The sequence below is a fragment of the Panulirus ornatus genome, chromosome 64 (assembly GCF_036320965.1).
Source record: "Panulirus ornatus isolate Po-2019 chromosome 64, ASM3632096v1, whole genome shotgun sequence".
Classification (NCBI taxonomy): Eukaryota; Metazoa; Arthropoda; class Malacostraca; order Decapoda; family Palinuridae; genus Panulirus; species Panulirus ornatus.
The window spans coordinates 15,081,846-15,141,845 of NC_092287.1; the positions used below are offsets into that span (position 1 = coordinate 15,081,846).

Consider the following 60,000-nt stretch of genomic DNA (forward strand, 5'->3'; position numbering starts at 1 on the left):
GAGGTACCACAGTAATGATGGAGATACTTGAATCATGATTTAGGCACTCGGATCATGATGGAGGTACCACAGTAATGATGGAGGTACTTGAATCATGATTGGGTACTTGGATCATGATGGAGGTACTTTGATCATGATGGAGGTACCACAGTAATGATGGAGGTTCTGTGATCATGATGGAGGTACTTGGATCATGATGAACGTACTTGGATAATGATGTGAAGTACCACTGTAATGATTGAGTTACTTGGATCATAAAAGATTTACAAGTGTAATAATGGAGGTACTTCGACGGTGATGGAAGTACCACAGTAGTGATGGAGGTTCTTTGATCATAAAGGAGGTACTTGGATCATAATGGAAGTACTTGCATAATGATAGAAGTACTACAGTAATGATGGTGGTACTTGGATCATGTTTGAGGTACCACAGTAATGATGGAGATATATGAATCATGATGGTGGAACCACAATAATGATGGAGATACTTCGATCATGATGGAGGTACTTGGATCATAATGGAGGAACTTGGATAATGATGTGAAGTACCACAATAATCATAGAGGTACTTGGGTCATAATGGAGGTACAGTTGTAATAATAGAGGTACTTCGATCGTGATCGAAGTACCATAGTAATGATGGAGGTTCTTTGATCATGATGGAGGTACTTGGATTATGATGGAAGTACTTGGATAATAATGGAAGTACCACAGTAATGATGGATGTACTTGGATCATGATGGAATTACTACAGTAATGATGAAATTACTTAGATCATTATGGAGATACCGCAGTAATGATGGAGGTACTCGGATCATGATGGAGTTACAAATGTAATGATGGTGGTACTTTAAACATGTTGGAGGTACCAGAGTAATGATGGAGGTACTTGAATCATGATGAAGGTACAAGTGTAATGATTGAGGTACTTGAATCATGATGAAGGTACCAAAGTAATGATGGTGGTACTTCAATCATCATTGTGGTACTTGGATCATGATGGAGATACTTTGATCATGATGGATGTACCACAGTAATGATAGAGGTTCTTTGATCATGATGAAGGTATTTGGATCATGATGGAGGTACCTGGATAATGAAGTGAAGTACCACGGCAATGAAGTACTTGGGTCATAATGGACGTACAAATGTAATAATGAAGATACTTCGATCATGATGGAAGTACCACAGTAATGATGGAGGTACTTGGGTCATGAAGGAGGTACCACAGTAATGATGGAGGTACTTGGATTATGATGGAAGTATTATAGTAAATGATGGAGGTACCTAGATCATGGTGGAAGTACCACAGTAATGATGGAGGTACTTTGATCATGATGAAGATACCACAGGAATGATGGAGGTATTTGTATCATGAAGGAGGTACTTGGATTATGATGGAAGTACAACAGTAATGATGGAGGTATTTGGATAATGATGATGGTACTTGAATCACGATGGAGGTACAAGTGTAATGATGGAGGTACTTCGATTACGATGGAAGGTACTTGGATCATGATGGAAGTACTACAGTAAAGATGGAAGTTCTTTGATTATGAGTGAGGTACTTGGATCATGATGGAGGTACTTTGACCATGATGGAGGTACAACAGTAATGATACAGGTTTTTTGATAATCATGGAGGTACTTGGATCATGTTGGAAGTACTTGGATAATGGATGAAGTACCAGAGTATTGATGGAGGTACTTCGATCATAATGGAGGTGCAAGTGTAAGAATGGAGTTACTTCGATCATGATTGAGGACTTGGATCATGATGGAGGTACAAGTATAATGATGGAGGTACTTCGTTCAATTAGAAGGTACCACAGTAATAATGAAGGTAATTGGATCCTGATGAAGGTACTTGAATCGTAATGAAAGTACCAAAATAATGATGGAGGTACGTGGATCTTGATGGAATTACCACATTAATTATAGATGTACTTGGATCATGAGGGATGTACTACGGTAATGATGGAGGTACTTGGATCATGTTGGAAGTACCACAGTAACGATTGAGGCGCTTGGATCATGAAGGAGGTACCACAGTATTGATAGAAGTACTTGGATCATAATGGAAGTACTACAATAATGATGGAGGTACTTAGATCACGATGTAGGTACCACAGTAATGATGGAGGTACTTGGATCGTGATGGAGGTAGAAGCGTAATGATGGAGGTACTTTGATCATGATGGAAGTACCAGAGTAATGATGGAGGTGCTTGTGTCATGATGAAGGTACAAGTGTAATGATTGAGGTACTTGGATCATGATAGAGGTACCACAGTAATGATGGAGGTACTTGAATCATGATTGGGGTAATTGGATCATGATGAACGTACTATCATCATGATGGAGGTACGACATTAATGATGGAGGCTGTTTGATCATGATGGAGGTACTTCGATCATGATGGAAGTACTTGGATAAGGATGTGAAGTACCACAGTAATGATAGAGGTACTTGGGTCATAATAGAGGTACAAGTGTAATAATAGAGGAACTTCGATCATGATGTAAGTACCATATTAATGATGGAGGTACTTGGATCATGAAGAAGGTACCACAGTAATGATGGAGGCACTTGGAACATGATAGAAGCACTACCGTAAATGATGGAGGTACCTGGATCATAATAGAGGTACCACAGTAATGATTGACGTACTTGGATCATGGAGGCACAACAGTAATGTGGACGTATTTGGATCATGATGGAGGTACCACAGTAATGATGGAGGTACTTCAATCATGAAGATACAAGTGTAATGATTGAGGTACTTGGATCATGATGGAGGTACCACAGTAATAATGTAGGTACTTGAATCATGATTGAGGTACTTGGATCATGATGGAGGTACCACAGTAATGATGGAAGTTTTTTTTATCAATATGGAGGTACCAGAGTAATAATGGAGGTACTTGAATCATGACTGAGGTATTTGATCATAATGGAGGTACTTCAATCATTGTGGAGGGTCTTGGATAATGATGTGAAGTACCACAGTAATGATAGAGCTACTTGGATAATAATGGGGTTACAAATGTAATAATGGAGGTACTTGGATTATTAAGGAGGTACCACAGTAATGATGGAGGTACTTGGATCATGATGGAGGTACCACAAAAAAAATGGATGCACTTGGATGATGATGAAAGTACTACAGTAATGGTTGACGTGCTTGGATCATGAAGGAGGTACCACAGTAGTGATAGAGATACTTGGATAATGATGGAGGTGCATGGATCATGATGGAGGTACCACAGTAATGATAGAGGAACAAATGTAATGATGGATGTACTATGATCATGACTGAGTTACCACAGTAATAATGCAGGTACTTGAATCATGAAGGTACAAGTGTAATGATTGAGTTACTTGGATCATGATCACGATCATGATCATGAATCATGATCATGATCACGATTGAGGTACTCGGATCATGATGGAGGTACTACAGTAATGATGGAGGTACTTGAATCATGATTGAGGTACTTGGATGATGATGGAGGTACTTTGATGATGATGGAGGTACCGCAGTAATGATGAAGGTTCTTTGATCATGATGGAGGTATTTGGATCATGATGAAGGTACATAGATAATGATGTTAAGTAACAGTGTAATGATGGAGTTACTTGGATCATAATAGATTTACAAGTATAATAATGGAGGTATTTCGATCGTGATGGAAGTACCATAGTAGTGAGGGAGGTTCTTTGATCAGAATGGAGGTACTTGGATCATAATGGAAGTACTAGGATAATGATGGAAGTACTACAGAATGATAGAGGCACTTGGATCATGTTTGAGGTACCACAGTAGTGATCATGATGGAGGAACCACAATAATGATGGAGGTTCTTGGATCATAATGGAGGTACAATTGCAGTAATGGAGGTACTTCGATCGTGATCGAAGTACCACAATAATGATGGAGGTTCTTTGATCATGATGGAGGTACTTGGATCATGATGGAAGTACTTGGATAATAATGGAAGTACCACAGTAATGATGGAGGTACTTGGATCATGATGGAGTTACAAATGTAATGATGGAGGTACTTTAAACATGATGGAGGTACCAGAGTAATGGTGGAGGTACTTGAATCATGATGAAGGTACAAGTGTAAAGATTGAGGTACGTGGATCATGATGGAGCTACCACAGTAATGATTGTGGTACTTCAATCATCATTGAGGTACTTGGATCATGATGGAGGTACTTTGATCATGATGGATGTACTAGAGTAATGGTGGAGGTTCTTTGGTCATGATGGATGTACTTGGATCATGATGGAGGTACCTGGGTAATGAAGTGACGCACCACAGTAATGACGGAGTTAATGGGGTCATGAGGGAGGTACAAATGTAATATTGAAGGTACTTCGATCATGATGGAAGTACCACAGTAATGATGGAGGTACTTGGATCATGAAGGAGTTATCACAGTAATGATGGAGGTACTTGGATTATGATGGAAGTATTATAGTAATGATGGAGGTACCTAGATCATGATGGAAGTACCACAGTAATGATTGAGGTATTTGGATCATAAAAAAGGTACCAAGTAATGATGGAGGTACTTTGATCATGATGAAGATACCACAGGAATGATGGAGGATTTGTATCATGAAGGAGGTACTTGGATTATGATGGAAGTACAACAGTAATGATGGAGGTAATTGGATAATGATGAAGGTACTTGAATCACGATGGAGGTACAAGTGTAATGATGGAGGTACTTCGATCATGATGGAAGGTACGTGGATAATGATAGAGGTAATTGGATCATGATGGAAGTACCACAGTAATGATGGAATTTCTTTAATCATGAGTGAGGTACTTGGATCATGATGGAGGTACTTCGATCATGATGGAGGTACCACAGTAATGATAGAGGTTCTTCGACATTCATGGAGGTACTTGGATCATGATGGAAGTACTTGGATAATTATCTAAATACCACAGTATTGATGGAGGTACTTGGATCATAATGGAGTTGCAAGTGTAAGAATGGAGGTACTTCGATCATGATGGAAGAACCACATTAATGATGGAGGACTTGGATCATAATGGAGATACAAGTGTAGTGATGGAGGTACTTCGATCAATTAGAAGATATCACAGTAATAATGGAGGTAATTGGATCTTGATGGAGGTACTTGAATCATAATGGAAGTACCAAAGTAATGATGGAGGTACTTGGATCATGATGGAGTTACCACGTTAGTTATAGATGTACTACAGTAATGATGAAGGTACTTGGATCATGTTGGAAGTACCACAGTAACGATTGAGGTACTTGGACCATGAAGGAGGTACCACAGTATTGATAGAGGTACTTGGATCATAATGGGAGTACTACAGTAATGATGGAGGTACTTAGATCACGATATAGGTACCGCAGTAATGATAGAGGTACTTGGATCGTGATGGAGGTAGAAGCGTAATGATGGAGGTACTTTGATCATGACGGAGGTACCAGAGTAATTATGGAGGTATTTGTGCCATGATGAAGGTACAAGTGTAATAACTGAGGTACTTGGATCATGATCGAGGTACCACAGTAATGATGGAGGTAATTGAATGATGATTGGGGTTTTTGAATCATGATGAACGTACTATCATCATGATGGAGGTACGACATTAGTGATGGAGGTTCTTTGATCATGATGGAGGTACTTCGATCATGATGGAGGTACTTGGATAATGATGTGAAGTACCACGGTAATCATAGAGGTACTTGGGTCATAATGGAGGTACAAGTGTAATAATGGAGGTACTTCGATCATTATGTAAGTACCACATTAATGATGGAGGTACTTGGATCATGAAGGAGGTACCATAGTAATAATGGAGGTACTTGGAACATGATAGAAGCACAACCGTAAATGATGGAGGTAACTCGATCATGATGGAGGCACCACAGTAATGATGGAGGCACTTGGCTCATGATGGAAGTACCGCAGTAATGATTGACATACTTGGATCATGGAGGTACAACAGTAATGAAGGAGGTATTTGGATCATGATGGAGGTACCACAGTAATGATGGAGGTACTTGGATTCTGATGGGGTACAAATGTAATAATGGATGTACTTTGATCATGATGGAGGTACAACAGTGATGATGGAGGTACTTCAATCATAAAGGTACAAGTGTAATGATTGAGGTACTTGGATCAAGATGGAGGTACCACAGTAATGATGTAGGTACGTGATTCATGATTGAGGTACTTGGATCATGATGGAGGTACCACAGTAATGATGGAGGTACTTGAACCATGATTGGGGTACTTGGAACATGATGGAGGTAATTTTATCATGATGGAGGTACCACAGTAATGATGGAATTACTTGGATCATGATAGAGGGACCGCAGTAATGATGGAGGTAATAGCATCATGATGGAAGTACCCCAGTAATCTTGGAGGTACTTGGAACATGCTGCAAGTACCACAGTAATGATCGAGGTACTTGTATCATGATGGAGGAACCACAGTAATGATGAAAGTCCTTGGATCATTATGGCGGTTCCGCGGTAATGGTTGAGGTACTTGGAATATGATGGAAGTACCACAGGAATGATGAAGGTACTCGAATAATGATGGATGTAGAAGTGTAATTATGAAGGTACTTCATGAGGATCATGATGGAGGTACCACAGTAATGATGGAGGTACTTGGATCATGATGGATGTACTTCGATCATCATTACCACAGTAATGAGGTGCCACAGTAATGATGGAGGTGCCACAGTAATGATAGATGTACTTGTATCATAATGGAGGTACTTGGATGATGATGGAAGTACCACTTTAAAAATGAAGGTACTTAGATCGTGATGGAGGTACATGTGTTCCGAACATGATGGAAGTACTTGTATCATGATGGAAGTAACACAGTAATGATGGAGGTACTTGGATCATGATTGATGTACTTCGATCATCATGCAGGTACTTCGATAGATATGGAGGTACCACAGTAATGACGGAAGATCTTTAATCATGATGGAGGTACTTGGATCATGATGGAAGTATCAGGGTAATGATGGAGGTACTTGGATCATAATGATGGTACAAGTGTAATAATGGAGATACTTCGATCATGATAGAAGTACCACATTAATGATGAAGGTACTTGGATCATGATTGAGGTACAGTTCTAGTGATGGAGTTACTTGGATCGGGATGGAGGAAACGCAGTAATAGTTGATGTACTTGGATCATTATGGAGGGACTTGGATCATAATGGAAGTACCACAGTAATGATGGAGGTACATGGATTATGATGGAGGTACTTTGATTTCTATGGAGGAACCACAGTAATGATGGACGTACTTGAATCATGATTGAGGTACTTGGATCATGATGGACGTATTATCACGAAGATAGAATAAGGCAGGAATGATGGAGGTTCTTTGGTCATGATGGAGGTCCTTCAATCATGATGGAGGTACTTGGATAATGCTGTGAAGTACCACAGTAATGATAGAGATACTTGAATCATAATGAAGGTACAAGTGTAATAATGGAGGTACTTCGATCAAGATGGAAATACCAAATTAACGTTGGAGGTACTTGGATTATTAAGGAGGTACCACAGTAATGATGGAGGTACTTGGATCATGATTGAGGTACTTGTATCATGATGGACGTATTATCATGAAGATAGAGGTAAGGCAGTGATGATGGAGGTTCGTTGATCATGATGGAGGTACTTCGATCATGATGGAAGTACTACAGTAAATGATGGAGGTAACTGGATCATGATGGAGGTACTTGGATCATGATGGAAGTACCACAGTAATGATAGACGTACCCGGATCATGAAGGAGGTACCACAGTAATGATGGAGGTACTTGGATCATGATGTAAGTACTACAGTAATGATGGAAGTACTCGGATCGTGATGGAGGTACCACAGTAATGATAGAGGTACTTGGATCATGATGGAGGTACAAATGTAATGATGGATGTACTATGATCATGATGGAGGTACCACAGTAATGATGGAGGTACTTGGATCATGATGGAAGTACGACAGTAATGATTGACGTACTTGGATCATGGAAGTACAACAGTAATGATAGAGGTATTTGGATCATGATGGAGGTACCACAGTAATGGTGGAGGTACTTGGATCTTGATGGGGTGCAAATGTAATAATGGATGTACTTTGATCATGATGGAGGTACCACAGTGATGATGGAGGTACTTCAATCATAAAGTGTAATGATTGAGGTACTTGGGTCATGATGGAGGTACCACAGTAATGATGTAGGTACTTGAATCATGATTGAGGTACTTGGATCATGATGGAGGTACCACAGTAATGATGGAGGTACTTGAATCATGATTGGGATACTTGGATCATGATGGACGTACTTTTATCATGATGGAGGTACCACAGTAAAGATGGAATTACTTGGATCATGATAGAGGTACCGCAGTAATGATGGAGGTAATAGAATCATGATGGAAGTACCACAGTAATCTTGGAGGTTAGTTGATCATGATGGAGGTACTTCGATCATGATGGAAGTACTACAGTAAATGATGGAGGTAACTGGATCATGTTGGAAGTACCTCAGTAATGATCGAGGTACTTGTATCATGATGGAGGAACCACAGTAATGATGAAAGTACGTGGATCATTATGGCGGTAGCGCAGTAATGATTGAGGTACTTGGATTATGATGGAAGTACCACAGGAATGTAGTTGAAAGGTACTTGAAAGGTACTTGAATAATGATGGAATGCAGAAGTGTAATTATGAAGGTACTTGGATCATGATGGATGTACTTGTATCATAATGGAGGTACTTGGATGATGATGGAAGTACCACTTTAAAAATGGAGGTACTTGGATCGTGATGGAGGTACATGGATCACTGATGTACTCCGAACATGATGGAAATACTTGTATCATGATGGAAGTACCACAGTAATGATGGAGGTACTTGGATCATGATGGATGTACTTCGATCATCATTCAGGTACTTCGATAAAGATGGAGGTACCACAGTAATGATGGAAGATCTTTGATCATGATGGAGGTACTTGGATCATGATGGAGGTACTTGGATCATGATGGAAGTACAGAGTAATGATGGAGGTTCTTGGATCATAATGGTGGTAAAAGTGTAATAATGGAGATACTTCGATCATGATGGAAGTACTACATTAATGGATCATGATTGATGTACGATTCTAATGATGAAGTTACTTGGATCAGGACGGAGGAAACGCAGTAATAGTTGAGGTAATTGGATCATGATGGAGGGACTTGTATCATAATGGAAGTACCACAGTAATGATGGAGGTACATGGAGTATGATAGATGCACCACAGTAATGATGGAGGTACTCTGATTTCTATAGAGGTACCACAGTAATGATGTAAGTACTTGAATCATGATTGAGGTACTTGGATCATGATGGACGTATTATCATGAAGATAGAGGTAAGGCAGTGATGATGGAGGTTCGTTGATCATGATGGAGGTACTTCGATCATGATGGAGGTATTTCGATAATGATGTGAAGTACCACAGTAATGATAGAGGTACTTGGATCATAATGGAGGTACAAGTGTAATAATGGAGGTACTTCGATCATGATGGAAATACCAAATTAACGTTGGAGGTACTTGGAATATGAAGTAGGTACCATAGTAATGATGGAGGTACTTGGAGCATGATGGAAGTACTACAGTAATGATAGACGTACTCGGGTCATAGTAATGATGGAGATACCACCGTAGTGATTGAGGTACTTGAATCATGATTGATGTACTTGGATCATGATGGACGTACTATCATCAAGATAGAGGTACGGCAGTAAAGTTGGAGGTTCTTTGATCATGATGGAGGTACTTCGATCATGATGGAGGTATTTGGATAATGATATGAAGTACCACAGTAATGATAGAGGTACTTGGATCATAATGGAGGTGCAAGTGTAATAATGGAGGTACTTCAATCATGATAGAAGTACCACATTAATGATGGAGTTACTTGGATCGTGAAGGGGGTACCACAATAATGATGGAAGTGCTTGGATCGTGATGGAAATACTACAGTAAATGATGGAGGTACCTGGATCATGATGGCGGTACCACAGTATTGATGGAGTTTCTTGGATCATGGTGAAGGTACCATTGACGTAATGATGGAGGTACTTGGATCCTGATGGTGGTGAAACAGTAATGATGGAGGTATTTGGATCATGATGGAGGTACTTTGATGTACTTTGATCATGATGGAGGTACCACAGTAATGATGGAGGTACTTGAATCATGAAGGTACAAGTGTAATCATTGACCTACTTGGATCATGATGGAGGTACCCCAGCAATGATGGAGATATATGAATCATGATTGAGGTACTCAGATCATGATGGAGGTACCACAGTGATGATGGAGGTACTTGAATCATGATTGAGGTACTTGGATTATGATGGAGATACATTGATCAAGATTGAGATACCACAGTAATAATGGAGGTTTTTTGATCAAGATGGAGGTACCAGAGTGATGATGGAGGTAATTTGATAATGATTGAGGTACTTGGATCATAATGGACGTACCAGAGTAGTGATGGAAGTACTTGAATCATGATTGACGTACTGGGATTATGAAGGGCGTACTATCATCATAATGTAGGTATGACAGTAATGATGGAGGTTCTTTGATCATGATGGAGGTACTTCGATCATGATGGAGGTTCTTGGATAATGATGTGAAGTACCACAGTAACGATAGAGGTACTTGGATAATAATGGGGGTACAAATGTAATAATAGAGGTACTTCGATCATGATGGAAGTACCACATTAATGATGGAGGTACTTGGATCATGAAGGAGGTACCACAGTAATGATGGAGGTACTTGGATCATGAAGGAAGTGCAAAATTAAATGATGGAGGTACATGGATCATGATTGAGGTACCACAGAAATGATGGAGGTACTTGCATCATGATGGAAGTACTACTGCAATGGTTGACGTACTTGGATCATGAAGGAGGTATCACAGTAGTAATGGAGGTACTTGGATTATCATGGTGGTATAAGCGTAATGACAGACGTACTTGGATCATGATGGAGGTACCACAGTAATGATGAAGGTACTTGAATCATGATGGAGGTACAAATGTAATGATGTATGTACTTTGTACAAATGTAATGATGGGTGTACTTTGATCATGAATAAGGTACCGTAGTAACTATGGAGTTACTTGAAGCATGAAGGTACAAGTGTAATGATTGAGGTACTTGGATCATGATGGCGGTAACAGAGTAATAATGGAGGTACTTGAATCATGATTGAGGTACTTGGATCATGATGGAGGTACCACAGTAATGATGGAGGTACTTGAATCATGATAGAGGTGCTTGGATCATGATGGTAGTACTTTGATTATGATCGAGGTATCACAGTAATGATGGAGGTTCTCTGATCATGATGGAGGTACTTGGATCATGATGGAGATACTTGGATAATGCTGTGAAGTACCACTGTAATGATGAAGTTACTTGAATCATAATAGAGGTACACGTGTAATAATGGAGGTACTACGATCGTGATGGAAGTACCACAATGGTGATGGATGTTCTTTGACCATAATGGAGCTACTTGGACCATGATGGAAGTACTTGGGTAATGATGGAAGTACTACAGTAAGGATGGAGGTACTTGGATCATGTTGGAGGTGCCACAGTAATGATGGAGGTACTTGGATCATGATGTAGGAGCCACAGTGATGATGGAGGTACTTGGATCATGATGGAGGTACTTGGATCGTGATGGAGGTACTTGGATAATGATGTGAAGTACCACAGTAATGATGGAGGTACTTGGATCATAATGGAGGTACAATTGCATTAATGGAGGTACTTCAATCGTGATAGAAGTGTCACAGTAATGATTGAGGGGCTTTGATCCTGATGGACTTACTTGGATCATGATGGAAGTACTAGGATGATAATGGAAATACCATAGTAATGATGGAGGTTCTTGGATCATGATGGAAGTACCACAGTAATGATGGAATTACTTAGATCATGATGGAGATACCACAGTAATGATGGAGGTACTTGGATCATGATGGAGTTAAAAGTGTAATGATGGAGGTACTTTAATCATGATGGAGGTACCAGAGCAATGATGGAGATACTTGAATCATGATGAAGGTACAAGTGTAATGATTGAGGTACTTGGATTATGATGGAGGTACCATAGTAATGATGGTGATACTTCAATCATCATTTGGGTACTTGGATCGTGATGAAGGTACTTTGATCATGATGGATGTACTAGAGTAATGATGGAGGTTCTTTTACCATGATTGAGGTACTTGGATCAAGATGGAGGTGCCTGGAAAATGAATTGAAGTACTTTGATCATAATGGAGGTACCACATTGATTATGGAGGTACTTGAATCATGAAGTTACAAGTGTAATGATTGATTACTTAGATCATTAAGGAGGTACTTGAAACATGATGGAGGTAATTGGATAATGATGTGAAGTACCACAGTAATGATGGAGTTTCTTGGATCATGATAGAAGTACTACAGTAATGATGGAGGTACTTGGATCATGTTGGAGGTAATGATGGAGATACGTCGATCATGATGGGAATATAATATCAATGATGGAGGTACTTGGTTCATGAAGTACCGTAGTAATGGATCATGATGGAAGTACTACAGTATATGATGAAAGTTCCTGGATCATGATGGTGGTACGACAAAAATGATGGAGCTACTTGGATCATGATGGAAGTACCACAGTAATCATTGACGTTCTTGGATCATGAAGGAGGTACCAGAGTAATGATGGAGGTACTTGGATCATGATAGAGGTACAAATATAATGATGGATGTACTTTCATCATCATGGAGTCACCACAGTAATGATGGAGGTACTTAATCATGAAGGTACAAGTGTAATGATTGAGGTACTTGGATCATGATGGAGGTACTACAGTGCTGATGGAGGTACTCAACTGAATCATGACTGAGGTTCTTGGACCATGAAGGAGGTACCACAGGAGGTACTTTAATAATGATTGAGGTACCTTGGATCATAATAGGACGTACCAGAGTAGTGATTGAAGTACTTGAATCATGATTGAGGTACTTGGATCATGATGGGCGTACTATCGTCATAATGTAGGTACGACAGTAATGGGGGTACCTGGATGGAGGTTCTTGAATCATTATTGAGGTACTTGGATTATGATGGAGGTACTTGGATCATGATGGAGGTACTTTCATCATGATGGAGGTATCACAGTAATGATGGAAGTACTTGGATCATGATGGAGGTACCGCAGTAATGATTGAGTTACTTAGATCATGATGGAAGTACCATGAAAGTACTTGAGTAGTCATGGAGGTACAAGTGTAATTATGGGGGTACTTGGATCCTGATGGAGGTACCACAGTAATGACGGATGTACTTGTAACATGATAGAGGTACTTGGATCATGATGGAAGTACAATATCGATAATGTAGGTACTTGGATCGTGATTGAGGTACTTGGATCATAGATGTACTCCGAACATAATAGAAGTAGTTATATCATGATGGAAGTATCACAGTAATGATGGAGGTACTTGGATCATGATGAAGGTACTTCGATCATCATGCAGGTACTTCGATAAAGGGAGGCACCACAGTAATGATGGAGGATCTTTGATTATGATGGATGTACTTTGATCATGATGGAGGTACTTGGATCATCATGGAAGTATCAAAGTTATGATGGGGGTACTTGGATGATAATGGAGGTACAAGTGTAATAATGGAAATACTTCGATCATGATGGCAGTGCCACAGTAATGATGGAGGTACCTGCATCATGATTGAGGTAAAAGTCTAATGATGGAGTTATTTGGCTCCAGGAAACAGTCGTAGTGGCGGTAATTGAATCATGATGGAAGTACTTGGATCTAAATGGAAGTACCACAGTAATAATGGAGGTACGTGGATTGTGATGCAGGTACCACAGTAATGATAGAGGTACTTGGAACGTGATGGAGGTACTACCTTAATGATGGAGGTACTTGAATCATGATTGATGTACTTGGATCATGGACGTACTATCATCAAGTAAAGTTGGAAGTTCTTTGATCATGATGGAGGTACTTCGATCATGATGGAGGTACTTGGATAATGATGTGAAGTACCACAGTAATGATAGAGGTACTTGGATCGTAATGGAGGTTCAAGTGTAATAATAGAGGTACTTCATTCATGATGGAAGTACCACATTAATGATGGAGTTACTTGGATCATGAAGGAGGTACCACAATAATGATTGAAGTGCAAGAATCATGATGGAAATACTACAGTAAATGGTGGAGGCACCTGGATCATAATGGAGGTACCACAGTATTGATGGAGGTTCTTGGATCATGATGCAGGTACCACAGTAATGATTGACGTAATGATGGAGGTACTTGGATCATGATGTAAGTACTACAGTAATGATGGAGGTAGTTGGATCCTGATGGTGGTACGACAGTAATGATGGATGTATTTGGATCATGATGGAGGTACAAGTGTAATGGTGGATGCACTTTGATCATGATGGAGGTACCACAGTAATGATGGAGGTTAAATACCTCCATCATTACTGTGGTACATTACCTCCATCAATCAACAAGGTACAAGTGTAATCATTGACCTACTTGGATCATGATGGAGGTATCCCAACAATGATGGAGGTATATGAATCATGATTGAGGTACTTAGATCATGATGGAGGTACCACAGTAATGATGGAGGTACTTGAATCATGATTGAGGTACTTGGATCATGATGGAAGTACATTGATCAAGATTGAGATACCACAGTAATGATGGAGGTCTTTTTTATCAAGATGGAGGTACCAGAGTGATGATGGAGGTACTTTGATAATGATTGAGGTACTTGGATCATAATGGACGTACCAGAGTAGTGATGGAAGTACTTGAATCATGATTGAGGTATTTGGATCATGATGGGCGTACTATCATCATAATGTAGGTACGACAGTAATGATGGAGGGTCTTTGATCATGATGGAGGTACTTCGATCATGATGGAGGTTCTTGGATAATGATGTGAAGTGCCACAGTAACGATAGAGGTACTTGGATAATAATGGGGGGTACAAATGTAATAATAGAGGTACTTCGATCATGATGGAAGTACCACATTAATGATGGAGGTACTTGGATCATGAAGGAGGTACCACAGTAATGGTGGAAGTACTTGCATCATGAAGGAAGTACTAAATTAATGATGGAGGTACCTTTATCATGATTGAGGTACCACAGAAATGATGGAGGTACTTGCATCATGATGGAAGTACCACATTAATGGTTGACGTACTTGGATCATGAAGGAGGTATCAAAGTAGTGATGGAGGTACTTGGATTATCATGGTGGCATAAGCGTAATGATAGACGTACTTGGATCATGATGGAGGTACCACAGTAATGACGTAGGTACTTGTATCATGATGGAGGTACAAATGTAATGATGGATGTACTTTGATCATGATTAAGGTACCGTAGTAACTATGGAGTTAATTGAAGCATGAAGGTACAAGTGTAATGATTGAGGTACTTGGATCATGATGGAGGAACCACAGTAATAATGGAGGTACTTGAATAATGATTGAGGTACTTGGATCATGATGGAGGTACCACAGTAATGATGGAGATCCTTGAATCATGACTGAGGTGCTTGGATCATGATGGAGGTACTTTGATCATGATCGAGGTACAACGGTAATGATGGAGGTACTTGGATCATGATGGAGGTACTTGGATAATGATGTGAAGTACCACGGTAATGATGGAGGTATTTGGATCATGATGGAGTTACTTGGATCATGATGGAGGTACGTTTAATAATGGAGGTACTTCGATCGTGATGGAAATACCACAGTAGTGATGGATGTTCTTTGATCATAATGGAGGCACTTGGGTAATGATGGAAGTACTACAGTAAGGATGAAGGTACTTGGATCATGTTGGAGGTACCACAGTAATGATGGAGGTACTTGGATCATGATGTAGGAGCCACAGTAATGATGGAGGTACTTGAATCATGGTGGAGGTACTTGGATCATGATGGAGGTACTTGATAATGATGTGAAGTACCACAGTAATGATGGAGGTACTTGGATCATAATGGAGGTACAATTGTATTAATGGAGGTACTTCAATCACAGTAATGATTGAGTGCTTTGATCCTGATGGACGTACTTGGATTATGATGGAAGTACTTGTATAATAATGGAAGTACCACAGTAATGATGGAGGTTCTTGGATCATGATGGAAGTACTACAGAAATGATGGAATTACTTAGATCTTGATGGAGATACCACAGTAATGATGGAGGTACTTGGATCATGATGGAGTTACAAGTATAATGATGGAGGTACTTTAATCATGATGGAAGTACCAGATCTATGATAGAGGTACTTGAATCATGATGAAGGTACAAGTGTAATGATTGAGGTACTTGGATTATGATGGAGGTACCATAATAATGATGGCGATACTTCAATCATCATTGGGGTACTTGGATTGTGATGAAGGTACTTTGATCATGATGGATGTACTAGAGTAAAGATGGAGGTTCTTTTATCATGATGGAGGTACTTGGATCAAGATGGAGGTGCCGGGACAATGAATTGAAGTACCACAGTAATGATGGAGGTACTTGGGTCATAATGGAGGTACAAATGTAATAATGAAGGTACTTCGAGCATGATGGAAGTACCACAGTAATGATATAGGTACTTGGATTATGAAGAGGGTAATGATGGAGGTATTTGGATCATGATGATGGAGGTACCACAGTAATGATTAAGGAATCTGGATTATAAAGAAGGTACCACAGTAATGATGGAGGTACTTTGATCATGAAGAAGCTACCACAGGAATGATGGAGGTATTTGTATCATGAAGGAAGTACTTGGATTATGATGGAAGTACACGAGTAATGATGAAGGTAATCGGATAATGATAGAGGTACAAGTGTAATGATGGAGGTACTTCGGTCATGATATAAGGTACTTGGATAATGATGGAGGTAACTGGATCATAATGGAAGTACCACAGTAATGACGGAAGTAGTTTAATCATGATTGAGGTACTTGGATCATGATGGAGGTACTTCGATCATGATGGAGGTACCACAGTAATGATAGAGGTTCTTTGATAATCATGGAGGTACTTGGATCATGATGGAAGTACTTGGATAATGATTGAAGTACCACAGTATTGATGGAGGTACTTGGATCATAATGGAGGTGCAAGTGTAATAATGGAGGTACTTCGATCATGATGAACGAACCACGTTGATGATGGAGGTACTTCGATCAATTAGAAGTTACCATAGTAATAATGGAGGTAATTGGATAATGATGGAGGTACATGAATCATAATGGAAGTACCAAAGTAATGATGGAGGTACTTGGATCATGATGGAGTTACCGTATTAGTGATAGAGGTACTTGGATCATGAGGGATGTACTACAGGTATGACTGAGGTACTTGGATCACAGTAACGATTGAGGTACTTGGATCATGAAGGAGATACCACAGTATTGATAAAGGTACTTGGATCATGATGAAAGTACGACAGTAATGATAGAGGTACTTAGCTCACGATGTAGGTACCATAGTAATGATGGAGGTACTTGGATCATGATGGAGGTAGAAGCTTAATGATGGAGGTACTTTGATCATAATGGAGGTATCACAGTAATGATGGAGGTACTTGAATCATGATTGAGGTACTTGGCTTATGATGGATGTACTATCATCATGATGGAGGTACGACATTAATGATGGAGTTTCTTTGATCATGATGGAGGTACTTGGATAATGATATGAAGTACCACAGTAATGATAGAGGTAATTGGATCATAATGGAGGTACAAGTGTAATAATAGAGGTACTTCGATCATGATTAATATGGTACATATTAATGATGGAGGTACTTGGATCATGAAGGAGGTACCACAATAACGATGGAGGTACCACTGTAACGATGGAGGTACTTGGAACATGATAGAAGCACTACCGTAAATGATGAAGGTACCTGGATCATAATGGAGGTACCACAGTAATAATGGAGGGAGGTACTTGGATCATGATGAAAGAACCACAGTAGTGATTGACGTGCTTGGATCATGAAGGAGTTACCACAGTAATGATGGAGGTACTTGGTTGATGATGACAGAACTACAGTAAAGATGGAGGTGCTTGGATCATGATGGAGGTAGCAGTGCAATGATGGATATACTTTGATCATGATAGAGGTACCACAGTAATGATGGAGGTACTTGGATCATGATGGAGGTACCACAGTAATGATGGAGTTACTAGAGTTATGATTGAGGAACGTGGATTATGATGGAGGTACTTTCTTCTTGATGGAGGTACGAAAGTAAATGATGGAGGTACTTGAATAATTGTGAAGGTACTTGGATAATGATGTGTAGTGCCACAGTAATGATCGAGGTACTTTCATCATGAAGGAGGTTTCACAGTAATGATGGAGATAATTGGATCATGATGGAAGTACCACAGTAATGATTGAGGTACTTGGATCATAAAGGAGGTACCACAGTAAGGATGGAGGTACTTGGATCATGATGGAAGTACTACAATAATGATAGAGGTACTTGGATCATGATGGAGGTGCCACAGTAATGATGGAGGCACTTGGATCATGATAGAGGTCCAAGTGTAATGATGAATGTACTTTGATCATGATGGAGATGCTTGAATAAGGAAGGTACAAGTGTAATGATTGAGGTATTTGGATCATACTGGAAGTACCACAGTAATGATGAAGGTACTTGAATCATGATTGAGATACTTGGATCATGATGGAGGTACCACAGTAATGATGGAGGTTCTTTGATCAGGATGGGGGTACTTGGATCATGATGGAGGTACTTGGATAATGTTGTGAAGTACCACAGTAATGATGGAGATACTTAAATCATGATGGAAGTACCACAGTAATGATGGAGGTACTTGGATTATGAAGGAGGTACCACAGTAATGATGGAGGTACTTGGATCATGATGGAAGTACTGTAGTATATGATGGAGGTACCTGGATCATGATGGAGGTACCACAGCAATGCCTTGGTACTTGGATCATGATGGAAGTGCGAAAGTAATGATGGAGGTAATTGGGTCATGATGGAGGTACCAAAGTAATGATGGAGATTTTTTCATCATAATGGAAGTACTTATATCATGATGAATGTACTTGGATAATGATGGAAGTACCACAGTAATGATGGAGGTACTTGGATCATAATGGAGGTGCGAGTGTAACACTGGAGGTACTTCGATCATGATGGAATTATCACAGTAATGCTGGAGGTACTTAGATCATGATAAAGGTACAAGTGTAATGATAGAACTACGTGGATCAGTATTGAAGTACCACAGTAATAATTGGATCATGTTGGAGGTATTTCGAGCATAATCGAAGGATCACAGTAGCGGTACTTGGATCATGATGTAGGTACCAGAGTAATGATAAAGGTATTTGGAGGTACCACAGTAATGATGGATGTGCTTGGGTCATGATGAAAGTATCAGAGTAATAAGTCCATAGATTTATTTTCAAAAGACTTGCTCATTATTTCACATTGTTTTTACATTCTTTAAAGACATGCTTGTGTTTGCATGTAAATGTCAAAATGCATGTTTGTCAAACTGTCTACAATAAGATGAAAACAAAATGTCCTGATATATATTTATCAATAAAGTATTGCGCCAAATAAATATCACACGATCATTTGTTTCCTTTTATCACATCATTTAGAAATGAAGTGAAATGTATGAGTATTAGGAAAATCTAAATCACGATAAATGACCAGAACAAAGAAAATAAAAAAGATATATGGTCGTTGAACCATGAAGAAACTTCTGTCATTTAACAAAACGTCCAGATATTTCCCGTTTTCTAATAGTTTTGAATCGCTATTCCAGATGGCGTTACTGCATCACAAATTCTTTCAATTGCGCTTCTTTGTATTTGTTTCTCTTGAGCACGGCCGCCATTTGTATTTAGTCTTGTATGTGTCGTCTCCGAAGACGGATGTGTTCTTACGCTCTGTATTTCAAGTCTGTCTCTTCTGATGTTGTAGTGTCTACTCGTCTTTTCGGTAAGTCAGACTATTCAGCGGTATGGCAATGTTTATCTGCCTTTTTCCTAGAGAAGTGGGCTTCCTTGAGCATTTATTTTGCGTATAGATTCGGAGGAAGGATTACACTTCTAGCTTGGATGCCATTTTGGTTTCCTTTAGTATGCCATGATAAACTCTCTTCTTTCAGCTTTCATTTAACTTTACTTTCTTTGGATTATACATATATAATTAATTTTGGTGCATGTTTAAGAGTGTTAGAAATATGTTAAGTGCTGTTTCTGGTAGCCTTGAAAATTTGTCTATTAACTATAGAGCAGTGTTTGTAGGAGTGTTTTTCACTCAGTGTTTTTTAAATTCAATGTAAAACTTTATTATCTGTCTGTATGCACAAGGTAGGGGATCAGGATAAATATAATGATAGACGCCATGTTAGTCAAGCCACCACTACTCCCTAGCGGAGGTAGCCATAACTACATGCGCAGTGACATTGAGCAAGGCAAGGCAATGGTAGTTGGCCTGTTTATCAGTTATCTCATCGCAAAGTAGTTTCAGGAGACTTAAATGTTCATCATTATCAATGAACAAGTATATGGGCAGACGCCAGTAGGGAACAAATGGTTAATATCATGATCAATGCCAACCTCACTCTTCTGAAAAATGGTAGTCGAAATCGTGATTATCGGACAGTGATGTACCCTCGTCATCGCTGGATATACTTGATAAATTTATCACAAGAAAAACATCTTTTTAGTTAGATGTGCTTACTGTAAAGACCACAACCAGAAAACGTAGAGAACCATTGAACTCGGTAGACAGAGACTTGGAGGTATATTACTATTCACTCAGGTGACAGTTATGATTGTTCAACCTGGAACATTTAACCGGCCATATACGTTATCAAAGTTCACATGGTTTTACTAAATTGATGATTCAGCTTATTTGAATAACGTTTTTTCTTTTAAGTGTGCAATATACAAACATTAACTGACCACCGGTTCCTTTTAAAACTTCATGTTGCCAGTGAAAGCTGACAGCAGTTAAACGTGGCAATAATGATGAATGAGTATCAGAGTAAGCAATGGAAACATTATATAAATCATGTACAATTTCATTGTACATTATGTAAATGATTGATAACTGAAAATGAAATTTTCAATTTAGGCAAATGAGTGTCCATTTCTTGTAAACATGGTTTTGTTTTATTGTTGGCAGAGAGAACATGAGTGGCAGAGGCAACGTGAAGGGTATAAAACGTCTCTCCGCTGGGAAACAGGCGAATTTTGCACGAGAATAGGAACGCACCAGCTAGGAATGAACGCCGGTGAGACTTTGATTCTGGTCTGAAGCAGTGTTCAAAGACATGTGTTTTTTACAATTCAAAATCGTAAATGGCATGTGGGTTTTGAATTGTTTGAATATAAATTTTGGCTCTGTTTCAGGTAATATTGATGGGTGTCTTCTCTTGTTCCATATTATTGCTTGTTTTCATTTTCATCGAGTATGATTGAATATATTTCTGTATATATAGAAATATTTTTGCATATCAGGTTGTTGTTTTAAAAGATTTATTTTCAAAGACTTCTTCATTATTTTACATCCATTTTACATTCTTTAAAGACTTGGTAGATATGACTGCTTGTGCTTGCATGTAAATGTCAAAATGCATGGTTGTCAAACTGTCTACTATAAGATGAAAACAAAATGTTCTGATATATATTCATCAATAAAGTATTGCGCCAAATAAATATCACACGATCATTTGTTTCCTTTCATCACATCATTTAGAAATGAAGTGAAATGTAAGTGTATTAGGAAAATCTAAATCACGATAAATGACCAGTACAACGAAAACAGAAAAGATATATGGTCGTTGAACCATGAAGAAACTTCTGTCATTTAACAAAACATTCAGTTTATATTGTTTTCCATTGCTAAAGCAAAATATAACATTTATACCACAAAAAATAGAACAAAGGACTCTATTCCCTGCATAACTAAGTACTATCTTAAAATTTCCCGTTTTCTTTGATGGATAAGATATTTCCCGTTTTCTAATAGTTTTGTATCGCTATTCCAGATGGCGTTACTGAAAGCATCACAAATTCTTTTAATTGCGCTTCTTTGTACTTGTTTCTTTTGAGCACGGCCGCCATTTGTATTTAGTCTCTTATGTGTCGTCTCCGAAGACGGATGTGTTCTTACGCTCTGCATTTTAAGTCTGTCTTTTCTGATGTTGTAGTGTCTACTCGTCTTTTCGGTAAGTCAGCCTATTATCAGCCTTTTTCCTAGAGAAGTGGCCTTCCTTGAGCTTTTATTTTGCGTAAAAATTCGGATGCCATTTTGGTTTCCTTTAGTATGCCATGATAAACTCTCTTCTTTCAGCTTTCATTTAACTTTACTTTCTTTGGATTATTCATATACAATTAATTTTGGTGTGTTTAACAGTGTTAAGTGCTGTTTCTGGCAGCCTTGAAAGTTTGTCTATTAATTATGAATCGGTGATTGTAGGAGTGTTTTTCACTCAAACTGTTTACAATGGAAGTGTTCTTTAAATTTAATGCAATACTTTATTATTTGTCTGTATGCACAAGGCAGGGGATCAGGATAAGCATAATGATAGACGCCAAGTTAGTCAAGCTACCACTGCTCCCTAGCGGAGGTAGCCATAACTACATGCGCAGTGACATTGCGCAAGGCAAGGCAATGGTAGTTGGCTTGTCAATCAATTATCTCATCGTAAAGTAGCTTCAGGAGACTTAAATGTTCATCATTATCAATGAATAAGTAGATGGGCAGACGCCAGTAGGGAACAAATGGCATGATCAATGCCAGCCTCCCTCTTCTGAACAATGGTAGTCGAAATCGTGTAGATGACCGGACAGCCAATAACTCGGCAATTGATCGCTGGATATACTTGATAAATTAATTACAAGAAAAACATCTTTTTAGTCAGATGTACTCAGTGTAAAGACCACAACCAGAGAACCATTAAACTCGGTAGACAGAAACTTGGAAGTATATTACTATTCATTCAGGTGACAGCTTATGATTGTTCATCCTGGAACATTTAACCGGCCATATACGTTATTACAGTTAACATGGTTTTAATAAATTGATGATTTAGCTCATCTGAATGACGTTTGTTTTGTTTTAAGTGTGCACTATACAGAAAGTAACAGACCACCGGTTCCTTTTAAAACTTCATGTTGCCAGTGAAAGCTGACAGCAGTTAAACGTGGCAATAATGATGAATGATATATCGAAACATTATTTCAATTATGCACAACTTCATTGTACATTATGTAAATGATTGATAATTGAAAATGAAATTTTCAATTTAGGCAAGTTCCTTGTAAACATGCTTTTGTTTTATTGTTGGCAGAGAGAACATTATCGGCAGAGGAAACGTGAAGGGCATAAAACGTCTCTCTGCTGGGCAACATGCGAATTTTGCACGAGAAAAAGGAACACACCAACTAGGAATGAACGCCAAAGTGAGACTTTGATTCTGGTCTGAAGCAGTGTTCAAAGAGATGTGTTTTTTACAATTCAAAATCGTAAATGGCATGTGGGTCTTGAATTATTTCAATATCAATTTTGGCAATGTTTCATATTATTGCTTGTTTTCATTCTCAACGAGTATGACAATATATTTCCGTGTAGATAGAAATACTATTGCATATCAGATTGTTAAGTTTTAAGAGATTTATTTTGAAAAGACTTGCTCATTATTTTACATCCGTTTTACATTCTTTAAAGACATGGTAGATATATGACTGCTTGTGCTTGCATGTGAATGTATGTTTCTCAAACTGTCTACTATTAGATGAAAACAAAATGTCCTGACATATATCTATCAATAAAGTATTACGCCGAATGAGTATCACGTGATCATTTGTTTCCTTTTATCACATCATTTAAAAAAGAAGTGAAATGTAAGAGTATTAGGAAAATCTAAATCACGATAAATGACCAGAACAACGAAAATAAGAAACTTCTGTCATTTAACAAAACGTCCAGTTTATATTGTTTTCCATGGCCAAAGCAAAAGATAACATTAAAATCCTACAAAGTAGAACAAAGGAGGCTAGTCTAATCCCGGCAGTTTTTATGGAACATTTGAAAGGCTAAGAATTGTCTTAAGATTTCCCGTTTTCTTTAATGGATTAGATATTTCAGGTTTTCTAATAGTTTTGAATCGCTCTTCCAGATGGCGTTACTGCAAGCATCACAAATTCTTTTAATTGCGCTTCTTTGTATTTGTGTCTCTTGAGCACGGCTGCCATTTGTATTTAGTCTTGTATGTGTTGTCTCCGAAGACGAATGTGTTCTTACTTTCTGTATTTCAAGTCTGTCTCTTCTGATGTTGCAGTGTCTACTCGTCTTTTCGGTAAGTCAGACTATTCATCGCTATGGCAATGTTTACCTGCCTTCTTCCTAGAGAAGTGGGCTTCCTTGAGCATTTATTTTGCGTATAGATTCGGAGGAAGGATTACACTTCTAGCTTGGATGCCATTTTGGTTTCCTTTAGTATGCCATGATAAACTCTCTTCTTTCAGCTTTCATTTAACTTTACTTTCTTTGGATTATTCATACATAATTAATTTTGGTGAATGTTTAACAGTGTTAGATATATGTTAAGTGCTGTTTCTGGTAGCCTTGAAAGTTTGTCTATTAACTATAGAGCAGTGATTGTAGGAGTGTTTTTCACTCAGTGTTTTTTAAATTCAATGTAAAACTTTATTATCTGTCTGTATGCACAAGGTAGGGGATCAGGATAAATATAATGATAGTCGCCACGTTAGTCAAGCCACCACTGCTCCCTAGCGGAGGTAGCCATAACTACATGCGCAGTGAGTAGTTTCAGGAGACTTAAATGTTCATCATTATCGATGAACAAGTATATGGGCAGACGCCAGTAGGGAACAAATGGTTAATATCATGATCAATGCCAGGCTCACTCTTCTGAAAAATGGTAGTCGAAATCGTGATTATCGGACAGTGATGTACCCTCGTCATCGCTGGATATACTTGATAAATTTATCACAAGAAAAACATCTTTTTAGTTAGATGTGCTTACTGTAAAGACCACAACCAGAAAACGTAGAGAACCATTGAACTCGGTAGACAGAGACTTGGAGGTATATTACTATTCACTCAGGTGACAGTTATGATTGTTCAACCTGGAACATTTAACCGGCCATATACGTTATTAAAGTTCACATGGTTTTACTAAATTGATGATTCAGCTTATTTGAATAACGTTTTTTCTTTTAAGTGTGCTATATACAAACATTAACTGACCACCGGTTCCTTTTAAAACTTCATGTTGCCAGTGAAAGCTGACAGCAGTTAAACGTGGCAATAATGATGAATGAGTATCAGAGTAAGCAATGGAAACATTATATAAATCATGTACAATTTCATTGTACATTATGTAAATGATTGATAACTGAAAATGAAATTTTCAATTTAGGCAAATGAGTGTCCATTTCTTGTAAACATGGTTTTGTTTTATTGTTGGCAGAGAGAACATGAGTGGCAGAGGCAACGTGAAGGGTATAAAACGTCTCTTCGCTGGGAAACAGGCGAATTTTGCACGAGAATAGGAACGCACCAGCTAGGAATGAACGCCGGTGAGACTTTGATTCTGGTCTGAAGCAGTGTTCAAAGACATGTGTTTTTTACAATTCAAAATCGTAAATGGCATGTGGGTTTTGAATTGTTTGAATATAAATTTTGGCTCTGTTTCAGGTAATATTGATGGGTGTCTTCTCTTGTTCCATATTATTGCTTGTTTTCATTTTCATCGAGTATGATTGAATATATTTCTGTATATATAGAAATATTTTTGCATATCAGGTTGTTGTTTTAAAAGATTTATTTTCAAAGACTTCTTCATTATTTTACATCCATTTTACATTCTTTAAAGACTTGGTAGATATGACTGCTTGTGCTTGCATGTAAATGTCAAAATGCATGGTTGTCAAACTGTCTACTATAAGATGAAAACAAAATGTTCTGATATATATTCATCAATAAAGTATTGCGCCAAATAAATATCACACGATCATTTGTTTCCTTTCATCACATCATTTAGAAATGAAGTGAAATGTAAGTGTATTAGGAAAATCTAAATCACGATAAATGACCAGTACAACGAAAACAGAAAAGATATATGGTCGTTGAACCATGAAGAAACTTCTGTCATTTAACAAAACATTCAGTTTATATTGTTTTCCATTGCTAAAGCAAAATATAACATTTATACCACAAAAAATAGAACAAAGGACTCTATTCCCTGCATAACTAAGTACTATCTTAAAATTTCCCGTTTTCTTTGATGGATAAGATATTTCCCGTTTTCTAATAGTTTTGTATCGCTATTCCAGATGGCGTTACTGAAAGCATCACAAATTCTTTTAATTGCGCTTCTTTGTACTTGTTTCTTTTGAGCACGGCCGCCATTTGTATTTAGTCTCTTATGTGTCGTCTCCGAAGACGGATGTGTTCTTACGCTCTGCATTTTAAGTCTGTCTTTTCTGATGTTGTAGTGTCTACTCGTCTTTTCGGTAAGTCAGCCTATTATCAGCCTTTTTCCTAGAGAAGTGGCCTTCCTTGAGCTTTTATTTTGCGTAAAAATTCGGATGCCATTTTGGTTTCCTTTAGTATGCCATGATAAACTCTCTTCTTTCAGCTTTCATTTAACTTTACTTTCTTTGGATTATTCATATACAATTAATTTTGGTGTGTTTAACAGTGTTAAGTGCTGTTTCTGGCAGCCTTGAAAGTTTGTCTATTAATTATGAATCGGTGATTGTAGGAGTGTTTTTCACTCAAACTGTTTACAATGGAAGTGTTCTTTAAATTTAATGCAATACTTTATTATTTGTCTGTATGCACAAGGCAGGGGATCAGGATAAGCATAATGATAGACGCCAAGTTAGTCAAGCTACCACTGCTCCCTAGCGGAGGTAGCCATAACTACATGCGCAGTGACATTGCGCAAGGCAAGGCAATGGTAGTTGGCTTGTCAATCAATTATCTCATCGTAAAGTAGCTTCAGGAGACTTAAATGTTCATCATTATCAATGAATAAGTAGATGGGCAGACGCCAGTAGGGAACAAATGGCATGATCAATGCCAGCCTCCCTCTTCTGAACAATGGTAGTCGAAATCGTGTAGATGACCGGACAGCCAATAACTCGGCAATTGATCGCTGGATATACTTGATAAATTAATTACAAGAAAAACATCTTTTTAGTCAGATGTACTCAGTGTAAAGACCACAACCAGAGAACCATTAAACTCGGTAGACAGAAACTTGGAAGTATATTACTATTCATTCAGGTGACAGCTTATGATTGTTCATCCTGGAACATTTAACCGGCCATATACGTTATTACAGTTAACATGGTTTTAATAAATTGATGATTTAGCTCATCTGAATGACGTTTGTTTTGTTTTAAGTGTGCACTATACAGAAAGTAACAGACCACCGGTTCCTTTTAAAACTTCATGTTGCCAGTGAAAGCTGACAGCAGTTAAACGTGGCAATAATGATGAATGATATATCGAAACATTATTTCAATTATGCACAACTTCATTGTACATTATGTAAATGATTGATAATTGAAAATGAAATTTTCAATTTAGGCAAGTTCCTTGTAAACATGCTTTTGTTTTATTGTTGGCAGAGAGAACATTATCGGCAGAGGAAACGTGAAGGGCATAAAACGTCTCTCTGCTGGGCAACATGCGAATTTTGCACGAGAAAAAGGAACACACCAACTAGGAATGAACGCCAAAGTGAGACTTTGATTCTGGTCTGAAGCAGTGTTCAAAGAGATGTGTTTTTTACAATTCAAAATCGTAAATGGCATGTGGGTCTTGAATTATTTCAATATCAATTTTGGCAATGTTTCATATTATTGCTTGTTTTCATTCTCAACGAGTATGACAATATATTTCCGTGTAGATAGAAATACTATTGCATATCAGATTGTTAAGTTTTAAGAGATTTATTTTGAAAAGACTTGCTCATTATTTTACATCCGTTTTACATTCTTTAAAGACATGGTAGATATATGACTGCTTGTGCTTGCATGTGAATGTATGTTTCTCAAACTGTCTACTATTAGATGAAAACAAAATGTCCTGACATATATCTATCAATAAAGTATTACGCCGAATGAGTATCACGTGATCATTTGTTTCCTTTTATCACATCATTTAAAAAAGAAGTGAAATGTAAGAGTATTAGGAAAATCTAAATCACGATAAATGACCAGAACAACGAAAATAAGAAACTTCTGTCATTTAACAAAACGTCCAGTTTATATTGTTTTCCATGGCCAAAGCAAAAGATAACATTAAAATCCTACAAAGTAGAACAAAGGAGGCTAGTCTAATCCCGGCAGTTTTTATGGGACATTTGAAAGGCTAAGAATTGTCTTAAGATTTCCCGTTTTCTTTAATGGATTAGATATTTCAGGTTTTCTAATAGTTTTGAATCGCTCTTCCAGATGGCGTTACTGCAAGCATCACAAATTCTTTTAATTGCGCTTCTTTGTATTTGTGTCTCTTGAGCACGGCTGCCATTTGTATTTAGTCTTGTATGTGTTGTCTCCGAAGACGAATGTGTTCTTACTTTCTGTATTTCAAGTCTGTCTCTTCTGATGTTGCAGTGTCTACTCGTCTTTTCGGTAAGTCAGACTATTCATCGCTATGGCAATGTTTACCTGCCTTCTTCCTAGAGAAGTGGGCTTCCTTGAGCATTTATTTTGCGTATAGATTCGGAGGAAGGATTACACTTCTAGCTTGGATGCCATTTTGGTTTCCTTTAGTATGCCATGATAAACTCTCTTCTTTCAGCTTTCATTTAACTTTACTTTCTTTGGATTATTCATACATAATTAATTTTGGTGAATGTTTAACAGTGTTAGATATATGTTAAGTGCTGTTTCTGGTAGCCTTGAAAGTTTGTCTATTAACTATAGAGCAGTGATTGTAGGAGTGTTTTTCACTCAGTGTTTTTTAAATTCAATGTAAAACTTTATTATCTGTCTGTATGCACAAGGTAGGGGATCAGGATAAATATAATGATAGTCGCCACGTTAGTCAAGCCACCACTGCTCCCTAGCGGAGGTAGCCATAACTACATGCGCAGTGAGTAGTTTCAGGAGACTTAAATGTTCATCATTATCGATGAACAAGTATATGGGCAGACGCCAGTAGGGAACAAATGGTTAATATCATGATCAATGCCAAGCTCACTCTTCTGAAAAATGGTAGTCGAAATCGTGATTATCGGACAGTGATGTACCCTCGTCATCGCTGGATATACTTGATAAATTTATCACAAGAAAAACATCTTTTTAGTTAGATGTGCTTACTGTAAAGACCACAACCAGAAAACGTAGAGAACCATTGAACTCGGTAGACAGAGACTTGGAGGTATATTACTATTCACTCAGGTGACAGTTATGATTGTTCAACCTGGAACATTTAACCGGCCATATACGTTATTAAAGTTCACATGGTTTTACTAAATTGATGATTCAGCTTATTTGAATAACGTTTTTTCTTTTAAGTGTGCAATATACAAACATTAACTGACCACCGGTTCCGTTTAAAACTTCATGTTGCCAGTGAAAGCTGACAGCAGTTAAACGTGGCAATAATGATGAATGAGTATCAGAGTAAGCAATGGAAACATTATATAAATCATGTACAATTTCATTGTACATTATGTAAATGATTGATAACTGAAAATGAAATTTTCAATTTAGGCAAATGAGTGTCCATTTCTTGTAAACATGGTTTTGTTTTATTGTTGGCAGAGAGAACATGAGTGGCAGAGGCAACGTGAAGGGTATAAAACGTCTCTTCGCTGGGAAACAGGCGAATTTTGCACGAGAATAGGAACGCACCAGCTAGGAATGAACGCCGGTGAGACTTTGATTCTGGTCTGAAGCAGTGTTCAAAGACATGTGTTTTTTACAATTCAAAATCGTAAATGGCATGTGGGTTTTGAATTGTTTGAATATAAATTTTGGCTCTGTTTCAGGTAATATTGATGGGTGTCTTCTCTTGTTCCATATTATTGCTTGTTTTCATTTTCATCGAGTATGATTGAATATATTTCTGTATATATAGAAATATTTTTGCATATCAGGTTGTTGTTTTAAAAGATTTATTTTCAAAGACTTCTTTATTATTTTACATCCATTTTACATTCTTTAAAGACTTGGTAGATATGACTGCTTGTGCTTGCATGTAAATGTCAAAATGCATGGTTGTCAAACTGTCTACTATAAGATGAAAACAAAATGTTCTGATATATATTCATCAATAAAGTATTGCGCCAAATAAATATCACACGATCATTTGTTTCCTTTCATCACATCATTTAGAAATGAAGTGAAATGTAAGTGTATTAGGAAAATCTAAATCACGATAAATGACCAGTACAACGAAAACAGAAAAGATATATGGTCGTTGAACCATGAAGAAACTTCTGTCATTTAACAAAACATTCAGTTTATATTGTTTTCCATTGCTAAAGCAAAATATAACATTTATACCACAAAAAATAGAACAAAGGACTCTATTCCCTGCATAACTAAGTACTATCTTAAAATTTCCCGTTTTCTTTGATGGATAAGATATTTCCCGTTTTCTAATAGTTTTGTATCGCTATTCCAGATGGCGTTACTGAAAGCATCACAAATTCTTTTAATTACGCTTCTTTGTACTTGTTTCTTTTGAGCACGGCCGCCATTTGTATTTAGTCTCTTATGTGTCGTCTCCGAAGACGGATGTGTTCTTACGCTCTGCATTTTAAGTCTGTCTTTTCTGATGTTGTAGTGTCTACTCGTCTTTTCGGTAAGTCAGCCTATTATCAGCCTTTTTCCTAGAGAAGTGGCCTTCCTTGAGCTTTTATTTTGCGTAAAAATTCGGATGCCATTTTGGTTTCCTTTAGTATGCCATGATAAACTCTCTTCTTTCAGCTTTCATTTAACTTTACTTTCTTTGGATTATTCATATACAATTAATTTTGGTGTGTTTAACAGTGTTAAGTGCTGTTTCTGGCAGCCTTGAAAGTTTGTCTATTAATTATGAATCGGTGATTGTAGGAGTGTTTTTCACTCAAACTGTTTACAATGGAAGTGTTCTTTAAATTTAATGCAATACTTTATTATTTGTCTGTATGCACAAGGCAGGGGATCAGGATAAGCATAATGATAGACGCCAAGTTAGTCAAGCTACCACTGCTCCCTAGCGGAGGTAGCCATAACTACATGCGCAGTGACATTGCGCAAGGCAAGGCAATGGTAGTTGGCTTGTCAATCAATTATCTCATCGTAAAGTAGCTTCAGGAGACTTAAATGTTCATCATTATCAATGAATAAGTAGATGGGCAGACGCCAGTAGGGAACAAATGGAATGATCAATGCCAGCCTCCCTCTTCTGAACAATGGTAGTCGAAATCGTGTAGATGACCGGACAGCCAATAACTCGGCAATTGATCGCTGGATATACTTGATAAATTAATTACAAGAAAAACATCTTTTTAGTCAGATGTACTCAGTGTAAAGACCACAACCAGAGAACCATTAAACTCGGTAGACAGAAACTTGGAAGTATATTACTATTCATTCAGGTGACAGCTTATGATTGTTCATCCTGGAACATTTAACCGGCCATATACGTTATTACAGTTAACATGGTTTTAATAAATTGATGATTTAGCTCATCTGAATGACGTTTGTTTTGTTTTAAGTGTGCACTATACAGAAAGTAACAGACCACCGGTTCCTTTTAAAACTTCATGTTGCCAGTGAAAGCTGACAGCAGTTAAACGTGGCAATAATGATGAATGATATATCGAAACATTATTTCAATTATGCACAACTTCATTGTACATTATGTAAATGATTGATAATTGAAAATGAAATTTTCAATTTAGGCAAGTTCCTTGTAAACATGCTTTTGTTTTATTGTTGGCAGAGAGAACATTATCGGCAGAGGAAACGTGAAGGGCATAAAACGTCTCTCTGCTGGGCAACATGCGAATTTTGCACGAGAAAAAGGAACACACCAACTAGGAATGAACGCCAAAGTGAGACTTTGATTCTGGTCTGAAGCATTTTTCAAAGAGATGTGTTTTTTACAATTCAAAATCGTAAATGGCATGTGGGTCTTGAATTATTTCAATATCAATTTTGGCAATGTTTCATATTATTGCTTGTTTTCATTCTCAACGAGTATGACAATATATTTCCGTGTAGATAGAAATACTATTGCATATCAGATTGTTAAGTTTTAAGAGATTTATTTTGAAAAGACTTGCTCATTATTTTACATCCGTTTTACATTCTTTAAAGACATGGTAGATATATGACTGCTTGTGCTTGCATGTGAATATATGTTTCTCAAACTGTCTACTATTAGATGAAAACAAAATGTCCTGACATATATCTATCAATAAAGTATTACGCCGAATGAGTATCACGTGATCATTTGTTTCCTTTTATCACATCATTTAAAAAAGAAGTGAAATGTAAGAGTATTAGGAAAATCTAAATCACGATAAATGACCAGAACAACGAAAATAAGAAACTTCTGTCATTTAACAAAACGTCCAGTTTATATTGTTTTCCATGGCCAAAGCAAAAGATAACATTAAAATCCTACAAAGTAGAACAAAGGAGGCTAGTCTAATCCCGGCAGTTTTTATGGAACATTTGAAAGGCTAAGAATTGTCTTAAGATTTCCCGTTTTCTTTAATGGATTAGATATTTCAGGTTTTCTAATAGTTTTGAATCGCTCTTCCAGATGGCGTTACTGCAAGCATCACAAATTCTTTTAATTGCGCTTCTTTGTATTTGTGTCTCTTGAGCACGGCTGCCATTTGTATTTAGTCTTGTATGTGTTGTCTCCGAAGACGAATGTGTTCTTACTTTCTGTATTTCAAGTCTGTCTCTTCTGATGTTGCAGTGTCTACTCGTCTTTTCGGTAAGTCAGACTATTCATCGCTATGGCAATGTTTACCTGCCTTCTTCCTAGAGAAGTGGGCTTCCTTGAGCATTTATTTTGCGTATAGATTCGGAGGAAGGATTACACTTCTAGCTTGGATGCCATTTTGGTTTCCTTTAGTATGCCATGATAAACTCTCTTCTTTCAGCTTTCATTTAACTTTACTTTCTTTGGATTATTCATACATAATTAATTTTGGTGAATGTTTAACAGTGTTAGATATATGTTAAGTGCTGTTTCTGGTAGCCTTGAAAGTTTGTCTATTAACTATAGAGCAGTGATTGTAGGAGTGTTTTTCACTCAGTGTTTTTTAAATTCAATGTAAAACTTTATTATCTGTCTGTATGCACAAGGTAGGGGATCAGGATAAATATAATGATAGTCGCCACGTTAGTCAAGCCACCACTGCTCCCTAGCGGAGGTAGCCATAACTACATGCGCAGTGAGTAGTTTCAGGAGACTTAAATGTTCATCATTATCGATGAACAAGTATATGGGCAGACGCCAGTAGGGAACAAATGGTTAATATCATGATCAATGCCAAGCTCACTCTTCTGAAAAATGGTAGTCGAAATCGTGATTATCGGACAGTGATGTACCCTCGTCATCGCTGGATATACTTGATAAATTTATCACAAGAAAAACATCTTTTTAGTTAGATGTGCTTACTGTAAAGACCACAACCAGAAAACGTAGAGAACCATTGAACTCGGTAGACAGAGACTTGGAGGTATATTACTATTCACTCAGGTGACAGTTATGATTGTTCAACCTGGAACATTTAACCGGCCATATACGTTATTAAAGTTCACATGGTTTTACTAAATTGATGATTCAGCTTATTTGAATAACGTTTTTTCTTTTAAGTGTGCAATATACAAACATTAACTGACCACCGGTTCCTTTTAAAACTTCATGTTGCCAGTGAAAGCTGACAGCAGTTAAACGTGGCAATAATGATGAATGAGTATCAGAGTAAGCAATGGAAACATTATATAAATCATGTACAATTTCATTGTACATTATGTAAATGATTGATAACTGAAAATGAAATTTTCAATTTAGGCAAATGAGTGTCCATTTCTTGTAAACATGGTTTTGTTTTATTGTTGGCAGAGAGAACATGAGTGGCAGAGGCAACGTGAAGGGTATAAAACGTCTCTTCGCTGGGAAACAGGCGAATTTTGCACGAGAATAGGAACGCACCAGCTAGGAATGAACGCCGGTGAGACTTTGATTCTGGTCTGAAGCAGTGTTCAAAGACATGTGTTTTTTACAATTCAAAATCGTAAATGGCATGTGGGTTTTGAATTGTTTGAATATAAATTTTGGCTCTGTTTCAGGTAATATTGATGGGTGTCTTCTCTTGTTCCATATTATTGCTTGTTTTCATTTTCATCGAGTATGATTGAATATATTTCTGTATATATAGAAATATTTTTGCATATCAGGTTGTTGTTTTAAAAGATTTATTTTCAAAGACTTCTTCATTATTTTACATCCATTTTACATTCTTTAAAGACTTGGTAGATATGACTGCTTGTGCTTGCATGTAAATGTCAAAATGCATGGTTGTCAAACTGTCTACTATAAGATGAAAACAAAATGTTCTGATATATATTCATCAATAAAGTATTGCGCCAAATAAATATCACACGATCATTTGTTTCCTTTCATCACATCATTTAGAAATGAAGTGAAATGTAAGTGTATTAGGAAAATCTAAATCACGATAAATGACCAGTACAACGAAAACAGAAAAGATATATGGTCGTTGAACCATGAAGAAACTTCTGTCATTTAACAAAACATTCAGTTTATATTGTTTTCCATTGCTAAAGCAAAATATAACATTTATACCACAAAAAATAGAACAAAGGACTCTATTCCCTGCATAACTAAGTACTATCTTAAAATTTCCCGTTTTCTTTGATGGATAAGATATTTCCCGTTTTCTAATAGTTTTGTATCGCTATTCCAGATGGCGTTACTGAAAGCATCACAAATTCTTTTAATTACGCTTCTTTGTACTTGTTTCTTTTGAGCACGGCCGCCATTTGTATTTAGTCTCTTATGTGTCGTCTCCGAAGACGGATGTGTTCTTACGCTCTGCATTTTAAGTCTGTCTTTTCTGATGTTGTAGTGTCTACTCGTCTTTTCGGTAAGTCAGCCTATTATCAGCCTTTTTCCTAGAGAAGTGGCCTTCCTTGAGCTTTTATTTTGCGTAAAAATTCGGATGCCATTTTGGTTTCCTTTAGTATGCCATGATAAACTCTCTTCTTTCAGCTTTCATTTAACTTTACTTTCTTTGGATTATTCATATACAATTAATTTTGGTGTGTTTAACAGTGTTAAGTGCTGTTTCTGGCAGCCTTGAAAGTTTGTCTATTAATTATGAATCGGTGATTGTAGGAGTGTTTTTCACTCAAACTGTTTACAATGGAAGTGTTCTTTAAATTTAATGCAATACTTTATTATTTGTCTGTATGCACAAGGCAGGGGATCAGGATAAGCATAATGATAGACGCCAAGTTAGTCAAGCTACCACTGCTCCCTAGCGGAGGTAGCCATAACTACATGCGCAGTGACATTGCGCAAGGCAAGGCAATGGTAGTTGGCTTGTCAATCAATTATCTCATCGTAAAGTAGCTTCAGGAGACTTAAATGTTCATCATTATCAATGAATAAGTAGATGGGCAGACGCCAGTAGGGAACAAATGGCATGATCAATGCCAGCCTCCCTCTTCTGAACAATGGTAGTCGAAATCGTGTAGATGACCGGACAGCCAATAACTCGGCAATTGATCGCTGGATATACTTGATAAATTAATTACAAGAAAAACATCTTTTTAGTCAGATGTACTCAGTGTAAAGACCACAACCAGAGAACCATTAAACTCGGTAGACAGAAACTTGGAAGTATATTACTATTCATTCAGGTGACAGCTTATGATTGTTCATCCTGGAACATTTAACCGGCCATATACGTTATTACAGTTCACATTGTTTTAATAAATTGATGATTTAGCTCATCTGAATGACGTTTGTTTTGTTTTAAGTGTGCACTATACAGAAAGTAACAGACCACCGGTTCCTTTTAAAACTTCATGTTGCCAGTGAAAGCTGACAGCAGTTAAACGTGGCAATAATGATGAATGATATATCGAAACATTATTTCAATTATGCACAACTTCATTGTACATTATGTAAATGATTGATAATTGAAAATGAAATTTTCAATTTAGGCAAGTTCCTTGTAAACTTGCTTTTGTTTTATTGTTGGCAGAGAGAACATTATCGGCAGAGGAAACGTGAAGGGCATAAAACGTCTCTCTGCTGGGCAACATGCGAATTTTGCACGAGAAAAAGGAACACACCAACTAGGAATGAACGCCAAAGTGAGACTTTGATTCTGGTCTGAAGCAGTGTTCAAAGAGATGTGTTTTTTTACAATTCAAAATCGTAAATGGCATGTGGGTCTTGAATTATTTCAATATCAATTTTGGCAATGTTTCATATTATTGCTTGTTTTCATTCTCAACGAGTATGACAATATATTTCCGTGTAGATAGAAATACTATTGCATATCAGATTGTTAAGTTTTAAGAGATTTATTTTGAAAAGACTTGCTCATTATTTTACATCCGTTTTACATTCTTTAAAGACATGGTAGATATATGACTGCTTGTGCTTGCATGTGAATGTATGTTTCTCAAACTGTCTACTATTAGATGAAAACAAAATGTCCTGACATATATCTATCAATAAAGTATTACGCCGAATGAGTATCACGTGATCATTTGTTTCCTTTTATCACATCATTTAAAAAAGAAGTGAAATGTAAGAGTATTAGGAAAATCTAAATCACGATAAATGACCAGAACAACGAAAATAAGAAACTTCTGTCATTTAACAAAACGTCCAGTTTATATTGTTTTCCATGGCCAAAGCAAAAGATAACATTAAAATCCTACAAAGTAGAACAAAGGAGGCTAGTCTAATCCCGGCAGTTTTTATGGAACATTTGAAAGGCTAAGAATTGTCTTAAGATTTCCCGTTTTCTTTAATGGATTAGATATTTCAGGTTTTCTAATAGTTTTGAATCGCTCTTCCAGATGGCGTTACTGCAAGCATCACAAATTCTTTTAATTGCGCTTCTTTGTATTTGTGTCTCTTGAGCACGGCTGCCATTTGTATTTAGTCTTGTATGTGTTGTCTCCGAAGACGAATGTGTTCTTACTTTCTGTATTTCAAGTCTGTCTCTTCTGATGTTGCAGTGTCTACTCGTCTTTTCGGTAAGTCAGACTATTCATCGCTATGGCAATGTTTACCTGCCTTCTTCCTAGAGAAGTGGGCTTCCTTGAGCATTTATTTTGCGTATAGATTCGGAGGAAGGATTACACTTCTAGCTTGGATGCCATTTTGGTTTCCTTTAGTATGCCATGATAAACTCTCTTCTTTCAGCTTTCATTTAACTTTACTTTCTTTGGATTATTCATACATAATTAATTTTGGTGAATGTTTAACAGTGTTAGATATATGTTAAGTGCTGTTTCTGGTAGCCTTGAAAGTTTGTCTATTAACTATAGAGCAGTGATTGTAGGAGTGTTTTTCACTCAGTGTTTTTTAAATTCAATGTAAAACTTTATTATCTGTCTGTATGCACAAGGTAGGGGATCAGGATAAATATAATGATAGTCGCCACGTTAGTCAAGCCACCACTGCTCCCTAGCGGAGGTAGCCATAACTACATGCGCAGTGAGTAGTTTCAGGAGACTTAAATGTTCATCATTATCGATGAACAAGTATATGGGCAGACGCCAGTAGGGAACAAATGGTTAATATCATGATCAATGCCAGGCTCACTCTTCTGAAAAATGGTAGTCGAAATCGTGATTATCGGACAGTGATGTACCCTCGTCATCGCTGGATATACTTGATAAATTTATCACAAGAAAAACATCTTTTTAGTTAGATGTGCTTACTGTAAAGACCACAACCAGAAAACGTAGAGAACCATTGAACTCGGTAGACAGAGACTTGGAGGTATATTACTATTCACTCAGGTGACAGTTATGATTGTTCAACCTGGAACATTTAACCGGCCATATACGTTATTAAAGTTCACATGGTTTTACTAAATTGATGATTCAGCTTATTTGAATAACGTTTTTTCTTTTAAGTGTGCTATATACAAACATTAACTGACCACCGGTTCCTTTTAAAACTTCATGTTGCCAGTGAAAGCTGACAGCAGTTAAACGTGGCAATAATGATGAATGAGTATCAGAGTAAGCAATGGAAACATTATATAAATCATGTACAATTTCATTGTACATTATGTAAATGATTGATAACTGAAAATGAAATTTTCAATTTAGGCAAATGAGTGTCCATTTCTTGTAAACATGGTTTTGTTTTATTGTTGGCAGAGAGAACATGAGTGGCAGAGGCAACGTGAAGGGTATAAAACGTCTCTTCGCTGGGAAACAGGCGAATTTTGCACGAGAATAGGAACGCACCAGCTAGGAATGAACGCCGGTGAGACTTTGATTCTGGTCTGAAGCAGTGTTCAAAGACATGTGTTTTTTACAATTCAAAATCGTAAATGGCATGTGGGTTTTGAATTGTTTGAATATAAATTTTGGCTCTGTTTCAGGTAATATTGATGGGTGTCTTCTCTTGTTCCATATTATTGCTTGTTTTCATTTTCATCGAGTATGATTGAATATATTTCTGTATATATAGAAATATTTTTGCATATCAGGTTGTTGTTTTAAAAGATTTATTTTCAAAGACTTCTTCATTATTTTACATCCATTTTACATTCTTTAAAGACTTGGTAGATATGACTGCTTGTGCTTGCATGTAAATGTCAAAATGCATGGTTGTCAAACTGTCTACTATAAGATGAAAACAAAATGTTCTGATATATATTCATCAATAAAGTATTGCGCCAAATAAATATCACACGATCATTTGTTTCCTTTCATCACATCATTTAGAAATGAAGTGAAATGTAAGTGTATTAGGAAAATCTAAATCACGATAAATGACCAGTACAACGAAAACAGAAAAGATATATGGTCGTTGAACCATGAAGAAACTTCTGTCATTTAACAAAACATTCAGTTTATATTGTTTTCCATTGCTAAAGCAAAATATAACATTTATACCACAAAAAATAGAACAAAGGACTCTATTCCCTGCATAACTAAGTACTATCTTAAAATTTCCCGTTTTCTTTGATGGATAAGATATTTCCCGTTTTCTAATAGTTTTGTATCGCTATTCCAGATGGCGTTACTGAAAGCATCACAAATTCTTTTAATTGCGCTTCTTTGTACTTGTTTCTTTTGAGCACGGCCGCCATTTGTATTTAGTCTCTTATGTGTCGTCTCCGAAGACGGATGTGTTCTTACGCTCTGCATTTTAAGTCTGTCTTTTCTGATGTTGTAGTGTCTACTCGTCTTTTCGGTAAGTCAGCCTATTATCAGCCTTTTTCCTAGAGAAGTGGCCTTCCTTGAGCTTTTATTTTGCGTAAAAATTCGGATGCCATTTTGGTTTCCTTTAGTATGCCATGATAAACTCTCTTCTTTCAGCTTTCATTTAACTTTACTTTCTTTGGATTATTCATATACAATTAATTTTGGTGTGTTTAACAGTGTTAAGTGCTGTTTCTGGCAGCCTTGAAAGTTTGTCTATTAATTATGAATCGGTGATTGTAGGAGTGTTTTTCACTCAAACTGTTTACAATGGAAGTGTTCTTTAAATTTAATGCAATACTTTATTATTTGTCTGTATGCACAAGGCAGGGGATCAGGATAAGCATAATGATAGACGCCAAGTTAGTCAAGCTACCACTGCTCCCTAGCGGAGGTAGCCATAACTACATGCGCAGTGACATTGCGCAAGGCAAGGCAATGGTAGTTGGCTTGTCAATCAATTATCTCATCGTAAAGTAGCTTCAGGAGACTTAAATGTTCATCATTATCAATGAATAAGTAGATGGGCAGACGCCAGTAGGGAACAAATGGCATGATCAATGCCAGCCTCCCTCTTCTGAACAATGGTAGTCGAAATCGTGTAGATGACCGGACAGCCAATAACTCGGCAATTGATCGCTGGATATACTTGATAAATTAATTACAAGAAAAACATCTTTTTAGTCAGATGTACTCAGTGTAAAGACCACAACCAGAGAACCATTAAACTCGGTAGACAGAAACTTGGAAGTATATTACTATTCATTCAGGTGACAGCTTATGATTGTTCATCCTGGAACATTTAACCGGCCATATACGTTATTACAGTTCACATGGTTTTAATAAATTGATGATTTAGCTCATCTGAATGACGTTTGTTTTGTTTTAAGTGTGCACTATACAGAAAGTAACAGACCACCGGTTCCTTTTAAAACTTCATGTTGCCAGTGAAAGCTGACAGCAGTTAAACGTGGCAATAATGATGAATGATATATCGAAACATTATTTCAATTATGCACAACTTCATTGTACATTATGTAAATGATTGATAATTGAAAATGAAATTTTCAATTTAGGCAAGTTCCTTGTAAACATGCTTTTGTTTTATTGTTGGCAGAGAGAACATTATCGGCAGAGGAAACGTGAAGGGCATAAAACGTCTCTCTGCTGGGCAACATGCGAATTTTGCACGAGAAAAAGGAACACACCAACTAGGAATGAACGCCAAAGTGAGACTTTGATTCTGGTCTGAAGCAGTGTTCAAAGAGATGTGTTTTTTACAATTCAAAATCGTAAATGGCATGTGGGTCTTGAATTATTTCAATATCAATTTTGGCAATGTTTCATATTATTGCTTGTTTTCATTCTCAACGAGTATGACAATATATTTCCGTGTAGATAGAAATACTATTGCATATCAGATTGTTAAGTTTTAAGAGATTTATTTTGAAAAGACTTGCTCATTATTTTACATCCGTTTTACATTCTTTAAAGACATGGTAGATATATGACTGCTTGTGCTTGCATGTGAATGTATGTTTCTCAAACTGTCTACTATTAGATGAAAACAAAATGTCCTGACATATATCTATCAATAAAGTATTACGCCGAATGAGTATCACGTGATCATTTGTTTCCTTTTATCACATCATTTAAAAAAGAAGTGAAATGTAAGAGTATTAGGAAAATCTAAATCACGATAAATGACCAGAACAACGAAAATAAGAAACTTCTGTCATTTAACAAAACGTCCAGTTTATATTGTTTTCCATGGCCAAAGCAAAAGATAACATTAAAATCCTACAAAGTAGAACAAAGGAGGCTAGTCTAATCCCGGCAGTTTTTATGGACATTTGAAAGGCTAAGAATTGTCTTAAGATTTCCCGTTTTCTTTAATGGATTAGATATTTCAGGTTTTCTAATAGTTTTGAATCGCTCTTCCAGATGGCGTTACTGCAAGCATCACAAATTCTTTTAATTGCGCTTCTTTGTATTTGTGTCTCTTGAGCACGGCTGCCATTTGTATTTAGTCTTGTATGTGTTGTCTCCGAAGACGAATGTGTTCTTACTTTCTGTATTTCAAGTCTGTCTCTTCTGATGTTGCAGTGTCTACTCGTCTTTTCGGTAAGTCAGACTATTCATCGCTATGGCAATGTTTACCTGCCTTCTTCCTAGAGAAGTGGGCTTCCTTGAGCATTTATTTTGCGTATAGATTCGGAGGAAGGATTACACTTCTAGCTTGGATGCCATTTTGGTTTCCTTTAGTATGCCATGATAAACTCTCTTCTTTCAGCTTTCATTTAACTTTACTTTCTTTGGATTATTCATACATAATTAATTTTGGTGAATGTTTAACAGTGTTAGATATATGTTAAGTGCTGTTTCTGGTAGCCTTGAAAGTTTGTCTATTAACTATAGAGCAGTGATTGTAGGAGTGTTTTTCACTCAGTGTTTTTTAAATTCAATGTAAAACTTTATTATCTGTCTGTATGCACAAGGTAGGGGATCAGGATAAATATAATGATAGTCGCCACGTTAGTCAAGCCACCACTGCTCCCTAGCGGAGGTAGCCATAACTACATGCGCAGTGAGTAGTTTCAGGAGACTTAAATGTTCATCATTATCGATGAACAAGTATATGGGCAGACGCCAGTAGGGAACAAATGGTTAATATCATGATCAATGCCAAGCTCACTCTTCTGAAAAATGGTAGTCGAAATCGTGATTATCGGACAGTGATGTACCCTCGTCATCGCTGGATATACTTGATAAATTTATCACAAGAAAAACATCTTTTTAGTTAGATGTGCTTACTGTAAAGACCACAACCAGAAAACGTAGAGAACCATTGAACTCGGTAGACAGAGACTTGGAGGTATATTACTATTCACTCAGGTGACAGTTATGATTGTTCAACCTGGAACATTTAACCGGCCATATACGTTATTAAAGTTCACATGGTTTTACTAAATTGATGATTCAGCTTATTTGAATAACGTTTTTTCTTTTAAGTGTGCAATATACAAACATTAACTGACCACCGGTTCCTTTTAAAACTTCATGTTGCCAGTGAAAGCTGACAGCAGTTAAACGTGGCAATAATGATGAATGAGTATCAGAGTAAGCAATGGAAACATTATATAAATCATGTACAATTTCATTGTACATTATGTAAATGATTGATAACTGAAAATGAAATTTTCAATTTAGGCAAATGAGTGTCCATTTCTTGTAAACATGGTTTTGTTTTATTGTTGGCAGAGAGAACATGAGTGGCAGAGGCAACGTGAAGGGTATAAAACGTCTCTTCGCTGGGAAACAGGCGAATTTTGCACGAGAATAGGAACGCACCAGCTAGGAATGAACGCCGGTGAGACTTTGATTCTGGTCTGAAGCAGTGTTCAAAGACATGTGTTTTTTACAATTCAAAATCGTAAATGGCATGTGGGTTTTGAATTGTTTGAATATAAATTTTGGCTCTGTTTCAGGTAATATTGATGGGTGTCTTCTCTTGTTCCATATTATTGCTTGTTTTCATTTTCATCGAGTATGATTGAATATATTTCTGTATATATAGAAATATTTTTGCATATCAGGTTGTTGTTTTAAAAGATTTATTTTCAAAGACTTCTTCATTATTTTACATCCATTTTACATTCTTTAAAGACTTGGTAGATATGACTGCTTGTGCTTGCATGTAAATGTCAAAATGCATGGTTGTCAAACTGTCTACTATAAGATGAAAACAAAATGTTCTGATATATATTCATCAATAAAGTATTGCGCCAAATAAATATCACACGATCATTTGTTTCCTTTCATCACATCATTTAGAAATGAAGTGAAATGTAAGTGTATTAGGAAAATCTAAATCACGATAAATGACCAGTACAACGAAAACAGAAAAGATATATGGTCGTTGAACCATGAAGAAACTTCTGTCATTTAACAAAACATTCAGTTTATATTGTTTTCCATTGCTAAAGCAAAATATAACATTTATACCACAAAAAATAGAACAAAGGACTCTATTCCCTGCATAACTAAGTACTATCTTAAAATTTCCCGTTTTCTTTGATGGATAAGATATTTCCCGTTTTCTAATAGTTTTGTATCGCTATTCCAGATGGCGTTACTGAAAGCATCACAAATTCTTTTAATTACGCTTCTTTGTACTTGTTTCTTTTGAGCACGGCCGCCATTTGTATTTAGTCTCTTATGTGTCGTCTCCGAAGACGGATGTGTTCTTACGCTCTGCATTTTAAGTCTGTCTTTTCTGATGTTGTAGTGTCTACTCGTCTTTTCGGTAAGTCAGCCTATTATCAGCCTTTTTCCTAGAGAAGTGGCCTTCCTTGAGCTTTTATTTTGCGTAAAAATTCGGATGCCATTTTGGTTTCCTTTAGTATGCCATGATAAACTCTCTTCTTTCAGCTTTCATTTAACTTTACTTTCTTTGGATTATTCATATACAATTAATTTTGGTGTGTTTAACAGTGTTAAGTGCTGTTTCTGGCAGCCTTGAAAGTTTGTCTATTAATTATGAATCGGTGATTGTAGGAGTGTTTTTCACTCAAACTGTTTACAATGGAAGTGTTCTTTAAATTTAATGCAATACTTTATTATTTGTCTGTATGCACAAGGCAGGGGATCAGGATAAGCATAATGATAGACGCCAAGTTAGTCAAGCTACCACTGCTCCCTAGCGGAGGTAGCCATAACTACATGCGCAGTGACATTGCGCAAGGCAAGGCAATGGTAGTTGGCTTGTCAATCAATTATCTCATCGTAAAGTAGCTTCAGGAGACTTAAATGTTCATCATTATCAATGAATAAGTAGATGGGCAGACGCCAGTAGGGAACAAATGGCATGATCAATGCCAGCCTCCCTCTTCTGAACAATGGTAGTCGAAATCGTGTAGATGACCGGACAGCCAATAACTCGGCAATTGATCGCTGGATATACTTGATAAATTAATTACAAGAAAAACATCTTTTTAGTCAGATGTACTCAGTGTAAAGACCACAACCAGAGAACCATTAAACTCGGTAGACAGAAACTTGGAAGTATATTACTATTCATTCAGGTGACAGCTTATGATTGTTCATCCTGGAACATTTAACCGGCCATATACGTTATTACAGTTCACATGGTTTTAATAAATTGATGATTTAGCTCATCTGAATGACGTTTGTTTTGTTTTAAGTGTGCACTATACAGAAAGTAACAGACCACCGGTTCCTTTTAAAACTTCATGTTGCCAGTGAAAGCTGACAGCAGTTAAACGTGGCAATAATGATGAATGATATATCGAAACATTATTTCAATTATGCACAACTTCATTGTACATTATGTAAATGATTGATAATTGAAAATGAAATTTTCAATTTAGGCAAGTTCCTTGTAAACATGCTTTTGTTTTATTGTTGGCAGAGAGAACATTATCGGCAGAGGAAACGTGAAGGGCATAAAACGTCTCTCTGCTGGGCAACATGCGAATTTTGCACGAGAAAAAGGAACACACCAACTAGGAATGAACGCCAAAGTGAGACTTTGATTCTGGTCTGAAGCAGTGTTCAAAGAGATGTGTTTTTTACAATTCAAAATCGTAAATGGCATGTGGGTCTTGAATTATTTCAATATCAATTTTGGCAATGTTTCATATTATTGCTTGTTTTCATTCTCAACGAGTATGACAATATATTTCCGTGTAGATAGAAATACTATTGCATATCAGATTGTTAAGTTTTAAGAGATTTATTTTGAAAAGACTTGCTCATTATTTTACATCCGTTTTACATTCTTTAAAGACATGGTAGATATATGACTGCTTGTGCTTGCATGTGAATGTATGTTTCTCAAACTGTCTACTATTAGATGAAAACAAAATGTCCTGACATATATCTATCAATAAAGTATTACGCCGAATGAGTATCACGTGATCATTTGTTTCCTTTTATCACATCATTTAAAAAAGAAGTGAAATGTAAGAGTATTAGGAAAATCTAAATCACGATAAATGACCAGAACAACGAAAATAAGAAACTTCTGTCATTTAACAAAACGTCCAGTTTATATTGTTTTCCATGGCCAAAGCAAAAGATAACATTAAAATCCTACAAAGTAGAACAAAGGAGGCTAGTCTAATCCCGGCAGTTTTTATGGAACATTTGAAAGGCTAAGAATTGTCTTAAGATTTCCCGTTTTCTTTAATGGATTAGATATTTCAGGTTTTCTAATAGTTTTGAATCGCTCTTCCAGATGGCGTTACTGCAAGCATCACAAATTCTTTTAATTGCGCTTCTTTGTATTTGTGTCTCTTGAGCACGGCTGCCATTTGTATTTAGTCTTGTATGTGTTGTCTCCGAAGACGAATGTGTTCTTACTTTCTGTATTTCAAGTCTGTCTCTTCTGATGTTGCAGTGTCTACTCGTCTTTTCGGTAAGTCAGACTATTCATCGCTATGGCAATGTTTACCTGCCTTCTTCCTAGAGAAGTGGGCTTCCTTGAGCATTTATTTTGCGTATAGATTCGGAGGAAGGATTACACTTCTAGCTTGGATGCCATTTTGGTTTCCTTTAGTATGCCATGATAAACTCTCTTCTTTCAGCTTTCATTTAACTTTACTTTCTTTGGATTATTCATACATAATTAATTTTGGTGAATGTTTAACAGTGTTAGATATATGTTAAGTGCTGTTTCTGGTAGCCTTGAAAGTTTGTCTATTAACTATAGAGCAGTGATTGTAGGAGTGTTTTTCACTCAGTGTTTTTTAAATTCAATGTAAAACTTTATTATCTGTCTGTATGCACAAGGTAGGGGATCAGGATAAATATAATGATAGTCGCCACGTTAGTCAAGCCACCACTGCTCCCTAGCGGAGGTAGCCATAACTACATGCGCAGTGAGTAGTTTCAGGAGACTTAAATGTTCATCATTATCGATGAACAAGTATATGGGCAGACGCCAGTAGGGAACAAATGGTTAATATCATGATCAATGCCAGGCTCACTCTTCTGAAAAATGGTAGTCGAAATCGTGATTATCGGACAGTGATGTACCCTCGTCATCGCTGGATATACTTGATAAATTTATCACAAGAAAAACATCTTTTTAGTTAGATGTGCTTACTGTAAAGACCACAACCAGAAAACGTAGAGAACCATTGAACTCGGTAGACAGAGACTTGGAGGTATATTACTATTCACTCAGGTGACAGTTATGATTGTTCAACCTGGAACATTTAACCGGCCATATACGTTATTAAAGTTCACATGGTTTTACTAAATTGATGATTCAGCTTATTTGAATAACGTTTTTTCTTTTAAGTGTGCAATATACAAACATTAACTGACCACCGGTTCCTTTTAAAACTTCATGTTGCCAGTGAAAGCTGACAGCAGTTAAACGTGGCAATAATGATGAATGAGTATCAGAGTAAGCAATGGAAACATTATATAAATCATGTACAATTTCATTGTACATTATGTAAATGATTGATAACTGAAAATGAAATTTTCAATTTAGGCAAATGAGTGTCCATTTCTTGTAAACATGGTTTTGTTTTATTGTTGGCAGAGAGAACATGAGTGGCAGAGGCAACGTGAAGGGTATAAAACGTCTCTTCGCTGGGAAACAGGCGAATTTTGCACGAGAATAGGAACGCACCAGCTAGGAATGAACGCCGGTGAGACTTTGATTCTGGTCTGAAGCAGTGTTCAAAGACATGTGTTTTTTACAATTCAAAATCGTAAATGGCATGTGGGTTTTGAATTGTTTGAATATAAATTTTGGCTCTGTTTCAGGTAATATTGATGGGTGTCTTCTCTTGTTCCATATTATTGCTTGTTTTCATTTTCATCGAGTATGATTGAATATATTTCTGTATATATAGAAATATTTTTGCATATCAGGTTGTTGTTTTAAAAGATTTATTTTCAAAGACTTCTTCATTATTTTACATCCATTTTACATTCTTTAAAGACTTGGTAGATATGACTGCTTGTGCTTGCATGTAAATGTCAAAATGCATGGTTGTCAAACTGTCTACTATAAGATGAAAACAAAATGTTCTGATATATATTCATCAATAAAGTATTGCGCCAAATAAATATCACACGATCATTTGTTTCCTTTTATCACATCATTTAGAAATGAAGTGAAATGTAAGTGTATTAGGAAAATCTAAATCACGATAAATGACCAGAACAACGAAAATAGAAAAGATATATGGTCGTTGAACCATGAAGAAACTTCTGTCATTTAACAAAACATTCAGTTTATATTGTTTTCCATTGCTAAAGCAAAAGATAACATTTATACCACAAAAGTAGAACAAAGGATATATTATGGCACATTTGAATAACTAAGTTCTATCTTAAAATTTCCCGTTTTCTTTGATGGATAAGATATTTCCCGTTTTCTAATAGTTTTGAATCGCTATTCCAGATGGCGTTACTGAAAGCATCACAAATTCTTTTAATTGCGCTTCTTTGTACTTGTTTCTTTTGAGCACGGCCGCCATTTGTATTTAGTCTTGTATGTGTCGTCTCCGAAGACGGATGTGTTCTTACGCTCTGCATTTTAAGTCTGTCTTTTCTGATGTTGTAGTGTCTACTCGTCTTTTCGCCTTTTTCCTAGAGAAGTGGCCTTCCTTGAGCTTTTATTTTGCGTAAAAATTCGGATGCCATTTTGGTTTCCTTTACTATGCCATGATAAACTCTCTTCTTTCAGCTTTCATTTAACTTTACTTTCTTTGGATTATTCATTTACAATTGATTTTGGTGTGTTTAACAGTGTTAGATATATGTTAAGTGCTGTTTCTGGCAGCCTTGAAAGTTTGTCTATTAATTATAAATCAGTGATTGTAGGAGTGTTTTTCACTCAAACTGTTTACAATGGAAGTGTTCTTTAAATTTGATGCAATACTTTATTATTTGTCTGTATGCACAAGGCAGGGGATCAGGATAAGCATAATGATAGACGCCAAGTTAGTCAAGCTACCACTGCTCCCTAGCGGAGGTAGCCATAACTACATGCGCAGTGACATTGCGCAAGGCAAGGCAATGGTAGTTGGCTTGTCAATCAATTATCTCATCGTAAAGTAGCTTCTGGAGACTTAAATGTTCATCATTATCAATGAATAAGTATGGGCAGACGCCAGTAGGGAACAAATGGGTAACATCATGATCAATGCCAGCCTCCCTCTTCTGAACAATGGTAGTCGAAATCGTGTAGATGACCGGACAGCCAATAACTCGGCAATTGATCGCTGGATATACTTGATAAATTAATTACAAGAAAAACATCTTTTAGTCAGATGTACTCAGTGTAAAGACCACAACCAGAGAACCATTAAACTCGGTAGACAGAGACTTGGAAGTATATTACTATTCATTCAGGTGACAGCTTATGATTGTTCATCCTGGAACATTTAACCGGCCATATACGTTATTACAGTTTACATGGTTTTAATAAATTGATGATTTAGCTCATTTGAATGACGTTTTTTTTGTTTTAAGTGTGCACTATACAGAAAGTAACAGACCACCGGTTCCTTTTAAAACTTCATGTTGCCAGTGAAAGCTGACAGCAGTTAAACGTGGCAATAATGATGAATGATATATCGAAACATTATTTCAATTATGCACAATTTCATTGTACATTATGTAAATGATTGATAATTGAAAATGAAATTTTCAATTTAGGCAAATGAGGGTCCATTACTTGTAAACATGCTTTTGTTTTATTGTTGGCAGAGAGAACATTACCGGCAGAGGCAACGTGAAGGGCATAAAACGTCTCTCTGCTGGGCAACATGAGAATTTTGCACGAGAAAAAGGAACACACCAACTAGGAATGAACGCCAAAGTGAGACTTTGATTCTGGTCTGAAGCATTTTTCAAAGAGATGTGTTTTTTACAATTCAAAATCGTAAATGGCCTATGGGTCTTGAATTATTTCAATATCAATATTGGCAATGTTTCATATTATTGCTTGTTTTCATTTTCAACGAGTATGACAATATATTTCCGTGTAGATAGAAATACTATTGCATATCAGGTTGTTAAGTTTTAAGAGATTTATTTTGAAAAGACTTGCTCATTATTTTACATCCGTTTTTACATTCTTTAAAGACATGGTAGATATATGACTGCTTGTGCTTGCATGTGAATGTATGTTTCTCAAACTGTCTACTATTAGATGAAAACAAAATGTCCTGACATATATTTATCAATAAAGTATTACGCCGAATGAGTATCACGTGATCATTTGTTTCCTTTTATCACATCATTTAAAAAAGAAAATCTAAATGACGATAAATGACCAGAACAACGAAAATAAGAAACTTCTGTCATTTAACAACACGTCCAGTTTATATTGTTTTCCATGGCCAAAGCAAAAGATAACATTAGAATCCTACAAAGTAGAACAAAGGAGGCTAGTCTAATCCCGGCAGTTTTTATGGAACATTTGAAAGGCTAAGAATTGTCTTAAGATTTCCCGTTTTCTTTAATGGATAAGATATTTCATGTTTTCTAATAGTTTTGAACCGCTCCTCCAGATGGCGTTACTGCAAGCTTCACAAATTCTTTTAATTGCGCTTCTTTGTATTTGTGTCTCTTGAGCACGGCCGCCATTTGTATTTAGTCTTGTATGTGTCGTCTCCGAAGACGGATGTGTTCTTACGCTCTGTATTTCAAGTCTGTCTCTTCTGATGTTGTAGTGTCTACTCGTCTTTTCGAGAAGTCAGACTATTCAGCGGTATGGCAATGTTTATCTGCCTTTTTCGTAGAGAAGTGGGCTTCCTTGAGCTTTTATTTCGCGTATAGATTCAGAGGAAGGATTACACTTTTAGCTTGGATGCCATTTGGTTTCCTTTAGAATGCCATGACAAACTCTTCTTTCAGCTTTCATTTTGCTGTACTTTCTTTGGATTATTGATATATAATTAATTTTGGTGTATGTTTGTCAGTGTTAGATATATGTTAAGTGCTGTTTCTGGTAGCCTTGAAAGTTTGTGTATTAACTATAAAGCAGTGTTTGTAGGAGTTTATTTCACTCGAAGTGTTCACAATAGAAGTCTTTTTTAAAATAAATGCACAAGGCATTGATAGACGCCATGTTAGTCAAGCCACCACTGCTCCCTAGTGGAGGTAGCCATAACTACATGCGCAGTGACATTGCGCAAAGCAAGGCAATGGTAGTAGGCTTGTTAATCAATTATCTCATCGTAAAGTAGTTTCAGGAGACTTAAATGTTCATCATTATCAATATAGGAAAGAATGGTTAATATCATGATCAATGCCAACCTCACTCTTGTGAACAATGGTAGTGTAAATTGTGATTATCGGACAGCCAATAACTCGGCAATTGATGTACCCTCGTCATCGCCGGATATACTTCATTAATTTATTACAAGAAAAACATCCTTTTAGTTAGATGTACTTAGTGTAAAGACCAAAACCAAAATACGTAGAGAGCCATTGAACTCGGTAGACAGAGACTTGGATTTATATTACTATTCACTCAGGTTGGACAGCATATGATTGTTCATCCTACAACGTTTAACCGGCCATATACGTCATTATAGTTCACATGATTTTACGAAATTGAGGTTTAGCTCATTTGAATGACGTTTTCTGTTTTAAGTGTGCAATATACAAACAGTAACAGACCACCGGTTCCTTTTAAAACTTCATATTGCTGACAGCAGTTAAACGTGGCAATAATGATAAATGATGCGTAGAGAATGAAATACCTGTATCAGAGTAAGCAATGTATCTGGAAACATAAATAATGTACAATTTCATTGTACATTACGTAAATGATTGAGTGTCCATTTCTTGTAAACATGGTTTTTTTTCATTGTTGGCAGAGAGAACATGAGCGGCAGAGGCAACATGAAGGGCTGAGAAACAGGCGAATTTTGCGCGAGAAAAGGAACACACCACCTAGAAATGAACGCTGAAGTGAGACTTTGATTCTGGTCTGAAGCAGTGTTAAAAGAGATGTTTTTTTTTACAATTCAAAATCGTAAGTGGCATTTCGGTCTTCAATTTTTTCAATATCAATTTTGGCAATGTTTCAGGTAATATTGATGGGTTTCTTCTCTTGTTTCATATTATTGCATATCAGTTTTAAAAGATTTATTTTGAAAAGATTTGCTCATACTTTTACGTCCTTTTTACATTCTTTTAAAGACATAGTAGATATATGACTGCTTATGCTTGCATGTAAATGTCAAAATGCATGTTTGTCAAATTGTCTACTATAAGATGAAAACAAAATGTCCTGACATATATTCAATAAAGTATTGCGCCAAATGAATATCACACGATCATTTGTTTCCTTTTATCACATCATTTAGAAATTAAGTGAAATGTACGAGTATTAGGAAAATCTATATCACGATAAATGACCAGTACAACGAAAATAAAAAAGATATATGGTCGTTGAACCATGAAGAAATATGTCACTTAACAAAACCTCCAGTTTATTTTGTTTTCCATTGCTAAAGTAAAAGATAACATTTAAACCACAAAAAGTAGAACAAAGGATATATTATGGCATATATTATGAGACATTTGAATAGCTAAGAATTATCTTAAAATTTCCCGTTTTCTTTGATGGATAAGATGTTTCCCGTTTTCTAATAGTTTTGAATCGCTTCCAGATGGCATTACTGCAAGCATCACAAATTCCTTTAATTGCGCTTCTTTGTATTTGTTTCTCTTGAGCACGGCCGCCATTTGTATTTAGTCTTGTATGTGTCGTCTCCGATGTATTCTTACGCTCTGTATTTCAAGTCTGTCTCTTCTGATGTTGTGGTGTCTACTCGTCTTTTCGGTAAGTCAGACTACTCAGCACTATGGCAATGTTTATCTGCCTTTTTCCTAAAGAAGTGGGCTTCCCTGAGCTTTTATTTTGCGTATAAATGGCTTGGATGCCATTTTGATTTCCTTTACTTATCCATTATAAACTTTCTTTTTTCAGCTTTCATTTAACTTTACTTTCTTTGGATTATTCATAAATGATTAATTTTGGTGTATGTTTAACAGTGCTCTTAAGTGCTATTTCTGGTATCCTTGAAAGTTTATCTACAAACTATAAAGCAGTGTTTGTAAGTGTTTTTCACTCAGTGTTTACAATGGAAGTGGTTTTTATTTTTAAATTTTAAGCAATACTTTATTATTTGTCTATATGCACAAGGCAGGGGATCAAGATAAGCATAATGATAGACGCAGAGTTAGTCATGCCACCACTGCTCCCTAGCGGAGGTAGCCATAACTACATGCGCAGTGACATTGCGCAAGTCAAGGCAATAATAGTTGGCTTGTTAATCAATTATCTCATCGTAAAGTACTTTCAGGAGACTTAAATGTTCATCATTATCAAATGATTAACCTCACTCTTCTGAACAATGGTAGTGAAAATCGTGATGACTGAACTGCCAATAACTAGGCCAATAAATTCATCGCTGGATATACGTGATAAATTGATTACAAGAAAAATATCTTGGTGGCAGCTTCTAATTGTTCATCCTGGAATGTTTAACAGGCCATATAAGTTCACATGGTTTTAATAAATTGATGATAGAGCTCATTTGAATGACATTTTTGTTTTAAGTGTGCAATATACAGACGGTAACAGACCACCGGTTCCTTTTAAAACTTCTTGTTCCCAGTGAAAGTTGACAGCAGTTGAACGTGGCAAGAATGCGTAGAGAATGAAATATCTGTATCTCGAAACATTATATCAATTATTTACAATTTCATTGTACACGTTATGTAAATGGTTGATAGTTGAAATTGAAATTTTCAATTTAGGTAAATGAGGGTTCATTCCTTGTAAATATGTTTTTGTTTTATTGTTGGCAGAGAACATTAGTGGCAGAGGCAACGTGAAGGGCATAAAACGTCTCTCCTCAGGGCAACACGCGAATTTTGCACGAGAAAAGGAACTCCTCATGGCGTTCTGGTCTGAAGCATTGGTCAAAGAGAAGATGTATTTTTTACAATTCAAAATAGTAAATGGCATGTGGGACTTAAATTGTTTCAATATTAATTTTGGCAATATTCCAGATAATATTGTTAGGTGTCTTCTCTTGTTTCATATTATTGTTTGTTTTCATTCTCAACGAGTAGATAGAAATACAAAACTTCATGTTGGTTGCATATCAGATTTATCTTTAAGAGACTTGCTCATTATTTTACATCCTTTTTACATTCTTAAAAGATATGGTAGACATATGACTGCTTGTGCATGTATGTAAATGTCAATATGCATGTTTCTCAAACTGTCTACCATAAGATAAAAACAAAATATCCTGACATATATTTATCAATAAAGTATTGCGTCAAATGAATATCACATGATTACATCATTCAGAAATTAAGTGAAATGTAAGAGTCTTGGGAAAATCTGTTTCACGATAAATGACCAGAACAACGAAAATAAAAAGATATATGAAGAAACTTCTGTCATTTAACAAAACTTCCAGTTTATATTGTTTTCCCTTGCCAAAGCAAAAGATAACATTAAAACTATACAAAGTAGAACAAAGGAGTCTAAATCCCTGCAGTTTTTATGGCACATTTGAATAGCTAAGAATTATCTTAAATTTTCCGTTTTCTTTAATGGATTAGATATTTCAGGTTTTTTAATAGTTTTGAATCGCTCTTCCAGATGGCGTTACTGCAAGCATCACAAATTCTTTTCATTGCGCTTCTTTGTATTTGTTTCTCTTGAGCACGGCCGCCATTTGTATTATAGTCTTGTATTTGTCGTCTCCGAAGACGAATGTGTTCTTACTTTCTGTATTTCAAGTCTGTCTCTTCTGATGTTGTAGTGTCTACTCGTCTTTTCGGTAAGTCAGACTATTCAGCGTTATGGCAATGTTTATCTGCCTTTTTCCTACAGAAGTGCACTTTCTTGAGCTTTTATTTCGGAGGAAGGACTACACTTGGATGCCATTTGGTTTCCTTTAGAATGCCATGATAAATATATCTTTCAGCTTTCATTTAACTTTCTTTAATTTTAAATATATGTTAAGTGCTGTTTGTGGTAGCCTTGAAAGTTTGTCTACTAACTATAAAGCAGTGTTTGGAGGAGTGTTTTTCACTCAGTATTTGTAATGTAATTGTTTTTTGAATTTAATACCATTTGTCTGTATGCACAAGGATAAACATAATGATAGACGCCGTTAGTCAAGCCACCGCTGCTCCCTAGTGGAGGTAGCCATAACTACATGCGCAGTAACATTGCGCAAGGCGAAGCAATGGTAGCTGGCTTGTTTATCAATAATCTCGTCGTAAAGTAGTTTCAGGAGACTTAAACGTTCATCATTATCAATGAACAAGGGAGACGCCAGTAGGGAACAAATGGTTAATATGATCAATGCCAATGTAAAGAATGGTAGTGGAAATCGTGATTATCTGAACCAATAACTCGGCAATTGATGTACCCTCCTCATCGCCGGACATACTTGATAAATTTATTACAAAAAAAATCTTTTTAGTTAGAAAACCAGAAAACGTAGAGAACCATTGAACTCGGTAGACAGAACCTTCGAGGTATATTACTATTCACTCAGGTGACAGCTTATGATTGTTCAACCTGGAACGTTATTACAGTTCCCATGGTTTTATCAAATTGATGATTTAGCTCAATTGAACGTTTTTTTGTTTTAAGTGTGCATTATACAAACAGTAGCAAGACCACCGGTTCCTTTCAAAACTTCATGTTGCCAGTGAAAGCCGACAAAGCCACATTTAAATGTGGCAATAATGATGAATGATACGTAGAGAATGAAATACCCGTATCTGAGTAAGCAATGGTTCTGGAAACATTATATAAATTATATACAATTTCATTGTACATTATGTCAATGATTGATATTTGAAAGTGAAATTTTCAATTTAGGCAGATGTGTTCATTTTTTGTAAACATGGATTTTTTTTATTGTTGGCAGAGAGAACATGAGCGGCAAAGGCAACGTGAAAGGCATAAAACGTCTCTTCGCTGGGTAACAGGCGACTTTTGCACGAGGAAAAGAACATATCAGCTATTAATGAACGCCGAAGTGAGACTTTGATTCTGGTCTGAAGTAGTGTTCAAAGAGATGTGTTTTTTACAATTCAAAATCGTAAATGGCATGTGCGTCTTGAATTGTTTCAATATAAATTTTGGCAATGTTTTAGGTAATATTGATGGGTCGTCTCTTCTTTCATATTATTGCTTGTTCTCATTTTCATCGAGTATGACAATATATTTCCGTGTATATAGAAATACTTTTGCATATCAGGTTGTTTTAAAAGATTTATTTTGAAAAGACTTACATCATTTCTACTTTCTTTAAATGTATGAATTCTTGTGCTTGCATGTAAAAGTCAAAATGCATGTTTGTCAAACTGTCTACCATAAGATGATCAAAAAAGGATTGCGCCAAATAAATATCACACGATCATATGCTTCCTTTTATCACATTTAGAAGTGAAGTGAAATGTAAGAGTATAAATCATGATAAATGACCAGAATAACGAAAATAAAAGATATATGGTCGTTGAACCATGAAGAAACTTGTCATTTAACAAAAGATAAAGATAACATTTATTCCACAAAAATTAGGACAAAGGACTCTATTCTCTGCATATAGTTGGCACATTTGAATAGCTTTTATCTTAGAATTTCCCGTTTTCTTTGATGGATAAGATATATCGGGTTTTCTAATAGTTTCGAATCACAAATTCTTTTAATTGCGCTTCTTTGTATTTGTTTCTCTTGAGCACGGCCGCCATTCGTATTTGTATTTGTATAAGGTCTCCGATTTGTGGTCTCGGTATTTCAGGTCTGTCTCTTCTGATCATGTAGTGTCTACTCGTCTTTGCGCTATGGCAATGTTTATCTGCCTTTTCCTAGAGAGATGGGCTTCCCTGTGCTTTTATTTTGCATATAGATTCGGAGGAAGGATTACACTTCTAGCTTGGATGCCATTTTGGTTTCTTTTAGTATGCCATGATAAACTTTCTTCTTTCAGCTTTCATTTAACTTTACTTTCTCTGGATTATTCATAGATAATTAATTTTGGTGTATGTTTAACTGTGTTAGATATATGTTAAGTGCTGTTTCTGGTAGCCTTGAAAGTTTATTGTTCATAGGAGTGTTTTTCACTCAAAGTGTTTCCAATGGAAGTGTTTTTTTAAATTTAATGCAATACTTCATTATTTGTCTATAAGCAAGTTTATCAAGCCACAACTTCTCTCTAGCGGAGGTAGCCATAACTACGTGCGCGGTGACATTGCGCAAGGCAAGGCAATGGTAGTTGGCATGTTAATCAATTATCTCATCTTAAAGTAGTTTCAGAAGACAAATGTTCAGCATTATCAACGAATAAGTATATGTGCAGACGCCAGTAGGGATCAAATGGTTAATATTTGATCCCTACTGGCGATGGAAATCGCGATCACTATACTGCCAATAACTCGCTGGATATACTCGATAAATTAATTACAAGAAAAACATCTTTTTACCCAGTCTAAAGAACACAACCAGAAAACGTAGAAACCATGGAACTCGGTAGACAGAGACTTGAAAGTGACAGCTTATGATTGTTCATCCCGGAACGTTTAACCAGCCATATACGTTATTACAGTTCACATGGTTTTACTAAATTGATGATTTTGTTCAATTGAATGTTTTTTGCTTTGTGTGCTATATACAGGCAGTAACAGGCAACCGGTTCCTTTTAAAACTTCTTGTTCCCAGTGAAAGTTGACAGCAGTTAAACGTGGCAAAAATGATGATGCGTAGAGAATGAAATACCTGTATCAGAGGAACATCATATCAATTATGTACAATTTCGTTGTGCATTATGTAAATTATTGATAACTGAAATTGACATTTTCAATTTAGGTAAATGAGGGTCCTTTCCTTGTAAACATGGTTGTTTTATCATTGGCCGAAAGAACATTAGCGGCAGAGACAAGGTGGACATAAAATGTCTCTCCGCTGGGCAACAGGCGAACTTTGCACGAGAAAAGGGACACACCAGCTGGGAATGAACGCCGAAGTGAGACTTTGATTCTGGTTTGAAGCATTTTTCAAAGAGGAGTTGTGTTTTTCTACAATTCAAAATCGTAAATAGCATGCGGGTCTTGAATTGTTTCAATATCAATTTTGGTAATGTTTCAGATAATATTAATAGGTGTCTTCTCTTGTTTCATATTATTGCTTGTTTTCATTCTCAACGAGTATGACCGAATATATTTCCATGTAGATAGAAATACTATTGCATATCAGATTGCTAAGTTTTAAAAGACTTATTTTGAAAGGACTTGCTCATTATTTTGCTTGTGCTTGCATGTGAATGTCAATATGCATGTGTCTCAAACTATCTACTATAAGATGAAAACAAAATTTCCTGATATTTATCAATAAAGTATTGCGCCAAATGAATATCACATGATCATCTGTTTCCTCTTATCACATCATTTAGGAAAATCTAAGTTACGATAAATGACCAGAACAACGAAAATAAGATGCATGGTCGTTTAACCATGAAGAATCTTCTGTCATTTAATAAAACGTCCAGTTTATATTGTTTTCTATTGCCAAAGCAAAAGATAACATTAAAACCATACAATGTATAACAAGGAGTTTTTATGGCACATTTGAATAGCTAAGAAATGTCTTAAAATTTCCCGTTTTCTTTAATGGATAAGATATTTCGGGTTTTCTAATAGTTTTGTATCGCTCTTCTAGATGGCTTTACAACAAGCATCACAAATTCTTTCAATTGCGCTTCTTTGTATTTGTTTCTCTTGAGCACGGCCGCCATTTGTATTTAGTCTTGTATGTGTCGTCTCCGATGTGTTCTTACGTTCTTTATTTCAAGTCTGTCTCTTCTGATGTTGTAGTGTCTACTCGTTTTTTCGGTAAGTCAGACTATTCAGCGCTATGGCAATGTTTATCTGCCTTTTTCATAGAGAAGTGGGCTTCCTTGAGCTTTTATTTCTCGTATAGATTCGGAGGAAGGATTACACTTCTAGCTTGGATGCTTGCATCTTTCATTTAGCTTTACTTTCTTTAGATTATTCATATATAATTTATTTTGGTACATGTTTATATACTTGATAAATATATGTTAAGTGCTGTATCTGGTAGCTTTGAAAGTTTGTCTACTGTTTGTAGGAGTGTAGGAGTGTTTTTCACTGTTTTTTAAATTTAATGTAAAACTTTATTATTTGTTTGTATGCACATTGCAGGGGATCAGGACAAACGTAATGATGGACGCAAGTCAAGCCTCCCTAGCGGAGGTAGCCATAACTACATACGCAAGGCAAGGCAATGGTAGTAAAGTAGGTTCAGGAGACTTAAATATTCATTATTATCAATGAACAAGTATATTGGCAGACGCATGTAAGGTTATCATGATCATTGCCAACCTCACTGGTAGTGGAAATCGTGATTATCTGACAGCCAATAACTCGGCATTTGATGTACCCTCTCGTCATCGCCCGGATATACTTGATAAATTTATTACAAGAAAAACATAATGCAAAGACCTTACCCAGAAAACGTAGAGAACCATTGAACTCGGTAGACAGAGATTTGGAGGTATTTTACTCAGGTGACAGCTTATGATTGTTCATCCTGGAACGTTTAACCGGCCATATACGTCATTAGAGCTCACATTGTTAGATTTACTACCTTATAACAGATTAAGATCATCAGATTTCCTGCCTTATAACAAGCCAATATCATTAGGTTTGCTGCCTTATAACAGGTTAAGGTTATTAAGATTTAATGCCTTATTAGATTTACTGCCTTATGGCAGGTCAGGATCATTAGATTTACTGCCTCTTAGATGGTCAATATTTACTGTCTTGTAACAGGTAAAGATAATTAGATTTATTGCTTTTAACAAGTCAAGATCATTAGATTTACTTTCTTATAACAGGTCAAGATCATTAGATTTACTGCCTTGTAACAGGTCAAAATGATTAGATTTACTTCCTTATAACAAGATCATTAGATCTATTGCCTTATAACAGGTCAAGATCATAAGATTTACTGCCTTCAAGATAATTAAATTTACTGCCTTATAACAACTCAAGGTCAAGAACATTATATTTATTGCCTTATACCATGTCATTATGAATAGATTTATTGACTTTTAAAAGGTCAAGATCTCTCTCTCTCTCTCTCTCTCTCTCTCTCTCTCTCTCTCTCTCTCTCTCTCTCTCTCTCTCTCTCTCTCTCTCTCTCTCTCTCTCTCACTCTTTTTCAGTCTGTC

General features: G+C 36.4%; 1 long non-coding RNA gene across 3 annotated transcripts; it reads left to right on the forward strand.

Moving 5' to 3' along the window:
- The first annotated feature begins 20,117 nt into the window (after positions 1 to 20,117).
- Positions 20,118 to 49,950, forward strand: LOC139746201 (uncharacterized). 3 transcript variants are annotated; one of them, XR_011712103.1, is made up of 15 exons: positions 20,118 to 20,198; positions 21,393 to 21,501; positions 23,563 to 23,674; positions 25,708 to 25,816; positions 27,878 to 27,989; positions 30,023 to 30,131; positions 32,193 to 32,304; positions 34,338 to 34,446; positions 36,508 to 36,619; positions 38,654 to 38,762; positions 40,824 to 40,935; positions 42,968 to 43,076; positions 45,138 to 45,249; positions 47,283 to 47,391; positions 49,463 to 49,950. It is a non-coding gene; the product is annotated as an uncharacterized lncRNA (long non-coding RNA). The 3 variants fall into 3 exon arrangements; XR_011712102.1 differs by lacking the exons at positions 20,118 to 20,198; positions 21,393 to 21,501 and adding an exon at positions 22,354 to 22,437; XR_011712104.1 differs by lacking the exons at positions 20,118 to 20,198; positions 21,393 to 21,501; positions 23,563 to 23,674; positions 25,708 to 25,816 and adding an exon at positions 26,665 to 26,752.
- Positions 49,951 to 60,000: the final 10,050 nt, after the last annotated feature.